Raw genomic sequence first — 72,089 nt, forward strand, 5'->3', positions numbered from 1 at the left:
AGAAGATTGCACCAATGTATGCTTGATTGGTTACACCCAAGACCAACTAGGGAAGGAGGTGTGCTTACCTACCAGAGGTTCCCACTTAGGTCCATGATTTCCCCCTCTTGCAGGTTTTTTTTTTTTTTTTCCCCTAGCAGCTTCCTCTGATGGCCTTCTTGGACCCTGCTTCCCTATTCTAACTAGCTAACAGAATGATAAGAGATCCTTGCACATTTAGTGCCTTCTATTGCTTTAAGAATCTGCCTGCCACTGCAGATCTCTGGATCAGCAAGATCCCCTGGAGAAAGAAATGACAACCCACTCCAGTATTCTTGTTTGAGAAATCCCATGGACAGAGGAGCCTGGCAGGCTACAGTCCATGGAGTTGCAAAAGAGTCAGACACAGCTTAGTGACTAAACCACTGTTCTGCTCCCAACCTAACTTCCTGTCAGCTACATACCTTCAACTCCTCCTGCTCCTTTTTGCTCCTGAGTCTTTACTCCTGCTGTTTCCTTTGTGAACACCTATCGGTATCACCTGCCACTTCTTTGACTCATATTATCTTTCAAGTCTCAGCTTAGACTTTGCCTCATCTAGGAAGCCTTCCTTGATTCTATTGACTGGGTTCAGGCAATCCTTCTATGAGCAGACACCTACATTAGTACCTACTATGGTCTGCTGAGATTGCACGTTTTTAAACCTCCTTCATTGGGCTGTAATACCTTAAGACAGGTACTTGTTTATTCCCAACTGGAAAGCAGTGCTTAGCATAGTGTCTGACACAAGGTTGATATTCCCCTTGTTTATACTATGCACACTGTATCCAAAATATCTATCGATTGAATAATAATGATATCAATATGAATTCAGTGAGTAAATGAAGCCTTATTTTAGGTTTCCCAAATGCATTCTACTAATATGAAGGCAGTTGAGAATTGTTGCATATCTTCTTGTAATCTTTTGTCCCAGAGGCATTTTAATGGAAATTTGAGTCATTCTTTTCAAATTCACTTCCATTTACTCTATAAAAATGACTTCAGCACCTGTCTCATTCTTTCTTTCCATACCATTTTTAGAGGCTTTAACATTTCTGCTAATAACTTGGTTCCCGCTCGGCCTTAACCATACCAGCTGCCCATATCAGAAACAACAAACTGTTATGCAAAAACTATTAACATATTTGAGAACTGATTCTGACCTTTCCCTTGGAAACGCCACTTCCATTTCGTCCATTCTCTCACCATCAGAGCCAGACTGTCAAATGCTTTCTGGCTCCTTGAAGTTTTCCGGGTTGGGGGATCCAGGTTGCCTGTCGAATCATGTTGCCTCTCTGGGGTAGACCTTGCAGTCAGCCATTCCAAAGATACGTTTGCTATCAAACCCAGATCCCCCATTCTTCTTATATTGTATCATTGACTGGTTATGAATGACTTCCAAGGGGGTTTTCTCTCCTCATATCCTTAGATTGCTACAAGTTGCTGCAGAAAATAATGAAAATATGCTGGTTAGGTCAGTGAAAGTTCTGTGTAATCTCATCAGCTAGACCTTAACAGAAGCAAGCACAAGAAAAAAAGAATCTATTTATTTCATCTTGTTGTTTCAGTTCAGTTCAGTTGAGCCACTCAGTCATGTCTGATTCTTTGCGACCCTATGAATCGCAGCACGCCAGGCCTCCCTGTCCATCACCAACTCCCGGAGCTTGCTCAAACTCATGCCCATCGAGTCAGTTACACCCTATCAAACCCATTACAGCAGCTCCAAACCGTCTCCCCTCTTTAAGTCCCCAGCAGAAGACTTTCCTTGTTTTGTTAGAGAACTTTGTCCACAAAGCCATTGGAATCATTGGGCCATATTTCTGCATATCATCCTTCCTGTTCTAAAATCCTACCATTGGAAGAAACAAAGCCATTGAGAAGAGAGGTTCCAGGGAAGAAATGGAAGCTGAAGCTAACAGAGAGTAAGAGGACTCCTTTTCTGAAAATAAGAGAAAAGGACAGAGGTAAAGAGGGAAAACATGACAAAATATGGAGAGAATTTGACATAGAAAAAAAGTTGAGTTTAGACAGTAGACCTTCAATTGTCCTCACTTCCTGCAAGGAGATTTGATAGACAGATTCTTGGAGTGGTCACTGGAAGACTTGCTACTTCATTTCATTTCGCCTCAATATCTCCCTCATCCAAAAGAAAGAGCTGAATTACCTGGCCTCTCTGAAGTCCTCTAGCACTAATGTCCTAGGATTCCTGAGCATCTTAGGATGCTCAGACTTTCTGAGCATCAAAAAGTTCCTCTATAGTGATGTCAGTTTTGTTTGTTTTCCCAACAAAAGCTGTTGGGAATATATAAGGAGTTTTTGTGGTTACACAATGACAGAGATGCCTCCTTGGCAGTTAATGACAGGGAAGTGACAGAAGGATCTACTTTCACAAGAAAGCATTGTCTCCTCCCCTCAGAAATGCTGATAGAACCTCTTCACACCAAGATGGGGACCATTCATTCCACCTTTTGAGATCTCTTTGCAATGACTCTTTGGGACCAGCAGAGTTTGCAGTAGATGCTCAATAAAGGCTTCTGAAAAAAATTCTGTGTCCTGGCTAAGTTATACATAATGTGAATTTTTATAACTCTGATGATTTCCCATTGACATACATTTTCATTTCAGAGACGCTTTATCTTTGCTTCTGATTGACTTTTAATTGGCAGTGAGTCCTAATGTGGAGAAAGCTTAGTTATTAAAATGGAACCCTGCAGGGAATCCATTTGTAAAGTGATAAATCCTTTTATAGTGTGAATAATCACCCATTAATTGATCTGGTTTGTAAATTTGAATTTTCAGATGCTATGTTTTTTTCCCCCCTTAAATGTGGGTACAATGATGGTGTCCTCATTATAATCTTAGAGTTCAAGAAGGGTCTAACATGTATGACAGCTTTTCTATTTTACAATTGAATCCTTTTTTGTGACTTCCAGGCTTTCTCTTCAATTAATTCCTTTTATAGGACATCTTGAACAATTCTGTTTAAGTAATGATTTGTTGCTTGTGAAACTATTGGTCTGTTCATTTTTTAAAAAATACAACAGGGAAACTATTTGTCTCCAGGGATCTTTAGGCAACTTGCAGATTTAAAAATGCTATTCATTCCTAAAGGGTTTCCTTTAATATAGAAAGGCTCTTTTCCACCTTTTACCATTTATGAAATTGAGTCACAGAAAGGCCAGCAGAACATGACTACACAAGTGTCTGTGGCTGAGATGACGAGAGAATTCAGATAACCTCACCTCTCATTAAAAGAGCATGTCGCGATTACAGAATATTTTCTGAGTTCTGTAGAACTGTATTGAGAATGGCTTCCTGGAACTGAACAGGATACTGTTCTGAAAAATGGCCACTTTAGTGAGTCACCTCAGAGTCCAGTCCAGGTGTCTGTCTGTACGGCTGATTCTAACAAATGCCATCCCAACACTGTTTTCTAGAAATGAACTCCGTTATATTAGGTTTTCCATCGGTAAACCCAAGCTTGATAATATTCCATCCTGCTGCTTTGGGTATTATAACAGTTCATGCAGAAAGTACTGGATTAGCCTCATCAGAGATGATGATGGGGGATATAAATGTGCACAGAATATTATTACCAATAATTATATAGGGAATATTTAGGCCAATGTTCAATCCAAGATGCTCACAGTCTAGGTTATAACAAAATGAATCTCAAATGGTCTGAAGATACCTGTTTCTGAAGTAATAGTACCATAGGGGTCTTGGGTAACATTAATTAATATTTAGCATAACTCCAGGAGGGTTTTTTTTTTTAAGGTTGCTATGGTACACTTCTTACACCACTCCCCCATTTCCATTTCAGCTTTTTTCTTGTCCCTTTCAGATTGAGACGGGCATCATCCTCTATAATATATTTTCCTTCTATTATTCTGTCCTTGGACTTATTAATCCATCATTTTATTTGGCCCTGCTTTTCAAATGTTAGATATGAGCTGTGATATTTGTCTTGGCTAGCAAAATAAACGGGATGTGAAGATTCACTCAGAATGCATCTTTCTTATGTTCTTTTATGTCTCCAAGAGAAACCTTGGAGACGTGCCTCCTTCTGACTTCATTCCCCTCTGACTAACCCCCTCCTGACAGATAACATATCATGATCCTGAAAACTGGTTAATTATGTCCCCATCCAGATGGGAGGGGCAAGCAAGGAGGGAGCACAGAGGTTTATCATAAAAACATAAGTAAGTGACGCTGCATCAGCACCGAAGCCTCTCCAGCCAAAGAGAGTGGATTACATGCTAGAAAGAGACAATAACATTAAAAGCAGTATTTCTGTCATGAGGCCTTCTCAGAGCTGTGAAACTAACCTGCTAGTTTTTTTTTGTCCTACAGCCCATAAAAGAGCTCACAGCCAGAAAATACAAATCCCATAGGCTGCTATTATGCTGATGACAGTGAAGAAAGGGGGAAAATTGTTTCATTGCTGAATTGCAGATATAATTATGATATTTTATATATTTTGCAGCCTGTACCAAAGAGTTGTATTAATATCTGCTATGCCCTATGGTGGGAGAGAAGTTAGCACCTGAATGCCGAGCACTCAGCCTCTGATTTTTGCTAAGACTGAATCCCCCTGGCTATTTACCAATATGAATTTTGTGGTCAAAGGAAAATTCAGAAGCAGGTGATAATGGCTGCATCTCTTGCAGGACCAGCTGATTCATACAAACCACGTGGACCAGCACGGGGAGTGAAGCTAACTGCACTTGGACAATGTGTCTTTCACTGCCAAGATCTAACTGCTTACTTCAGCCAACGAGGGATACAATGGGGCGTTGAGAAAAATTGAAATACGTGGCCAGGGGTCACACGAGGTGTGTTTGTGAGTCAATCTGTGGGGCTTGCAAATCAATGCAATTATGACATAGGGGCTAAAACTCCTGTTAGAGAGGTTGCCTAACAGTCCAGTGTGGTGTTGTGTTGGAAAAAAAGATGTAAAAAGGAAAGCAAACACAAAACCTATCTATCATTACTTTCAAAGGTAGCTCAGACCACACAGCTGGGGTTGGTGATCCGGTCCTAGCTTATATTAAGAATTAAGTATTCCTGGTGAACAGCGAGCCAATAAATAAACAAACAACATTTTGGGAGATGCAGAATAGACAGGGAAATAAAATGTATAGTAATGAAATATTCATAACCTTGCGTTTTATGGACCTCAAACACTAGTTCCATGATTTACACTATTTCTGTATGCAGTAGTATGGGATCTGCCAAACAATAATAAAGATGGCATTAGAATGCTACTGCCTCAGTGTCATGGAGAAGGGAGGATTAATCAGTATTGTACGAGAGCTGTAAACTCGAGTAAATAGAAGCACACACAGGTAGTTGCTTCCCTGCACACTTTATGCTTGGCCCATGGAAATGAAGGAGATGAGAAATACAGTCATTATGAAAATGATGAGTGTCAGCACCCAGCTTCATGGAAATACCCGTATTACTTTCTGAACCTGTGGCTGCTCCAGGGTGCCAGTACAGGCCAGCTGCTTCTGAGCAAACGTCATGGTTATGATTGCACATTAAAAGTCACCTTTCCGAAAGATCATGGCCCGCCTGACTCCTAAACTCAGAACGCCGTGTTCTGAACTCGGTCATCTCCTTTGGGAGGAGACAGGAGGGTCTGTCTGGCTTCTGCCCTTTGCCTACTGTCCTCCAGCCCTGGGCAGGAGCGACATGGAACTGCAGATTCAAACCTGGAGGGGAACAGATAAACAGACAGACCATCTTGCTTCAAAGACTATTTTGAACACTCCTGCTACATACCTGTCTCTGCCTCTGAGAGCTGACCTCAACCCTCCGGTATTTATCTTGTCCCAGATTTCACAGGCACAATTGTGCAGGCCACATGGTCAGAGCTTCTGCTCCTGAGTCCTCCTCAGAGGAACCGCTTGGCTCCCATTTTTCCTAAGGGATTAAATAACACACTCACTGGATGCTGAGCATGCCCTTTGCTGAGATGAAGTTATAGAAACAAAACATGGCAGTGCTCCCTGAAAACCTGAGGGTTATCTTGGCATTTTTCTCATGTCTTTCAGACTTTAAAGAACCCTGTCAGTCACTGGGACCCTGTTCTCTAGCCTCCTCCTTTTTGAAATGAAAAAAATTAATTAGCCATCAACATCACCGACTCAGTGGACATGGAGGAAACTCCAGGAGATACTGAAGGACAGGGAAGCCTGGAAGGCTGCAGTCCATGGGGTTGCAAAGAGTCAGACACAACTTGGTGACTGAAAACAACATGCTTCTAAAACATGAGCCTGATACTCAGAATATATTCACTAAACTTCCTATGGCACAAACTCTTAACAATTTTCATTAAAATTTTAACATCTATCTTTTGATATTTACCCTACTATGGTAAGTCGCCATTTTTTCCCATTCTCCTTAAAGAGACAACACCAGAAGTCAACTTTCTTTTGGTTATATATTGAGATTTCAGTAAAAATAACCTAGCATGCCTGGTATTTCTTGCTAGACTTACGGGATATACTTACTGTTTTGGGCCCAAATGCACACTTACAACAGTTTTTGAGTGAAGAAATGATCTATAACAGAGAGAGGTGGAAGCTATACTCATATTGGCGACAAATATGCATGATTAACAAATTAACTATGAACCTTGGGGATGAAATTATCCTTTGCTCAATATTCCATTTTCACTGCTCAGAACTGGGAGGATGTGTGCTGTGTGCGCAGTTGCTCAATCATGTTTGACTCATTGTGACCCCATGGACTGTAGCCCACCAGGCTCCTCTGTCCACAGAATTTTCCAGGCAAGAATACTGGAGTGGGTTGTCATTTCCTCCTCCAGGGATCTCCCCGACTCAGGGATCAAACCTTTGTCTCCTGCCTCTCCTGCATTGCAGGCAATTCATTACTGCTGAGCCATCCTCAGAAGGGGGAGGATAGTAATGAGCAAAGGGTAACAAGAGTTGGTTCTTAGGACATGCTGAAGAAATAAATCAATGAATTTCATAGTCCTGGTGAATTTTTCTTGCTTCTACATGTGATGAAGTTGGCTGTCATGTTGTTACAGAGAAATTAATTCAAAATAGGAAATATTGCTGTTAAGAGAGACTTAGCTGAATAATGAACTTAATTTACATGCAATGTTTTATTGGATCTCCTGGGAGATCTTCCAGGGCATCCCTCTTTCATCATCCTTGTGTCCCCCTCTTCTAAGAGCTAGAAGATTCTTTCATTTGGAATCTTTAAGTATAGTCTCCTCTGTCATCTATTGAGGAACACAAGTGGAACTGAGGAAGCTGTTGCTCAGTTCCAAAGGTAAGTTTTAGAATTTATCATTTATGTTTCACACACACATGTCTCACATAAAAGAATGGACAAAGTAATACAAAAGAATAACAAGGTAATAAACTAAAGTTTTGTGATGCTGTTTCCTGATTTGGAGCCTTTAAAAGAAGAAAAGTTGAGGATATTTTGGGTTAGATGATTCTAAAGTCTTTTGTAGATACTGACAATGCTCAAAGATTAAAAATGATGGAGGGCAAATACATCATTGAAAGTAATGATAGAATCCATCGCCTACATTGGGAACAAACAAGATGAGTTATATCTCATTACTTACATTGTTGACTCCTGAGTGTTGTCTGAAACATGGACTCTTCCTTTTGGGCTGTAGAATAGGTTCTGAACCCATCAAGATGGACAAATGCTTCCAGCCACACACTACTGCTAGCCTGTTCATTCAGGCCTTGAAAATCACTGCACCTATTCCCTAAAACAGTCCTCAAAAGGGGTGTCCTTTTTTCTGAAAAGCTAATGACAGCATCTTCCCAAATGAAGTTTTAAAACAATAAATTGCAAATTCTACCTTTCCCTTTTCTTTTCCCCTCCTGCTGGCATCCTTGTAAATGTCTCACTCTACAACATTTTGGTCTAAGTTGGATAAAACTACTTTCCCAGGGTTCTCTATTTGCTAATAGAAAAAGAGCTGAATTGTTGCCACTGAACTTGCTGTGAAGTGCTTTGACTTCAGGTGAGCTCACAATCAGCTTAGCACGGCGGTGCTGTGATTTGGGTCATAATTAAAAGATTTTACCACAGAAAGGACTGTGCTGTTTGTACATTCCTTTCATGTCCTTGAGGAAGAATGACATCAATCATTTATTTGCCTTTTATATGATTTTTAAAAAGGCAGTATAGTGAAATAAGAAAAAAAAGCCAGAAAAGACAGACCTAGCTTCAAATTCTGGCTCTGATAATTAGGAACTCTGTGACTTTGGGCAGATGACTTAACATTATTGAGCCTTAGTTTCTTCAAGGGTGCAATCGGGCCAGGCAGGGTTCTTGTGGATTAAATTAAGTGATATATGGGGGGCTTCTTACATTTTGTAGTCATTTACTTAATGTTGTATATTGTTATTGTACACTTGATTCCTTCCTGTTATCTTTATATTTCCTTCACTATTACATACCTCTATGAAATGGTACAGACTCTAAACTACTTGATAAGAAGTTATGAGGATTAATGCTTCTGCCCAGGTGGCTGAGATGGTAAAGGCTCTGTCTGCAATGCAGGAGCCCTGGATTTGATCCTGGGGTCAGGAAGAGCCCCTGCTAAAGGGCATGGCAACCCACTCCAGTATTCTTGCCTGGAGAATTCTATGGAGAGAGGAACCTGGTGGGCTACAGACCATGGGGTCACAAAGAGTAGGACATGACTGAGCAATTAACACTTTCCACTACTTTCACTTAAACTATGAGGATTAATGAGATTGGTGAGCTCATTTACTTGTCAGTCATGGAAATTTAAAGATGCTTGCTCCTTGGAAGAAAAGCTATGACAAACCTTGACAGCGTGTTAAAAAACAGAGATATCACTTTGCTGAAAAAGGTCCATATAGTCAAAGCTATGGCTTTTCCAGTAGTCATGTACAGATGTGAGAGTTGGATTGTAAAGAAGGTTGAGCACCAAAAAATTGATGCTTTCACAATGTGATGCTGGAGAAGACTCTCGAGAGTCCCTTAGACTCCCTTAGATCTCCGCAAGGAGATCAAACCAGTCAATCTTAAAGGATACCAACCCTGAATATCCATTGGAAGGACTGATACTGAAGCTCCAATACTTTGGTCACCGATGCAAAGAGCCAACTCATTGGAAAAGACCTTGATGCTGGGAAAGATTGAGGACAGGAAGAAAAGGGGGAAACAGGATGAGATGGTTGGATGGCATCACTGACTCAATGGACATGAGTTTGAGCAAACTCGGGAAGATAGTAAAGGACAGGGAAGCCTGGTGTGCTGTAGTCCATGGGGTCACAAAGAGTTGGACACAAGTGAGTGACTGAACAAAACAACAACATGGAATGGTGAAAAGATTCCTCATCCATGAAGCATTTTCCATTTGTCCTCAAAAACTTCTATCTATGACTAATTTCAACACTTTGCTCCTATCCCTCTTTGAGCCATAATTTAAGTAAATACTGTGGTAGAGTCTGGGGATTGGATGACTCTCTCCAACAGACCTGAAGCTCCTTGAGGGAGGCTCAGCTTTGGGTTTTGTCACATAGATAATACTACTACCATACTTGAAATATTTATTAACTTGGATAGGAAATGCTTTCATGGACTTGGAAGAAGAAAGAAAGTTCATCCTAATTCACCCTTCAATTCTGCTTAGCAGTGGTACATTGTTCAGTGGTACATGGTTCAATCCAAAGATATATCTTCATTGTGCACCTTTAAGAAAGAGAAAATGGTCCCTATCATTCTGTTCACATCAGGAGGCACCTTGAGGAAATTCCCTGAGATTCTCTAATTACCCACTTCCCTAAGGATATGGGAGGGATGTGTTTTCTAATTCTTTCCTCTCCACCTGAAATACTAGCTTCTTCAAAACCAGGAAGAAAAAAAAAAAAGAGGCAGCTAGGCGTTCTATGTCTAATCACAGGTTTTATAAGATTTATACATGGCCTTTGAAGGGATGGGTAAAGAAACACAATTGCCATCACAAGCTATGGTGAAAACATGATCCAAGCAGATTGTGTTCTTTTGAACACCCTTATGAAGAGACTGCAGAGATGGGATGTTGTAGCCATGCTCCTTCGGTAGAGGAAGAGAATGATCTCAGTTTTCAATTTTGGTGAAACTTTGAAATCAGGCTCTTACCAGGGAGGTTCCCCAATCTGCCACCTTTGAGGTTCAACCATGAAAAAGGTCAAGGACCTTTAGTTCCTCTTCAAGGGCTGTAGTTAATACTCTGGGCCATGTTCTTTGAGCTGTTTTGCAGATACTGAAACCCACACCAAGTGGAAGAAGCTAACTATATGCTGCCCACAAGCATGTGGACCCCAGACTGCTCAGAACAAGAAGGTTGATGATGCTGACTCCCAGTTACCTCATTACCAACCAATCAGAAGAACGTCCATGGGTTGATCACATACCCCACAACCCCCTCCCTTATGCCATTTTAAAAAACCTTTCAGCTACCTGGATTCCTTGTTTCCTGTCTGCAATAAACACTGCACTTTCCTTCACCACAACCCAAATGTCAGTAGATTGGCTTTACTGTGCTCGGGTTTGGTTCAGTCACGGTGTGACTAAGGCAGTGGTGAAGGATGCCTGCATCTGTCATTGTATACGTCATCAGTGATGGGCATCCCTAAGAAACTTCCAAGCCAGGGGGCTGTCATGATCACATAATGAAGCACTCATTTCTTATTCTATTCATGTTTCATTTAAACACTCAGGGTGAAAAATAACTAAATAAATAAAAGGGAATTCCCTGGAGGTCTAGTGGTTAGGATTCTGCACTTTCAGTGGTTAGAACCTACCGGGGGGCTGGGTTTGATCTCTGGTCAGGGAACTAAGATCCCAAGTGCTGTGTAGTGTGGCCAAAAAAAAAAAAAACCTCAGGGAGGAACCATCATAGCTAAGAATTGTAACTAACACAGATAAGGTGGGTTTGTCCTCAAATTCTCCTTGTGGCACAAATAAGTACTCTGTTGACTTGAGCCTACTGCTTGAATCTCTGATTCATCTCATTTTCATCAGGATTGTTGGGAGATTTGAATGAGATCGTATACACTAGCACTTTGTGAAAAGAAAAGGAATAGGGAAATGTGTGTGTGTGTGTGTGTGTCTGTGTGTCTGTGTGTCTGTGTGTCTGTATGTCTGTGTGTATATGTGTGTGCACGTGTACCCAGTAGTATCCATCTCTTTGAGACCCTACAAACTGTAGTTCACCAGGGTCCTCTGTCCATGGGGTTTCACAGGCAAGGATACTGGAGAGGGTTGCCATTTCCTACTCCAGGGGATCTTCCTGACCCAGGAATGAACCTGCATCTTACCAGCAGCACCACCTTCAGTTGAGAACAGTTGCTCAGTCATGTCTGACTCTTTGTGACCCCACAGACTGCAGCACACCAGGCTTCCCCATCCATCACCAACTCCCAGAGCTTACTCAAACTCATCCATTGAGTCGGTGATGCCATCCAACCATCTCATCTTCTATCATCTCCTTCTCCTCCCCCCATTTATCTTTCCCAGCATCAGGGTCTTTTCAAATGAGTCAGTTCTTCCCATCAGGTGGCCAAAGTATGGGAGTTTCAGCTTCAGCATTAGTCCTTCCAATGAATATTTAGGATTGATTTCCTTTAGGATGGACTGTTTGGATCTCCTTGCAGTCCAAGGGACTCTCAAGAGTCTTCTCCAACACCACAGTTCAAAAGAATCAGTTCTTCAGTGCTCAACTTTCTTTATAGTCCAATTCTCACATCCATACATGACTACCGGAAAAGCCATAGCTTTGACTAGACAGACCTTTGTGGGCAAAGTAATATCTCTGCTTTTTAATATGCTGTCTAGGTTGGTCATAACTTTTCTTCCAAGGAGCAAGCATCTTTTAATTTCATGGCTGCAGTCACCATCTGCAGTGATTTGGGAGCCCAAAAAAATAGTCTCCCACTGTTTCCCTATCTATTTGCCATGAAGTGACGGGACCAGATGCCATGATCTTAGTTTTCAGAATGTTGAGTTTTAAGCCAACTTTTTCACTCTTCTCTTTCACTTTCATCAGGAGGTTCTTTAGTTCTTCTTTGTTTTCTGCCATAATTATGGTGTCATCTGCATGTGAAGTTGCTCAGTCATGTCCAACTCTTTGCGACCCCACGGACTGTAGCCCACCAGGTTCCACCATCCATGGGATTTTCTAGGCAAGAACAATGGAGTGGTTTGCCATTTCCTTCTCCAGGGGATCTTCCCGACCCAGGAATCAAACCCAGGTCTCCCGCATTGCGGGCAGACGCTTTACTGTCTGAGCCACCAGGGAATCCATCATCTGCCTATCTGAGGTTATTGATATTTCTCCCGGCAATCTTGATTCCAGCTTGTGCTTCATCCACTCCAGCATTTCTCATAACGTACTCTGCATATAAGTTAAATAAGCAGGGTGACAGTATACAGCCTTGACATACTCCTTTCCTGATTTGGAACCAGGCTATTGTTCTATGTCCAGTACTAACTGTTGCTTCTTGACCTGCATACAGATTTCTCAGGAGGCAGGTCAGGTTGTCTGCTTGAAGAATTTTCATCTCTTGAAGAATTTTCCACAGTTTGTTGCGATTCACACAGTCAAAGGCTTTGGCATAGTCAGTAATGCAGAAGTAGATGCTTTTCTGGAACTCTCTTGCTTTTTTGATGATCCAATGGATGTTGGCAATTTGATCTCTGGTTCCTCTGCCTGGGAAGCCCCAATTAATTGCCAAGTCCACATGAATGAAATTGAGCACCTGGGGCTCTCTTACCAGCCCAACAAGAGGGCTGCACCCCTCAGGACTAGTGGGGCCCACGCTTCATACTCTCCAGCAAGAATCAAGACAAAGCCAGAACAGGGTAAAGGCTGAAGGACTGTAACACTGAATGGTCTTGCCTGCTGGGGATGTGGGATTTTCTCTAACCTCCATCTCTTCTTCATCCTTTAGAGATGACACCTACTGTGTAGGTGCTATTCTTAGTCCTGGAGCTGATCTACATGCCAGGTAGTGTTGGGACCATGGATAGGAGTATTATCTTAGAGTCAGACATGTCGTTTTGGCTTCTAGGTTATTTGGTGAACATCCTTAATTTAGCTCATGTAAGTCCCACCTTGCTCCTCTATAAAATGCAGAAAATAGTAATACCTGTCTCATCAGATTGTTGTCCAGATTAAACGTGGTCACAGAGCACAGTGCCTGGTTCACAGTGAACACCCGGTAAATTTGTCATTGTATTTACAAATTAAAACCACTGAAATGTGAGTTTCTCTTTAATGATGTAACTCCAGTCCTCAACTCCTAAAAGGCACACTGGGCTTGTAAGCTACATAAACACAATGTATACAGCTCCAAAAACTCCCATTTTTTTCTTATATATCATCCTGCCTCTCCCAATATGTCATAGACCTGAGCACTAAAGCACAGCGCTGGGGTAAAAATGAGGAATCTGAGGAATTGAAAGTGAGCAGAGATGATATTTCTAGATTGTCTGTCAAGTTTTGCAAACTGTGTAAAAGTAAACAAGCAGTACTAGACCTGAAGGTGATTGTAAATTTAAAATTCTTCCTTTTTAATAATCTAAGCTGTTATTAGCAGCGGATAAGAAAACACCACTTAAAAAAAACCGTGTAAGATTATTTTTTACTCTGATGCATTTTTAACCGCTAATGCAATGTACATAGTATAAATAAGTAATGTAATCAAGTTTATCTTTGGAAGAAAAAGTTAATAATCTTACTGGAGAGTTGGAAATAAATGGTGCTGCTATTGCATTTATTTCAAATTACACAAATCACACCAGCTCAGACTGAAACTGTGTGTCAACAGAATATTTTGAATTCCTTTGTGACCCTTCGTACCTTCCCAGTTGTCCTGGACCCGCAGAAGCAACTAGGAAGAGAAGAAGCTGCATGGGCAGGTTCAAGAGCAAGTAGGAACTCCCACATCTGCTTCGGGCCTTCCAAAGGCAACAGCATCCACGGACTTGCAGTGGGGGAGGCGGCTGGGGACCCCAGGTGGTTGGCCTCAGTATCCAGGGTCCAGAACAGATTATACCACTCAGGTCAGTGGTGGACAAATGGTTGACAAACCACACAATTGGATGATAAGAGGAAACTCACTGGGTTTATGAGTCTACAAAAAAAGTGAGTGAGTTATGTCTAAGAGGGGAGAGAGGAAACAGTCAGAAATCAAGCAGAGGGCAGACAGGGAGACATAACAGGCAAGAATACAGAGGAGGACCTTCCCTGGTGGCAGACTGGATGAGAATCCGCCTGCCAATGCAGGGGACACAGGTTCGATCCCTGGTCCAGGAAGATTCCACTTGCCACGGGCAAGTAAATCCATGCACCACCACTACTGAGTCCGTGCTCTAGGGCCTGGGAGCCACAGCTAATGAGCTCCTGTGCTGTGGCTGCTGAAGTCCATGCTCTGCAACAAGAGAAGCCCTCACAATGAGAAGCCCCACTCTCGGGGACTAGAGAAAAGCCTGTGTGCAGCAGCAAAGACCCAGCACAGCCAAAACTAAATAAATAAATATTTTTTAAAAAAAGAAGAAAAGAGAGGAAATGGAGGCAACATGGGCCCTTGTGGTCCTCTCCTGGGTCCTGCCACTGGGAGAGCTTCCAGAGGTCATGATCTGATGACACATCCACAGTCTTTATTCCCTAAATGAGTTTTTCCCCTTAAATCTCAGATTCTATGCCTCCTTTTCCACACTGGGAATCTAGGCTTGCTAAACCAGAGGAACCTAGAGAGGTCCGTTAACTCTGAGCTTTATATGCCTGATCAACATTACTCATTCTGGACGTGGGCTCAGCTCTTCCTACAAGCTCTGAATCCCTTCTCCTCCTGTCTTCTCTATCACCCACTGTCCCTCCTTCTAACATTTTCAATCTCTATCAGCACTTTCTTCCCAGTCTTTAAAAACATGCAAGTCTCTCCAACAAAACAAAATCCAAAACATGCTCCTTAGGACTTCCCTGGTGATCCAGTGGCTAAGACTCCGCACTCCCAATGCAGGGGGCTCAGGTTTGATCCCTTGTCAGGGAACTAGATCCCACATGCAGAAACTAAGAGTTTGCATGCTGCAACTACACATTCCATGTGCTGCAACTAAGACCCGGTGCAGACAAAAAAAGAGACACACTTGATCAAGTATACGCTACACACTCCCACATGGTTGCACCCTTTCTTTGGGAAGTTTTCTGAGACACATTCTCTGTCTCCCTCCCTTTCTCTCCCAGAGTTCCCCCAGCACCCTGTTCATCCTTCTATCGTAGTATTCTCACAAGGTATCATCACAGACTGTCTTCTCTCCTCTCCCCCACGAGTGGTCCATATGTTAACTCAAGAACAGAGCTGTAACTTTCATCTCTGTATTCTTGTGCGTGTCCTTGGGTTTAAGACTTAGATGATACTCAGTGTACTAAAAGTTTTGTTGCATGCTTGTTGTATTAGTCAGGATCCTTCAGAGAATGTGATTATGAAGACCGAGGAGTTTCGAGATCTATATAGTAAGCAAGCTGGAGACTCAGAAGCGTTAACAGGATAGTTCCAGTCCAAGTCAAGGGGCTTGAAAACCAGGAGAGCAGTGGTATAAGTTCCGGCTGGAGTTTGAAACCAAAGGCAGGAGAGGCCCAGTGTCCTAGCTTAAAGACAGTTAAGCAGAGAGAATTCTCTTACTCAAACTTTTTGTTCTATTCAGGCCTTCTAAGGATTGGATGAGGCCTCCCCACATTGGGGAGGGCAATCTGCTTTACTCAGTCTACTGATTCAAATACTGAATCAGCAGAACCTAGCTCACAGACACACCCAGAATAGCTTAACCAGGGGGTACAGCCAAGGTGATATCACATGTGTCACCATATTTTTCAGCTCCCAATGCAGGGTCTATTAGTATATTCTTTGGAAAAACATTAACATCACAGGTTTTAGAGGTTCCTCCTTTCTCCATTTTCCTCCAAAGCTTCTTATCCACACTGTATGCTCTAAGACCTGATGATGGCTCTCTTCTGTTCTGTGTTTCATGAGAAAGCAGAGTTCCATATAAAGTTGTAAGGTCCTTGAGGGGAAGCAATTACTATGTGACATACATTTATGACACTCTTCATAGCGCTTGATTTGGAACTGGAACAGAGGAGGTGATCCAAAACTATTTATTCAACTATATAAAGCTGAAATGTAACATAGAGGATGAATGAGACAGTATGCATTTTTTATATCATATCTGGACTGCTGGTTATCAATCCAAAATTCATTCTCTTTCTTTAGTGAGAAACAGAAATTCCACAGTTTGGGGGTGTGGCAACATGTTCTAGTCTTATCTCAGGAACTGTAAAGGGTTCAGTAAAAGGGATGTGGAAGTTATCCACATTGCTTGCAATTCTAGTGAAGAACTCTGGTTGCTCCTGGAAGCAGAACGATAGAAGAAAGCTATATTTGGGTATTAAATCAGGTAGAGTAGAAGAAACATTGGAGGAGCTTGGAGAAGGGAAAGATCTCTCTACACGCCGTGGTGCTCATGTTTTCCTTGCTTTCTCTGAAGCTACAGATGGTCCTGTGATTACATTCTGGCCATTGAGATGTAAGCGGCCCATTGTATGGAATTTCCAGGGATGCCTCTTAAAGGGAGGGAGTCAGATGGGTGCCCTCTGGATTTTCCATTCTGTTTTCCTCCTTTGATTTCCAGGATCCCAGATAAGATGCCGGGCACACCAGCAGTCAGCTTGAGGATGGAAACTATGTGCTAAGAATGATAAAGCAGAGAGGGAAGAAGTCTTGAGTCCTGGCGTCTTTGTAGTGCTTGTCCTACCAGACTGCTCAGTTCTGGCTGCCTTTTACATGAAAGAATAGGACTTTGTGGTTTCTGACCTCTTTTATTTTGGTTTTCTATTTTATGCAGTCTAACATAATCCTAACTGAAAGAGATACAAATTAGCACAAAAGAATGGAAGTGCTGTCTGAAATAAATTCTTTCAGTTAAAAAAAGGCATTTTTACTAATATGCAAGGCATAAGTGAACTATAACCATCAAATATATTTGGCATTACTAATATGAAATATTATTCTGTTTATTCTTTTCTCCCCCATCACAATGAATCCCTTAGTGATGTGGGCTTTAGCCTGTCATCCATGCAAGGACGATTTTCTTGTAAATTAGAGCAAAAGGAAAAAAGCCTTGTAAATCATCTCTCTCACTTAACTTGCCCATTGTCCTCTCTCTGCAGGAAACCCACAGGTTGCAGAAGAAAATGGCTGGTAGAAATGCCGCAGGAAGAATAACTTGGTTTTGAAATGAGGTGAAAAGAAGGGAAATTAATGTAACAGCGGTCCTTGGTTGTTTTTTTCCTTTTTGGTCCTACTTTACAAAGTGAAAATTGGGAAAATTGATGAGAGGAGTCTCTGTTATAGATAAGAGCAAGACAAGGACATAGCTTTCTGAGGATGACATTAAAAAAGGTGAAAAGAAAAGGGGACGTGAATGATTAAAAAAAAAAATAAACTCATCCCTCCTCTATCTCCCCCAAAAGAACACATCAGGTCAGCTTAAGGGGTCATCTTCTGGTCCTACAGTGTGGCACTTCTAGAGAAAAGCCCAACTCTGAAGGTCTCTGATAATATTTAAAAGTTGTTTGCAATATAGGTATTAAAGTAATGTGTTTCTCAAATTCTGCAATTTTCTCTCAAGAAGGGCCAGGATTAACTAACCAAACTGAATTTTTGGTGATGAGACAAATTCTAAAGCAAAATCCAGTAGGATTTAGAAGGCAAAGAATCCAATGTTATAATAAAACAAAATAGCTCAGATGGAAGGTGGAGCTTATTGTGAGCAACCGGGATGGAGCTTCCTGCCTTCAAGAAACAGTGGCGACATAATCTGGAGGACACACTCTCAGGATTCCTCACTCATATGGCTGGCTAATCAGTGCTGGCCATTGTCTGCAGGCTCCACTGGACTCGGAGCTGGAGCCTTGGTTCTCTCCACAGGAGTCTCTCCACAGCCTGCTTGGGCTTCTTCAGAACCGGGGGGCTGGGTTCCAAGAGAAGAGGGCAGAGGCGCATGGTAATTTGGTGCTCTGACCTCAGAAGTCACGGAGCTCCACTTCATGATTTAAGCCAATCACAAAAAGGTTCACCCAGACTCAAGGGGAGGGGTAAGGGACCCCATCACTCCATTGGAGGAATGTCTAGTTACACTGTAAAAGGAGCATGCGGATGGGAGTTGTTGTTTTCACCCCCTTGGGAAAATATAGACTGCCACAGTAGGAAATGTGAGTTCACAGTGGGAAAGGGGGGGACTGTTTTAATCGTCCAATCATCCTGAGAGCAATCTACCAAGTATTATCTCTTCTAATACCTGGGGAGGCCCCAGGAAGTGAAATTCCACCCTTCAGCCCATTAGCATTATGACCTGACCAGAAATGACTGGGTTCATAAAACTTTATGATATCAAGAGTCAAGTACTGATTTCCAGGCACCACCACTTTCAATAAACACCCCACAGTCACTTCACTTTTACTCAGATGAGGAGGCTTTGGGAAAATTGCTTTTTCTGGTACCCTGTTTACTGAGAGGAAGAGCAACGCCAAACTCAGGTTGCATGGCAGCAGGGTTCCACGTCAACGCCTTCCTTGTCATGGCTTCCCTCAGGTCTGGGGAGACAGACAGTGCATGCCCAGAGCTGACCTTTGGACAGATGCCACCTCTCCTACTGTCTGGGAGATGTGTGTTATTACTGGGGTAAATAACCATAATCTGAGTTTTCCCAGCCTATGGGTACCAATGAGGTCACATGAATAGCAATAAATCAGATTTGGTTAATACCCTCATTTGGTGTCAAATGTCAGCGAATATGCTGAAGGCATGTGGGGGTTAACTCATCTGTGTCCACCAGTCAGTTCCCTTGTCATCTTCTGCCCCAGGCCTGCTGGCTGACGTCTCCTGTCTGTGAAACCACTCAAAAGCAGGCATCTCCCTACTGCTACTGGTGCCAGTGAGGGTCTTGGCATCCACAGTCAGGCCAAGGCGGAACTGGGGACTCAGCAGTCCTCATGGAGCAAGGATGTGCTGCGGGCAGAGATGGCAGAGACGCAGTGAGGGCTTCCTGCCCACCTTCCCAACCCCAGCTCCAGGCCTCGCTTTTTTGGGGGATGCGGAGGGGGTCGCACAGCATGTCAGATATTAGTTCCAGGTTTCCACCAGGTTTTGACCCTGTGCCTCCTACACTGGAAGATGGAATCTTAACCACTAGACTGCTAGGAAAGTCCCTTTCACCTTATAATCTGTTTACCTGAGTAGCATCCTTGAGCCCTATGTCTCACAGAGCCCCCTATGACAACAGTCTCTTCAATCTCTGCAAACAACTTCTCTCCTCACAGGGCTCAGATGAAAATCCAAGGTAACCAACTTCTTAAAAATAGATGCCAGTTGGCTGCCTGCCTCACCAAGTCAGTGGACATTTCCAGACATGCCTGATTCCCAGCCAAGAAGACAAATTCCGCCCAGACGCGAAGCCCTGCTATAAGACTAACGTGCACAGTGCACCGCAGGGCTTCCTCCTGATTCAACCCTGCGAGGTGGGCAGGACAGACCTTAGGATGATTTCCGTTTTTCATAGGAAGAAATTAATTCTTCAAGGAGATAAATAAGGAGCCTGAAATGAAATAATACTTAAGATTCGGATGGAGTCTAGGAACGGGGGTCTTGGAACAGCAGATCTGAACTCTCCTTGGAGTCCCTTCCTGGTGACAGGTCACAAAACTTGGCCTGGATGCTCGAGGCAGTTAGATGCATTTTCCTCTCTGTGCTCACAGCACTGGGTCTGTTGTCGCGTTTCTCTCATTTTATGGCACTGCTTTAAATGTCATTCTTCCCCAATGAACGCCTGTCTGCCAGCAGAGTGCCTGGCATGGACTTCTCCATGCACTTGATAAACATACATTGGTGGAATGAATATGGATTGCTTAGTGTTTCTGAAGCAGAGGCAGCCCCCTCCAGGGAGGGTTTGGAAGTGTAGGGCATTTTTAGTTGTCACAACACAGGGGAGCAATGCTCCGAGTCTTGGGTGACCAGGGCCAAGGATATGGCCCATCTTGCCATCTGTCAAACAGTCCTACATAGGCAGTGCTTTTCCCTGCAAGCCATTAGCTCCTCATTTGAAAATAAAGACAAGGAAGTTCAAATGCAGGGACGTCCTGAGGCTTCCGGTAGCTTCAGGCTTTGCCGAGGAGTACCTTGTGACCTTCTGTTCAAGCTTTGGGGTTGAACAGGGGCTGTGCTATACACCCATCTCCCCTTATGATTTACCGAGGTAACACATGTGAAGGGCCTAATAGAGGGTTTGGTCTGTGGCAGGCAGACAAGTGATTTGAGCTCCTTTCCAGCGTCTTTGGGTAATGAGGGTACCTCCTTGTAAGTACTTCAGTGTACCAGTCTGGCCGATGGTTTGACTCACAGAAGGATTTTGCAGACAGGCCTTGTGTCCCAGAATCTGGTCTCATGACATACAGAAAACATGATAGGGAGCACATCGCTGAATTATAATGGAGAGTCACTGAATTAAATATGTGACGCTTCAAAGGATCAGCGCCTGGCACTTAGTGGTGTCTTGAGAAATGGTTGACTTGACGAGCAGACAGCAGAGGTCCAAGAAACCAGTGGTCAGGCTTAGATACTAAGGCAGCATTGATCAAATCGTATTCTCTCTTCTTAGCAAAATCAAGGGAGATTTCCTCTGTAAGTTTCTCCTCATCTTCTATTTCCTGCAAATTGAAAAGATTTCCTACAGAGGCCACACTTCCTGACTTCACTTTCCATTTCCACCACTGCAGGTAAGGGATGCTAGGTGCAAAAACACACATGATTCACCTGCCTCACCAAGTCCCTTTGAATTCTTCCAATTCCCACTGGTGAGTATATTTACTTTCCACCTGCTTCTTATTAGAAAAAATATGTCACAGCAACATTACAAAAGGTGGATAAAAATAGAAAAACCATAATCCTATCCTATCACAACTCATAAAAATTGCCTTCTGATGCCTTTCTGTAAGAATGTTTTTATAAAGTTGCTATTCTATTGCACATACTATTTTGATTTCTACTATATTCAATTTGTGTTATATATTTTCCATGTGTATGTGTAAGCTGCATAATTACAATGTTTAATGACAGCAAAATTTTCCATAGCTTTAACATGCCATCTCAGCCTATTGGATACTGAGGTTGTTCTCACTAGGCAGTGCTGCACTAAGTATTAATACTTAAAGTTTTCCAGTATTACTAAACTATTCCATAGAATAAATTCCTGGTATTTTAGATAGAATCAAAACAGTGTAAACATTATAACTTGTTCTGTTTTTCCTTATTACATCCCAAAAAGATTGTACCAATTTACTATGCCTTCAGAAGTATATAAGAATCTAATTCCATTGCAGTCTTGGGTTGTATCATTTTAGAAAACTTTCGTAGGTGTAAAATGATACTACCACAACTTGATTCGCTTTATTTACTCTCAAGTATGACTAATTTTCCAAACATTTCACTTTCTCTTTATATGTCCTCTTTTGTGAATATTGATATGATCAACCTTCCCCTAAACACAGTTTCAAGTAAAACAGAATAAAAAGAATACTGGTTTAGTTGTGGGACCGCTAACTCCATGTTTTTTTGCCTGACACTTCTCATTTTTCTCTGAAGGGCGTTGGCCAATCTCTGATTCTTTTCAGCTCCAAATTTAATCAACTCTAAGCACTCAAAATAAAACACATCAAACTCAACTCTATGCAACATCAGAAAGTACTGTATCTGTAATTAGCAATAGGTAATTACCTGGAGGGCTACCCTCGTGGCTCTGACAGTAAAGAATCTGCCTGCCATTGCAGGAGACCTGGGTTCGATCCCTGGATCAGGACAACCTCCTGGAGAAGGAAATAGCAACCCACTCCAGTATTCTTGCCTAGAGAATCCCATGGACAGAGAAGAACTGGCAGTCTACACAGTTTGTGGGGCCTCAAAGAGTTGGACATGATTAAGCACTCATGCAAATACCTGGAGTTTGACACTAGGTGTCTGGAATTCATAAAAGATTCCAGAGAATCTCCTGATTTCTGAGCAGCAGGTGAAGGTAAATAGGGAATTCTTCATTTATTTATTTTCTCATTTATTCAACAGGTGTTTAGAGAGGACATAGAATGCACTAGGCTCCATAATAGATGCTTGATGTATAAAGATGAAGAGGACACAGTCCCAGAGGAGCTATGATCAAGCAGAGAAAGGAATTCCAACAGCAGATGTGGTAAGAACTGCAGAGGGCAGCGTGGGGACTGTCCATTTAGGACGCCTTCACAGAAGGGGGCGTTTGAGCCTGGATTTGAAAGGTGAACGGGATCTTCTGGTAGAGTCTTTAGGGTTTTCTATATAGAGGATCATGTCATCTGCAAACAGCGAGAGTTTCACTTCTTCTTTTCCTATCTGGATTCCTTTTATTTCTTTTTCTGCTCTGATTGCTGTGGCCAAAACTTCCAAAACTATGTTGAATAGTAGTGGTGAGAGTGAGCACCCTTGTCTTGTTCCTGATTTTAGGGGAAATGCTTTTAATTTTTCACCATTGAGGATGTTTGCTGTGGGTTTGTCATATATAGCTTTCATTATGTTGAGGTATGTTCCTTCTATTCCTGCCTTCTGGAGAGTTTTTATCATAAATGGATGTTGAATTCTGTCAAAGGCTTTTTCTGCATCTATTGGGATAATCATATGGTTTTTATCTTTCGTTAATGTGGTGTATTACATTGATTGATTTGCAGATATTAAAGAATACTTGCATTCCTGGGATAAAGCCCACTTGGTCCATACATCAGTATGATCTTTTTAATATGTTGTTGGATTCTGTTTGCTAGAATTTTGTTAAGGATTTTTGCGTCTATGTTCATCAGTGATATTAGCCTGTAGTTTTCTTTTTTTGTGGCATCTTTGTCTGGATCTTACCAAAAGAGGATGGAGAAACTGGGGTGGAGAGGAAACTATAGGCATAGAGAGGTAGGATGTAAAAGGTTTGGAGTTTGACAGTGACAACTTAATACTACTGAAAAGTTAAGCTTCTGGAATATGTGGTGTGTTGGGCAGAAAGAGCTGGGCAGATAAATTGGGGTCGGATTTTATGCCAAGCCAAGGAGTCTGGTTTTTATCTTCTGGGAAGCTTGCATACGGAAGGGAGGCAGGGGAGGTTTATAAGCAAGGGAGTAACATGAGCAGAACTGTTCTCTTTAATTTTTAAGATCACTTCTAAGAAATACCCAAGTTCTGTTAATGTTTACTCATCTCAAAGCTAGGGTTAATTGTATGAACTTGAGGAGTCTATATTCTGAGGTCTTCACCATTTTGCAGTTAACACACCATTGAACACTCTCCTATTTGTGTTAGACAATGGGAAACACGAGACAAACTTCTTTTTAGACAGTATGTTAGTTGTATAATTATGGACTATGCACAAAGTTTTCCTTCAAACTCCACATATCTTTTCAGGTGGAGGACCTCTCCATTTAAAGCAATGGGGTTCAACTCTGAATTTGAAAAAAAAAGCATAATAAATAGTGTCCCAACTTAGATAATAAATGACATGGCTTGTTATCTAACCTGGGGAATCACAGGTCTGTGGCAGAGGGGAAGAAAGCTGGATGGTTCTCACAGCTTTGGGGCAGATGCAGAGTGGATTACTTCTGCTCATATTTCATGAGTCAAAGCCAGCCACATGCTTGCTGAGTCCTGAGTTCAATAAGCTTCCTCCTGAGGAAGGCACTGAAAAATCACAGGGACAGCAACCTAAATATAGACAATGTCCTTATGCCACTTATACACCAGTATCGAGTTCTAGATACAGATCTCAGTTATTAAGAAAGGTCTTAATTGGTTTTTGAGCAATGAAATCAGGGTCAGTCATTTTCCACTGGCTCAGGTCTACACTGCCTCAACTTGCCAGCCCTGCTCTGTACTTTAGAGCGCTGATCCTTGTAAAATGCATCCTTTGGGCTTCTTGATTTTATTTAGGCTTGTTCAGTAGAAGGGCCTGGCTGGACACCTGGCTGGAGGATATGAGGAGGGGAGAAGTAAGGGTGTTTCTCCCTTCTCTTTCTCTGCTCTGGTAGCATCTTTGGCCACTGCCGTGCCCCCTCTGGAGCTCCAGCGGTCACCAGGCCAGCCTTCCTGTGGGCCCCAGGTGCCCGAGAGCAGCCACCACTGTGGCTTCCTGTCTTTGTCTACCTAGCTGCAGGATGAGAGTGCCTTCTTACAGTTTCCAATTTCCAGTTGCCTGTTCGCTCATTTGGCTTTTTAAAGAGACATATTTTTCTTTAGTCTTCTGTCATATTAAATCCCCTTTACTGAATGAACCCGGGAGTTCTACTTGCCCGATTGGACTCTATGTATGTAATATGGGCTCCCATTGGTTCTGCAAACTAGTTATGCTTTTCAAACTTGTCTAATAGGTATAAACTTGATGTTTACTTTGAAAAAGTGGAAGTGTTAGTTGCTCAGTCATGTCCAACTCTTTGTGACCCCATGGACTGTAGCCTGCCAGGCTCCTCTGTCGATGGAATTCTCCTTGCAAGAAATAGTAGAGTGGGTTGCCATTTCCTTCTCCAAGGGATCTTCCCCACCCAGGGATCAAACCTGGATCTTCCACACTGCAGGCAGACACTTTACCATCTGAGCCACCAGGGAAGACCTGTTTACTTTAAAAGTAAATGTACCAGGATTGGCTGTGGATGTGGTTAATCCACAGGAGATTAATATGATTAATCTCCTTTAAACCTCATATCCCAAGATTAGAGCCCTCGTTTTTGTTGTTGTAGTTCTAGGCTCAACGTCTATAACAACATAAGTATAAGGTACACATGAACATCTTAATATTTAAAAAATAAATATTTAAAAATATGTGTAGGTTATAACCCTCTTTAAAACATAGTAGGGTAGAACAAGAGCAGGGAATTCATCTGAGAGCAAATAAGCAAGTGAATGGCCCAGGTTCCATCCCTCAAAAAAAAAACAAGACAGGGATTCCCTGGTGGTCCAGTGGCTAAGACTTCATTCCAATGCAGGGGGCCTGGGTTTGATCCCTGGTCAGGGAACTAGGTCCACCATACCGCAAATAAAGATCCCATGTGCCACAACTAAGACGTGGCACAGCCAAATAAATAAATAAATATTTTTAAAAACCCAATTAGATAGGACTTTTCATGTCAATATATGGCAAAAACTATCACAATATTGTACAGTAATTATCCTCCAATTAAGATAAATTAAAAGAAAAAAAGAAAACCTGCTAAATGCAAAAATAAAAAAGCCCAATAAGATAAATCCTGTGTGTGTGTGTGTGTGTGTGTGTGCTATTAAGCTATGTATCCGCTTGTAGATATTGTCACTTAATTTACTATGCAGGTATACACATATATACACATGACATTTATGAATTCATCTACATACATATATGTAGATGATTAAACTATTTTTAAAGGACTATGGTCATTAGTAGTCTTTAAAGAGTTTAACTGTAAAGAGTACAGGATGGTTCATTTAAAAACTCCTATGTTTTGTATCGAATTTCTATTGATTGTTTTGATACAACAACGGAAGCAAATTTTAAATCTGGAATGGAGTAGATAGAGACACTGAAGGAAAACGACTTGATGGCATCCAGACAGAAGGATTTTTTGCCAGTAAGCAGTGAGTGAATGGGCAAGTGACAGCCTTGGAGATGGTGGAGTCACATGACACTTTCCCTGAATTAACTCAGGGATTTGGCTTCAAGGTCTCTGGGAAAAGGAGCGGGAAGGATTGGTTTCTAGGGAACGGTTTGCTCCTTCTGCCTCCGTCTGCTACTGGTCGAAGATACCAGCAGGCACGGCTGCTGCTGGGGAGGCAGTGGTGGTTTGTGGGTGACAGTCCGAGGGGACCCCTGCGGGGCTCCTCTCTGGGGACTGTCAGCATTGGGCAGGCCAGTAATGCACGCAGGAGAGGGGCAGTCAGTAGGGCCTTCTGAGCCAAAATGATGGCAGGTCCCCTCTGAGGTGACATCTGCGAAGGAGGGATCTAGTGACATTGGGTCCCTGAGGTACCTTCCTGTGGGCTTCGGAGTCAGACTGGTCTGAATTCAAATCCCAGATCAGCCACTCATCAGCTGAGTGAGCTTGAGCACATTATGCAATTTCTGGAACCAGCATCTCTGCCTTCATAAAAGTAGACAGCCATATGTATAGTAAATGTCTGGTTCGTAAGAAGCACTCACTGTTGCATTCTTTTTATTACTGATAACAATAACTGTAATTCATATTGTCATATTTGTAAAATGCTTGCAATCACCTGGTAATATAATTATATGCCCCTGCTTTTTTCCTGCAAGGTTACAGGAAGTCTTTTAATCCCACTTTCTCACAATACCCACTAAGAAATGGAAGTCCAAAGAAAGCAAATAACTTGCCCTGATTTACTCCTTACTTGCTTAACTAGTGAGAAGTAGACACAGAAAGATAGCCCATTCCATGGCCTTTTCTTCTAAACCAAGAAGATCAACAGATGCTCCAACTGGGTGGACACACTCTCCCTTCCTTTACAGTAACTTTCCCAACCTTGGTCACAAAATTGATGGGGAAGTCATTACATCAGCCTCAAATCTTTTTCCTTTCCCTCGTTAGAGTCTAGCTCCCTGCCTCTTTTCATCTCTTGTTTTCATACGAGTGTTTATTCTTTTTCTCATCCTGAATCTTACTCTCCATTCGCCCTTCATTAAATTCTCTGATGTGCTGTGCCTACTAGTTTATTTTTTAAATCATTCAACAAACACGTATTAAGCGTATCTGGACATAACTGCTTAAGAAGACACCAAAGGCTTGTGAAGGAAATGAATTTGCAAACAGAAATTGCAGTACCTGTGCCCGAGAGGGGAACAGAAGACCACGGGGACGCCCCTTAAGAACTTTCCACCAGCAGGGGGCGGTATAGCAAGGTGGTTGATGGCTTGGGCTCTGGAGTCAGATGCACTGGATTTGAACCTGAGCTCTTGCTCCATCAGTGCCCTTGGGGCAACTGTACAGACTCAGAGGAGGAAGTGTACTTTTCTCCTTTGTGAGGTAGGAATAAGCATAGTACCTGCCTCAGATGGAGTGCTGTTGTTCAGTTGCTAAGTCATGTCCAACACTTGCCACACCATGGACTGTAGTCCCCCAGGCTCCTCTGTCCATGGGATTTTCCAGGCAAGAATACTGGAGTGGGTTGCCATTTCCTTCTCCAGATGGAGTGTGGGGAGTAACAAAAACTTAAGAATTAAATATTTTAAAATGTCTACAAGTTGTCTTCTCCTTTTAAATATAGAGCTGATCAGAATAAGGACAGGGAATCCATCTGAGAACACATACTAAGCATTCAATCCAAGCAACTTCTTATTTCCTTAAGAGGGAGAGTAAACAGAGATTTGAACTGTCATTGAACAGCCAGGGTTTAGGTTATTTATGAGAAGGGATCAGGGTCTCTCCTCTTTCTGCAGCCAAAGCAAAAATTTCGTAGTTCTGCTCCAAACCCAAATGAGTACCGTGATCAAGAGAGGCTGAAGAACTGACCCTGGGGGTGGCTGCTGATCGACTCTATATGGAGGGTGGCCTGCCAGAGCTGATGGGCGAAGCTTGTGCAAATCCTGCATCTTACAACCTGTGTGGTCCAGCTGTGAGCTGAACAAAGAGCGGCATGTGTGATGTGAGAGCTCTGAATAGAGCCCGAGACTGCATGTTTCTCTGTGCGGGAAAATGGTTTACTTGGTGAATACTCGATTTCTTTCTAGCATCCTTTCCTACTAAGGAGCACAGGGCTGAAATCATGAGGATATTTCCCTGCCTTGCTGGCTCTGTTTCCTGGGCAAGAGGAGCTTATCATTTTCTATTCAGCTCCTAGCTAATAGAGAAGTTCCCCAGGCAAGAGCAAAAACACAGGGACAAAAAAACAAACAAACAAAAAAAAACCCATGACAGACAGAGAAAAACATGACTGTCCTCAGCCCTACTCCAGTGTTTGAAAAAACCAACTTTCTGTAAAAGGGACATTAGATCAATCCTTCCACAGGCTGGCACACTTTTGGGTTTCAGCTAAGGGGACTCTGTCAACTGTTAATCTATATGTATCCTATGGTCATGTGTGTGTGTGTGTGTGTGTGTGTGTGTGTGTGTGTGTGTTGGTGGGGGTGGGGGATGGGTTTGAAGGCAACTGCTGTAGCTCAAACAGGGTGGGAACTCATTTTCGTTTGGAATCGAATGCATTCAGAGCTGGATAAAATGAAAAACTTTATTCAGCATTTTTCTGAAAGAAGCCACACAAGGTCTCCTGGCTCAGCATCTAGGGCCACAAATGCCACTGAAGTCACACAGACTGTGTGCATGCACACACAACATGCAATTTTTAACATCCCCCCCATGACCAGAATGGATTTGTTCCATTCAGTGGGAAGCCACAACATTTATTACATCTCTTTCCCAAATAAACCTCAAAGCCAGCATTTCATCTTTCCTCATGTAATCATCATAAGGTAGAAAATGAAATTTTCCAAACCTAAAAGCATGTTGCTAAGAGCTCCAGGGCATTGCATGTCACTTCTTACTTTGATGTGTTCATGGAGGGGGGTGGGGGATGACAAAAAAATGAGAAAGGAAAGAAAGATGCCCTGCATCTTCCCAAGATTTTCAGAAAGCTTCTTCTTCTTCTTCTTCTTTTTTTTTGTTTAACTCTTTATGTAGTGACAAGATGGAGCTGATTAAAAGAAGACAAGCAAAGTCTCAGTGCCAGACCACTTCAGAGATGAAGCATTCCAGAAAGGCATGTAAGAACTCCTGTCAGAAACAGGGAGGATTTCACAGCCCCTCTTGCATATTAATGAACTACAAGGAACCTCAGTGTAGTGGTGCAGATGCAACATTTCAGGAGCCGTGCCAGGATTCCGCGATAAATACCAGCTCCAGGGGAAATACATTTCATGATAGAATTAGGGGATCAGCCATCTGAGACGTCCACAGAAACCACCCCCCGCCCCATCTTTCAAAACTCAAGGGGGTTTCGGGGGGAGCTGGTGGTGTGGTGGATGTGGGGTGGATGGGGCTATTTATTGGAGTCCAGTTCCTGTACATTTGCTCCATCTTCAACTCTTCTGATGCTGCCATATGTCCTCAAGCAACAAATCCACCAGCCTAAAGGTCAAGTTCAGGTGAACTGATTAATTTTGCTGCCTGTTTTTCTGGTGTGTGTTTTAACTGCTGAAACCTTGAATCCTTTTGCTTTAGAAGCAAAACCTCTCTTTTCATAAAGCTCATCCCCCTGTCACTGCCTATTGGGGGTTTTTCTTTCCCAACTTCTTACAACCTGTGGTTTGCAGGCAGAAGACATGCTCCCAGCAATTCTCTCGCCCCTCCACAAGCCTTCCTCCAGAATTTGCTGGATTCTCACCCCCTTGCTCACTCGTTCCCCTTTGCCCCGTATGCAGAGTACAACCGTCACTGTCGTCTGTGCTCACCATCTGTTCCTAAAATTCCTCTGATACAGAAATCACATGACGGTTTGAGGTGCAGCCATTTCAATATTGCAAAGTTTTCGCTTGGCAGGGTTTGGAAGTGATGGCTGCGGTGTGGTTCCGCCTTATGAAGCTGACCAGCTAACGTGGTGTGATAGCCAGCTAGCTCTCTAGGACCTTCAAAAGCTGCTGCCGACTCTCTCAGATGTTTTTGTGAGGCCGAAAATAGAGAATAAAGCCGCAGCCTTCATTTTCAGCTGAGACCCAGGCTCGACTGCAGCCAGGAAAAGGGGAAAAAAAATGGATGGAGCCACGCTCTATGCTGTCACGTAAGGAAAGAACATCGCCAGATTGGACTCAGTAACCAGATTGGTCACTCCTTGTCACCGTGATGCTGCATACAAAAATACTCTGAGAATCAGCAGCTTGACATAATTGCTCTTTTTTGCTCATAGGCCTAGATCAGCTAGGTATCAGCTGACTTAGGCTGGGCCTCCTCTTTGGGCTGGCTTTCAAGCTATGGGTTATGCCCAGGTCTGGTCCATATGTCTGTTTTCTTCTTGTACCAGGGGACTACCTCTACCAGGTTTATGTTCATATGGTGATGGTGGCGTGTAAGAGGATAGATCCAACTGTGCTCAGGTCATATCTGCTAACATTCCATTGGCCAAAGCAAGTCACATGACAAAACTTAAAGTCAAGGGCAAGGAAGGTTAAGTCACATCCTTAAGCCCAGGTTCAGTGAAGACCAGAAGGTAAACTTCTCCCATGGAGAGACAGAAGGGGTGAAAATAATTAAGTGATAATGTAAGATCTACTACACTTACTATGGTGGACACATGATGCCCTTCCAAGCATCCATTCCTTCTTACACATGGGTGCCAGTCCAAGTACCCATTCCTCCTTTTGGTAATGACTCTGATTTTCATACTGGTGTATAATTTCTTAGAAGTTATACCTTTTGGTGAAACTGATGCTCCATCAGGTTCTATGTGTTAGGTATATACATCAGGCTTATATTACCATCATAATCCTATCCCTATCCATGATCATAGGTTTAACAATAAAATGTGATCTAATATGAACCAGTTAGAAAGGAGGTGGATACATTTGCTAGAAGCTCCTGGAAAACAGGTTTTCTTCTCACACAGTGGGAACTACTAGGAGACGTGCTCTCGGCTGTGTGGTTACAGCTGGGCCTTTTGCAACTGCTAATGTGTGATGGTGAACCCGGCAGACAGAGGAAGATGTATGCAAGATAACTGTAGGAAAATCAGTCCATTCCCTCATCAATCCTAACCCGAAGCTCACACAATTTCAGGGTTTTTAAGTCAGCTCATAGATTACCTGATTATTTATTGAGTTTCCAAATTACTTGCAATTACATCATTTTAGTGAATTCACTTTCTGAGTGACTTTGGGATATTTGGGGTTGTATGTGTGTGTGCATGTGTATGTGTTTGGTCTGTATGGTATAATATTTATTCCTCTGGGCCTCAGGTTCCTGACCCACAATATGGGAATAATTGTAGTATATAATAATGTGATAATGCATGTCAAGGCCCTAGCACACAACAGGTGGAGCCAGCCTGCACATTTCTGTAGGCTGTTCCCCACATGAGAGAATGAGGGGGCCCTGAAGACAGAACCAACTCGGCAAGCCGGTGCTCATGCAGCTACCTCCAGCAAGAGAAGATGTCTTTTTCTAACTTTCCCCAAATCCATGGATTAGCCGAAGCCCTGACAGAAGACATTTAACAAACATCACGTCCTTCTTTTCCCACCTGTAGTCATTACTTCTCTTGATAGGTAGAAAATAACAACTGAATTTTCTGCTGTTCAGTAATAAGAACACTGTTTTTTATTGTTTCTGTCTTGAAACACAGTCGATTTCACTCCTGTTCTGTAGTCACTTCTCCCTACTCCTTTCCTGAAGTTCGCTTCTTTCCCCCTCTATTTTTTACTTCCGGTCTTCTGCTTTTCCTCCTTCTGGCCTCTTCCCGTCTGTCTTCTTCCCAGCCTCTACCTGTTTTTTGCCTTCCTCTCTTACTCCAAAAAATGACTTCTGAGGGTCAACCTCAGGGTCTCTTTATGCTGGAGCTGATAGGCGTTCTCCAAAAGCAGAGCCTGGAGGAGACATACCTGTACTCTAGCCCTGGTTCTATGACCTTGGACATACTAAGCTCTCTGGGCCTTGCATTTTTCCTCTGCAGAAATGATCTAATTCAGGGCCGGTGTGGAGGACTCAATGAAATAATGTGTGTCAAGCATCTGAGCCCACAGAATCAATCAATAACTGCAGCTTCTCCTCCTTCGAGCTTTGCCAGTTAAGGTCATAGCTGCACAAGCTAAGCCTGGAGTAGGCAGCAAACATTCGGCGTGCAGCATTCGCCTCCGACTCAAATAGAACAGCCGCTGACACTATCATTTTCTTGTCTTAGCCGTCTTCCCTATAAACAAGTCTTCACCTAATTGTTTGAAGAGTTGAAACATCTCTTGTCTAAACAAGGACAGAGAACACAGGGGTGAACACTCCAGTTCAGAGCTACTGAGAGAATTCTGGGAATGCTTCCCACATGCCCTTCGGCAGATGGTCGGCTCACATATATTTCAACAACACAAATTAATGTAAAACATATTCATGTATGTATTAATTAATGCTAATGTATTCACAAGAGATTTAGATAATGGGCAGTCCATTCTGACACTTCCCTCCTAATCCATTCACCCTAAAAAGACTAAATCTTGCTCAGTTTTAGGTTCAAACAAGTAGATCTCCTCTGATTTGGGGCTCTCCTTTTTTTTTCGCACTCCCTATGGCGACTTGCTGGCTATCTAAGAATTCCTCTAACTAGGAAAAATAAAAAAAGCCTTCCATACTGTAATTAGAGAAGGGGAGATACAGGATCTGTGCAAATACTAGAGTAAATTAATACTTGAGTATGGATGAGTATCTGTCTTAGAGAAATACAATAAAAAACAGGTCTAAGAGTAAGTAGCAGTATTTGAAGAAGAGGCTGAAAATGAAGGAGTAGTCACCTGGGGTGGGAGGAATACCCAGAAAGAGACGGGGGATCCAAAGGTGAAAAATGCAAACATGAAGATGTTAGAAAATTGTCCAGCCTTTGAATCCTGAAACAAAGGCTCTGTTCTGAGGAATTGTTTTCATGGAATAGCACGACACAATTTAGGCAAGGATGAATTTTAAGGTTGACTTCGTAACTTCTGTTTTTAAAGCTGAGTTACCTTCAGTAGAGGAGGATTTTCTTCAGAAAATTATTTAACGGTGAATCTTGAATATAAGGATTTCTAGGTGGCACAGTGGTAAAGCATCTGCCTGCCAGTTTGGAGACACAGGAGACTAGAGTTCAATCCCTGAGGTGGGAAGACCCACTGGAGTAGGAAATGGCTACCCACTTCAGTATTCTTGCCTGGACAATCCCAACAACAGAGGAGCCTGGCAGGCTACAGTCCATAAGGGCTGCAAAGAGTCAGACATGACCGAGCACTCACACACACATAGGTTGGATATAGGGGGCTTCCCAGTTGGCTCAGTGGTAAAGAATCCATCTGCCAATCAGGAGATACAGGTTTGATCCCTGGGACAGGAAGATCCTCTGGAGAAGGACATGGCAACCCACTCCAGTACTCTTGCCTGGGAAATCCCATGAGCAGAGAAACCTGGTGGGCTACTGTCCAAGGAGTCACAAAAGAGTCGAACTTGACTTAGCAACTAAACAACAACAACAACTTGAATACAGAGTTTAGAGACTAATAAAGTCTCTGCCTTCAAAAAGTTTACAATCAAACTTGGATAAATATGAAATAAGACACATATCAAAGGCAAATGTATCTCACATCCTGTTTTTCTTTGACCCTCCCCTTCTGCTGGTCCCATCTGTAGGGAATACCCAGGTCTTTGATATTGGGCGGTCAGAGTTTCTGTTACTGGGAGGTATAAAGTTAAATAGAAAGCCTGTCCTGAACTTGGATGAGTTAACACTCAGTGTTCTTCCTCCGTATTGTCACTTCTCCGTTCAAACTGGAAGATTTTCACTCTAGGAAAAAAAAAAGTACATAACCCACAATGAAAGACAAATCATTAATACAGCAGATGAAGAATACAGGACAAATCTGGAGTGGCTACCCATGAGAAAAGCAAAATAAGCCCTTCCATTTTCCTGTGCTGGACAGTTTTCAAAGCCCTTTCAGAAGCATCACCACAACCACCCTGCAGAGGCCTCAAGGTGAGTGGTAGGGTCTAGACCGACATCCAGATGGGTTTATGTTTCTTTAAAGTAAGGAGCCTGGAGATAGTGGCTACTGTAACAGCACCTCCATGATGGTCTCCTTATCTCCTGCTTCCCAGTATTCATGTCCTTGGGTAACTCCTCCCCATGTGGGCTGGACTGAGTGACTCTTAAAGACTAGACCATGGCAGAAGTGATGGGATCTGGGATAAGAAAGTGACTCTTTTGGTGAAGAACTGATGTCTCTGGTAAAGAGCCAGGAAGGATGTGAGACAGCTCGGAGGCAGATCTCCGCCAGGTGAGCCTGACGTGACTGCGCCTGCTGTCCACTGACTGGTACCCCGCCATGTGGGTACCCTGAGCCAGAGGCACCAGCCAGAGGCATTCATCTGGGCTGCTCTGGAATTCCTGACCCACAGAAACTGAGATAATAAACATCTATGGTTTTCGGTTACTGAGTCTTGTGGTAATACGTTACACAACTATATATATAACTAATATAATTGCCTTTTGTCTTAATCAACTGTGCTTTATCTTATTGCTTGTAAAACTAAGATTTGCTTATTATTAAAGTAGAGAAACAAAGAAAACCAAAAGTACTCTCCAGAGTAGCCGGAATGAACCATTTGAAAAATGTGAATATCAGACAATCCCCTGTCCAAAACCACCCAATGGCATCCCATTGCAGTGGAATACAATCTAAGGTTCCTACAGTGGCTTCCAACACCAAAAATATGACCCCCTGCTGTTCCTCTGATCACTTTGTGTTACTCTTTCCCTCATTCACTGAGCTCGAGCAAGCCTGCCCTCTTGATACTTAGCAAGTCTGCCCTGCATACTCTTGCTTTGCTTTTTTTTTTACAATTACAAATTGTAATATATTTAAGGTATACGATGTGACTTTTTTGATATACATATACACTGTAAAATGCTTACCCGATCAAACTAATTAACATATATATATATATATATATATATATATATATATATATCACCTCCTTTAGTTACTCTGTGTGTGTGGTGAGAACACTTGAGATCTATTCTCTTAGCAAATTTCAAGTATACAATACATTGTTATTAATTACAGTCACCATACTCTATGTCGGTGGTGGTGGTTTAGCTGCCAAGGCGTGTTCAACCCTTGTGACCCTCTGGACTACAACTGCCGGGCTTCTCTGTCCATGGGGTTTCCCAGGCAAGCATCCTGGAGTGGGTTGCCATTTCTTTCTCCAGGGGATCTTCCCCACCCAAGGATTGAACCTGCATCTCCTGCATTTCAGGGGGATTCTTTACTGCTGAGACACCAGGGATTCCCTATATTCTATATTGTGTGTGCTAGTCGCTCAGTCATGTCTGACTCTTTGCGACCCCATGGACTGTGGCCTATAGCCCGTCCATGGAATCTGCCAGGCAAGAATACTGGAGTGGGTTGCCATTTCCTCCTCTGGGGATCTTCTTGACTCAGGGATTGAACCTGGGTCTTTTGAATTGCAGGCAGATTCTTTACCATCTGAGCCATCAGGGAAGCCATACTCTATATTAGGTATATACAATTTATTCATTTTGTAACTAAAAGTTTATGCCCTCTGGTCAATCTCTCTCCTTTAACCCCATTCCCCCAGCCTCTGACAGCTACCATTCTCCTCTCTGCTCCTATGAGTTTGTTTTAGATTTCACATATAAGTAAGATCATGTGATATTTGTCTTTCTGTGGCTTATTTCACTTGGCATCCATGGTGTTGTGAATATCTTATAAGGGGTTAATACCCCAAATATACAAGGAAGTAATAGAAATCAATAGCAAAAAAAACCAACCAAATAACCAGATTAAAAAATGGGCAAAGGACTTGTGTAGACATTTTTTCAAAGAGGACATACAAATGGCTAACAGAATTTGTTAGATGAAAAGATGCTCAACATCACTAATTATCAGGGAAATGCAAATCAAGACCATAATGAGACATCACCTCACACCTGTCAGGATGAATATTATAAAAAAGTCAAAGGATAATAATTGTTGCGGAGGATGTAGAGAGAAGGGAACCCTTGTGCACTGTTGGTGGAAATGTAAATTGGCGCTGCCTCTATGAGAAACAGTATGGAGGTTCCTCAAAAAATTAAAAATAGAACTAACATATGATACAGTTATCCCACTTCTAGGTACATATCCAAGGGAAATAAAATCATTATTTCAAAGAGATATCTACACTGTCTTGTTTATTGCAGTATTATTCACAGTAACCAAGATATGGAAGCAACATAAGTGCCTATTAATAGATAAATGAACAAAATGCAATATATACTGGGTATGTTTATTTTATTATCAACTGTGCTTTTTAGAAAAGTGAACAATCAATAAGTGGCTGACATTTCACAATAATAGCATTGATACTCTTAATATTACACACACACACACATACACACACACATACAAAAATCAAGCCTTAAAAAAGAAGAAAATCCTTCCATTCGCCACGTCTCAAGTGCTCTTGCTCCAGAGTCATGGGCTTGCTGTTTTCTTTGCTGAAATGTTCTTCCCCCAGATAGTAGCATGGCCTAAACTTCATCACCTTCCTCTCTCACATGTGGCCTCCTTAGATCTCTGTTTATTTTTTCAGTGGGTTTTGTCATACATTGATATGAATCAGCCATAGATAGATGTCTGTTTAAATCCTACTTCGCAGAGACACTTTCCCTAGATCTAAAACAGCCCCCTTCACTTACTCTCTCCAAGCTTTACTCCTCACAGTATTCTGTCCTGCTACTTCCTGTCACTTTTCATGTAACTTTTTGTGTTACTGTCACTCTCCCATTAGAGTGTTGGTTCTCCAGATGCAGGGATTTTGTTTTGTTCACTGGTGTTTCCTCAGTCCAATAAATATTTGCTGAATGAAATCTGTGAATGCTCTGATTATTGATTATACTCCCTTTCAGTCTTTATTCTCTCTCTCTCTCTTCCTCCCACCACAAAGGCCTTCAGATTTTTAGATGGGTTAGTTTTACAAGCACAGAATGGAACAATGTTAAAAGGTAAAACTACAGGTTTCAGATATTTAGAATTTTTAAAACACAATTTCTATGTAATATTTCATCAGAGGGACAAAAGTTCCTGAACACATAGGGATGGCATAAAAAACTCAGCTAAGCTTTCTGTGCTTCAGTTTCCTCATCTTGAATATGGACATGCTTCAAACACATGAAATAAGGCAACTCACTTTGCACAGGAGCACGTAGAGAGCAATCAATAAGTTGGAAAGAAAGTGGGATCTCAGGAGTTTCAGAGAGTATTATAAATGACAAAGATATTTACTGCAGGTTTCTTTTGGAAGAGTGTTTACAAAAAGAAACACATATGGCAAAGTTCTTCTTTGTCCATTCATCTCCTCACATCTTCTGTCCCCCCTTTTTGGTCCCATATTCCCCTCACTGGTATAATATTTTTTCTCCTTCCTTTCTTTCAATGCAAATCAAGCTATTTCTTCCACAATGTAGATGTGGGGCCCCCATCCTCAATTCAGTAATTCATCCTGGTGAAAAATATTTGAGGACGAGGGAGGGAGAACAGCAAGAAAAGACGTGAGCAGTACTTTCCTGGGATTTAGGCAGGGTTCTTGAAGTTGAAGACAGAAAAATACACCAAAAACTCACATGTTAGTATATTTTTTCTACCATACATTTATTGCAATGTATTCAACTCTTCCTAATTATTAGACAGTCAATTTGAGAGCTTTGACTTTTCTAAATATGGCTGTGCTGAACATCTTTGTATGTTCCTTATTTGCAAGGATTATTTTTCTAGGATGGTGTATTAGTTGGGGCTTGGAAAGGAAAAAGAAGGCAAACTTAAATGGGGTAACTAAGGACTGTTTAGACAAGTGTGACCAGCATTAAAGGGGGTGTCTATTAAGAACTGGTGAATAGCTGGGAGCTGTCTCTGCATCAGGACAAAGGAGGAAAGAGAGGGAGCAGCAACTGGAACTCAGAGACTGAAGTAGAGCTGAAGCTGTGGAGGTGTCTGGAGCCGTGGGAGATGGCCTCCCAACATGAGCTGTGGCCTGCACTAGAGAAATTCAGCCACTCCTAACATGTGGCCTTGCCAGGGAACTATATGCTCCCACTTTTCTCTCCTCCAGTTCTCTGACCACATGCTGAAGCTTTCCAGTGGCCAAATCCAAATAGAAGTCAGAATACTAGGGAGTCTATGATGAAGAAAAGAAGGGCAGATAATAGATCCAGAGAATCTAATGGAGAATATCCATGAGAGAAGGACCTGTAGAAGTGCAATTTCTATGTCAAAGGGTTCAGTTCGGTTCACTTGCTCAGTCGTGTCTGACTCTTTGTGACCCCGTGGACTGCAGCATGCCTGGCCTCCCTGTCCATCACCAGCTCCCAGAGCTTGTTCAAACTCATGTCCATTGAGATGGTGATGCCATCCAACCATCTCATCCTGTGAGGTCCTCTTCTCCTCCCACCTTCAATCTTTCTCAGCATCAGTGTCTTTTCCAATGTGTCGGTTCTTCTCATCAGGTGGCCAAAGTATTGGAGTTTCAACTTCAGCATCAGTCCTTCCAATGAATATTCAGGACTGATTTCCTTTAGGATGGGCTGGTTTGATCTCCATGCTGTCCAAGGGACTCTCGGGAGTCTTCTTCAACACCACAGTTCAAAAGCATCAGTTCTTCAGCACTCAACTTTCTTTATAGTCCAACTCTCACATCCATACATGACCACTGGAAAAGTTATAGCTTTGACTAGATGGACCTTTGTTGGAAAAGTAATGTCTCTGCTTTTCAATATGCTGTATAGGTTGGTCATTAACTTTTCTTCCAAGGAGCAAGTGCCTTTAATTTCATGGCTGCAGTCACCATCCTCAGTGATTTTGGAGCCCAGAAAAATAAAGTCTGACACTGTTTCCATTGTTCCCCATCTATTGGCCCTAAGTGATGGGGCCAGATGCCATGATCTCAGTTTTCTGAATGTTGAGTTTTAAGCCAACTTTTTTACTCCCCTCTTTCACCTTCATCAAGAGGCTCTTTAGTTCTTCTTCACATTCTGCCATAAGGGTGGTGTCATCTGCATATCTGAGGTTATTGATATTTCTCCTGGCAATCTTGATTCCAGCTTGTGCTTCATCCAGTCCAGTATTTCTTATGATGTACTCTGCATATAAGTTAAATAAGCAGCATGACAATATACAGACTCAATGTACTCCTTTTCCTATTTGGAAACAGTCTGTTGTTCCATGTCCAGTTCTAACTGTTGCTTCCTGACCTGCATACGGATTTCTCAAAAGGCAGGTCAGATACTCTGGTACTCCTATCTCTTGAAGAATTTTCCACAGTTTGTTGTGATCCACACAGTCAAATACTTTGGCATAGACAATGAAGCAGAGGTTTTCCTGGAACTCTCTTGCTTTTCTGATGATCCAATGGCTGTTGGCAATTTGATCTCTGGTTCCTCTGCCTTTTCTAAAAGCAGCTTGAACATCTGGAAGTTCACAGTTCAGGTACTGTTGAAGCCTGGCTTGAAGAATTTGAACATTACTTTGCTAGCATGTGAGATAAGTGCAATTATGTGGTAGTTTGAGCATTCATTGGCATTGACTTTCTTTGGGATTGGAGTGAAAACTGACCTTTTCCAGTCCTGAGGCCACTGGTGAGTTTTCCAAATTTGCTGGGATATTGAGTGCAGCACTTTCATATCATCGTCTTTCAGGATTTGAAATAGTTCAACTGGAATTCCATCACCTCCACTAGCTTTTTTTGTAGTGATGCTTCCTAAGGACCACTTGACTTTGCATTCCAGGATGTCTGGCTCCAGGTGAGTGTGAGGGATCACACCATCGTGATTATCTGGGTTGTGAAGATCTTTTTTGTATAGTTTTTTTGTGTATTCTTGCCACCTCTTCTTAATATCTTCTGCTTTGGTTAGGTCCACATCATTTCTGTCCTTTATTGTGCCCATCTTAGCATGAAATGTTCCCTTGGTATCTCTAATTTTCTTGAAGACATTTCCAGTCTTCCCCATTCTATTATTTTTCTCTATTTCTTTGCATTGATCACTGAGGAAGGCTTTCTTATCTCTCCTTGCTATTCTTTGGAACTCTGCATTCATGAGTATATCTTTCCTTTTCTCCTTTGCCTTTCTCTTTTCTTTTCTCAGCTATTTGTAAGGCTTCCTCAGATAACCATTTTGCCTTTTTGCATTTCTTTTTCTTGGGGATGGTCTTGATCACTGCCTCCTGTACAATGTCATGGACCTCTGTCTGTAGTTCTTCAGGCACTCTGTCTATCAGATCTAATCCCTTGAATCTATTTGTCACTTCCACTGTATAGTCACAGAGATTTGATGTAGGTCATACCTGAATGGTCTAGCGGTTCTCCCTACTTTTTTCCATTTACGTCTGAATTTGGCAATAAGGAGTTCATAATCTGAGACACAGTCAGTTCCTGGTCTTGTTTTTGCTGACTGTATAGAGCTTCTCCATCTTTGGCTGTCAAGAATATAATCAATTTGATTTTGGCATTGGCCATCTGGTGATGTCCATGTGTAGAGTCTTCTCTTGTGTTGTTGGAGGAGGGTGTTTGCTATGACCAGTGCATTCTCTTGGCAAAACTCTGTTAGCCTTTGCCCTGCTTCACTAGTAAATTAGGTAAATTAGTCTTAACTAATTGGTAAATTAGGCTTAACAAGTTTAATATATATTGCCTTAGATGAAAAATAAATACAGTCTTACTTTCTATGATAGAGGCTTCTATGGGTTTATTAAAACCATTTTCTAGTCCCTCTGAAACTGAAAACAGACTGTGTTTCCCAGCCTCCTTTGTAGGGAGATGTAGTCAGGTGACTTACTTCTGTTCAATGGGTTATATAGATGGGCGTGTTAGATGTCTCTTCCAGGTCTACCATAAAAACTTTCCATGGGCAAACTTCCAGGCTGCTTTCCTTCTTGTCCATGTTAAATAAAAAAACATCCATGGTGACCTTGGCGATCATGTGTTGGAAGATGGCAGAGCTACAGTATGGCAGATGCCTGGGTCATGCTGTTTGGAGGAGGGCTAACGGGGACACATGAATTTGGCTGAGATGTTTGTGAGCCTAAACTCATATATTTCTGCTGCCATGTATCACATTCTTGTATCTCCTAGGCCCACCTGTGATCTCTGCTGCCCCTGAGGTGAAGAGTTCTATAAACACGTGGACAGACTTGTGTTGACTATATTCCACTTCAAATATATACTGAGCATCTTTCTACATTTTGTCCAGGGGATTTCTCCACCCCTGCAGGAATCTACTTGGCCTGCATGCAAGCAAATGCATCATGGAAAAGCAGGAGTATTAATATCCCAGTGGCAACCCTCAGCCAATGGGGACAGGAGAAGGTCAGTAAATGCTCTGGTCTCCACCCTTCAGGAAGACAGTTATAGGAGGCATTCTGTATACAATTCTTGTAGAACTGAGTCCACAGCAGTGACTTGATAACACATTTCATATTGTATTTTCATTCTTGCTGGTCTCTCTCTATCTCTTAATTCTTTCATTTTTGCTTCCTGGGATCATTTTCCAAATAAACTGCCTGCACTCAGGTCCTTGATGGCTTCTGCTTTTGGAAGAACCCAAATTAAGACAGATACCAATAGTTGAGGGTTTATCTATTAGAATTATTGTAAGAAATGATGTAAGCAGTATCATTAAGTGGGATGCTATCATAATGGCATTTAAAACATGGACACTGATGTGGCGGTCATGGAGGAGCAGTGAGGTAACTGATACTGAAGTCTGAAAAAGAACAGATAATATGCAGCAATAAAACACTTGGGCAAACTGTTGTCTGTGATGACTTGCAGGAACAAACTATGAGCTACTAAAACGTCAGCTTGAAGGGAAGAGGTTGGCAGCAATCAGTGTAATGGGGTATGTTGGATTTTATTTTCTACTTTTAGCAAATGATTGCAAAAAGAGATAACCATGGGTCAAAGGACAAAAAGTGGTATATATACACAGTGGGATATTATACAGCCTTAAAAGAAGGAAATTCTAAGACATGTTACAACATGGATGGACCTTGAAGACATTATGCTAAGTGAAAGAAGGTAGCTACAGAAAGACCGCATGTGTAAAAAAGAATTCCACACAGCCTAAAGTTGCCAAGTTCATAGAGACAGAATGTGAATGGTGGTTGTCAGGGACTGGCTCAGCTGGCAAAGAACTGCCTGCCAGTGTAAGAGACGTAAGAGACACAGGTTTGATCCTGGGTTGGGAGGATCACTTGGAGGAGAGCATGTCAACCCACTCCAGTATCCTTGCCTGCAGTATCCCCACGGACAGAGGAGGCTCTGGAGCAACCTCATGTGCATGCACGGGGCAAGGAGGAATGGGGGGTTAGTTTTCAATAGGTACAGGGTTTCAGCTGGGAAAGATTAAAAGAGTTCTGTGGATAGATGATGATGATGTTCATACAACAATAAATGAAGTTAATGCCACTGAATGATACATTTATAAATGGACAAGATCATAAATTTTGTTATGAATATCTTACTACAATTTAAAAAAATGCGATAACTTCAGAATGAAATTGAGCACTTTTCACACAGGATAAAACAGATTAGAGAGTCCAGAAACTAATGATACTAAAGGTTGGAAAAGCTGCTGCTTCTAGATCCCAAGCAGTAAGAGATAAGCATGGAAAAGGATTTATGTAACAAAGGCCCAATAAAACTCAGCCCTGTGGCAAAGGTCAGCTTGAGGGTGTGGACTTCCCACCCGTACCATAATTCTAGACAGCTTCAAGAAAGTCATCACTAAAATCAGAGAGGAAGAGGGGGTGGTGGTGATAAAATAAATAAATAAACCAGGTCTGAAAATCATGATTAGGAGACAATTTTGGGTGTGGTTACAAATACATTAAATTGAATGGAAGAAATAGATCAGAAGCTGACCGTGTCTTCTAGGGCATGGCGACTGCCAACAAAACCACAAACCTGGACTGAAAAAAATCCCTCCATCTGAGGAGTTAAAAAGCCTTCAGGCATTGACATTTATACCAGTTTGAAGTGTGCAGTGAAAACTGTATAGCCCTGAAGGAGCATTTTTTTTTTCATCAGTAGCATCTTTAAAAACGAATAATAAGGAATTTTCAGAAGGCAGAACGAGAAGTCAGCAGCAAGGGGTAAGACAGTTGCTCCCAGAAAGCAAAATCAGTGGCATTGCCCCCATCCCTTCATTGTGTCCATGGGAGAGCTGGCTGTTTTAATCCTCTCCCTGTCCCACCACTGAGTGGGTGTGTTGGGATGAGAGATAGGAGAAGATGACTTGTCTTTTTAATTCAGACTGCTGGACCACAGGAGTCACATCTAGCCAGATGGCACGGACTGTGCCTATGTCAGAGATGCAGAGCTGTGAGACGGCTACAGTGGCTGATTGGGACTTTGAGTTGACTCTCAAAGTTGCTGCTATAGGAACAAGTGTGTTCTATGTGTGAGAAGGAGAATCAAATGGAAGAGCTGATTGTGGCTAAGACTTTGATGTGTTCACTAGCACATCTTTTCCTTCACACTGGGTACACAGCTAGATTATACTTCCCAGCTTCCTTTGCAACTAGGTATGGCTAAGTGACTGAGATCTGCCCAATGGGGATGTAGGAAAAAGTGAAATATGTGACTTCAAGGCAGGACCCATACAATCCTCCCAGGGAGTCAACTTTTCCCTTTCTGGAATGTGAGAATGGGCACATCTCCCAGGATAAACCTCACAGTGAAGATGCCAGAGACACAAAATGGAGAGGATCTGGGCCTCTGAATCACACTTGAAAAAAAAAAAAACGTACCTCTTCAGGAGCAACCTTACCAGACCATGATAAGAACAAAAAACAACTTTTCTTGTGACAGCCACCGATATTACTTTTTCCTGTACCAGGGACTAGATTTACCTTTACTGACATACTATAAAGGTAATATATGCTTGAATATAGATGATTTAGTGAATTCAGAAAGTAAAAGAAAGAATAAAAACCCTGTTTTTTCCCACTCCCAGAGCTAACCACTTTCAATATTTTAATGTGTTTTCTTACTGTTATTTTTATATGCATTTATTTTTGCATAAAAATATTCATAGGTCTTAGGTAAAAATATTAAAAAGAGAGCTTTGGTGATAGAAAATATTTCCCAATCCAAATCTCTAATTGCTCAGGTTATTTAATATATATTTTTAGAATGTAAGCTCTAATATGTTTGTGTGCTCAGCCGCTCAGCTGCGTCCACCTCTTTGTGATCCCATGGACTGTAACCTGCCAGGCTCTTCTGTCCATGGAATTCTCTAGGTAAGAATATTGGAGTGGGTTGCCCTTTACTGCTCTAAGTATGTGTAATATGTATATCTATGGCTGACTCATGTTGATGCATAGCAGAAACCAACACAATATTATAAAGTGATTATCCTTCAATTAAAAATAAATACATTAAAAAAGTAAACTCTATAGCTGATTAAATCATTAGTAATAAAAATGAACTTTAAGATTATTATCTTACTCATATTCATATATGCTATAAAGCAAAGAATTGTCTGTTATTTTCACCATTCAGTCTTGGCAAGTAACACAGTGACAGGTAAATAGAGGCACTAAATAACTATCTGTTGGGTAAACTGATACATGAATAAATGGATGAAAGACTGAATGAGCACAATTCTGCTTTAGTACAACAGGGCGAAAATTGTTCATTAATCATCTTGGCAGTGTCTAAACCATACAAGTGACTTAACCACTTTGGATGGGCTGTACCGGTTGTTTTATGTTAAGATATGCCCTCTGAAGGTTGGCAGGAAGAATACGGCTAGAGAAAACATTTCTTCTCCCTTAGAAAAGAGTGGAAGTAAAAACAAATAACAGCAAAATACAGGCCATATCCTTGCTCCAGGCTCTAGTATCCACCTAACAATATATCAATATCATTCAAATGGATCTTGAGTTTATAGGCTAAATAGAAAGGTATGACCTTCAAGTCTTTTGATAACTTGAATTCTCCATTCTAGATTTCCTACTCTGATTTCATTTCTCCATTAAGTAGCACACATAATAAAGTAATTTTTTAAAAGAAGGGCCCTTTTAAATCTGAGGATTTTTTAAAGACAGACAATTTGGGAAAAATTCTTAGATTGCAACTTTCCAAAACTATAGATGCTACTCCCATGAATTCTGTATATAATGCTTTAGAGAAATTTTAGGCCAATCTGGTATTTTTCTTCTTTGATGATTCTTTTTGTTAATTTTCCTCATACTTAGAGGGTTTTTCTGCTTTATTGTTAAAATTCAGAATTTTTGCCAGTATTTGTCTAAGTGTGAGCTTGCCAGTTTTCGTCAAATGTGACACAATGAGCACTCTCTGTTTGCTCATTTGTCTTTTTCAATTCAGGTAGGTTCCTTTAATTATCTTAATCACAGATTGCTTACATGTGGCTGCCTCACTCCAGGGGCATCCTAAAACCAGAGACTATGTCTTAGCCATATGTATATCTTCAGCTTTAGCACTTAGTATAGACAGTAATGGGTGATTGAAGTAGTGAAAATTAGAGTTGTCTGAAAAAAATCTCTAGTAAAGGAAGTAACCACGTATTGATAGAATGATGCTTGACTGCATTTGACTTCAACATGATTTTGTAGATCTACATGGACCACAATGATTGTATGAAGTGCAACTCTCACCAAGTTATGTGCTTTAGGTGATGGGACATTAGTAATTGTGATGCCAGCAGAAACCTGAAGAGCATTTGTACATTGATGCCTGTTCCCTCTCAATGCCAGGGAACCCCAAGACCCCAGGACTGCCCTGGGAAGACGGCAAGCTGGAAGCCCACTAGAAGGTGCAGTGCCACATGGGGCAATGATACGCTAATTCAGCTTGGGTGCTGGCCCTCCCCATCCAGGTCAACTAGTTTACCAGCAGCCAGACATCTGAGTGAGATCATTTCTGACCATCCAGGTTCAGACTCAACAGGCCAGAAGTGCTTCTCACTGACCCACAAAACTACAAGAGAAATCCAAATATTTGTTGTTTCAGGCCACTGAGTTCTGGAGTAATTTGTTATGCAGCAAAAACTAATTGACAGAGGAAACCATTGAACTATACTAATTAGAAGGATGACATTAACTGGTTTCTATTTTAAAAGGATAATTTTGGTTGTTCTGTGGGTAATATATTTTTGGGAAGTGGATTCAAGAGTGGAAACTGCAGTTAGGAGGCTATTGCAATAATCCAGTTGAGAGATTTAGTCCCAGGGTGATGGCAGATGTCTCTTGAGAATACACTTAAAACATAGTTTGAGGAAGAATTAGTTTTGAGAAACTTTTTATTCAGGGGAAAAAAAGTGGTAAAAAACCCTGCAATGAAGAATAACATACTTCTTAAGAGGAGTACATGATTCTAGAAGACAATGGAGTGATGTCTCCCAATTTTAAATGAAAACAATTTCAAACATAGAATTTTGTACTTAACCAGACTACCAATCAAATATGAAAACAGAAAACAAGCATTTTCCAACTCACAACACTCAGAATGTTTACTTTCTGAAGAATTTACTGAGAAATTAGAAGCTTTTACACCAAAACATGGAAGATGTAAGCCACAAACTAATCCAAAGTCTGTTCCAGATTTTGTTTGCTGGCTCTCAGCTACACTCTGACCTTCTGACTCTCCTCTGTGATCCTGGGCCTGAGCCTGAAAACTACCTTTCTGAGACTCCATTGTTAGCTGTGTTCTAATTTGTTTCATCCAGTGAGAGAATTGTGAATGCCCTTAGAAGATAGGAGAAAGACAGAAGGCCTTGTATTTTGGCAGTGACTTCAGTAGCTTTAACACGACTGTACCAGCCACGTTGGTAGAATTTTCAACAGCATCTGTAGAGTATATATTCCTAGAGCACCAAGGTATTGGAGGCTATGCGTTTCTCAGTGGCAGAGGATGTTCCTGCAACACTGGTGGTGGCTTAATTGCAGTTACTGTCTCTGGGTAATACCACCTTTTTCCTTTTACTCTTTCTCTCTTTCCAACACTTTAGTAATGAATTACCTCAAGAGGAAATTCATTTCTCTCTGATTTAATTATCTAGAGTGGTTTCTGCTTGCCTTTTTTTTTTGGCCTGGGAACTGAATGATAGAGTCCAATGAAATGATATCATAGTCTGAAAGACATTTCAATAGGCCTTGAAAGCAATTGATCTGTTCTATATAAGAAGTCAACAAGCTCTAAGAGAACCTTCAAGAAAAAGAATGGAGTCACTGGCAAGCATTAGAAAGAAAAGTCTAAGGAATATGGCAGAGAAAGTATGTATTTATTCAATGAAAAAGAAAATGTGATTATTAACTCCAGAAAAAACAGTCTAATAGGAAAGCCATGGTGAAAACACAAAGCAAGCTAAAATGATTTTGAAAAATAAATAAATAAATAAAATGATTTTGAGACTTTGATGAAGAAGAAGAGATTTTATTTGACCTAGATTCCAGGATCATCCTTCTTTGTGTGGTATACTGGGCATTTCCTTAGATTCACACAGAACGGAAATGTAATCCCAGAACATACTTGGCTCTACATGAGCAAATAATAAACATTGTTTGCATATTTCATCTCCAAAACTTCACTGAAAATATGAAAGACATCTATAATTATGGTTATAGAACAGAATAAGGATCTGAGGACAGCAATCAGGGTTTGGAAGGATAGAAATTTGGGCAGGGACATTCTCATTTTACATGTAAAGGGTCAAGAAAAGCTAGAATATTGATGAAATAAGACATGAGATGTTCCAATGTATCATTTAGTGCTATAAAATGCTACTAGAAAAATAGTAAAATACTATAAAAGTTTGAAGTATAAAAAGGGCAGCTGAAGTGAGCTAATTCCATAGCTTTCTTAATGAAAAGTCAATGAATAATTTCTAAAGTCGAGGAATCAAGGAATCCAGTTACTAGTATGTTATTTAGAGTTAAGTATTTAGGAAAATGATCTTCTATGTGGCAGAATTGGGCTTGGGCTGGGACAAAATAGGGGTTATATTGTTTTTTATTAGTAACTCTCCTATACTATTTTAAGGATCAGGTAGGTATCACTTTGATACAAGACATTATTTTAAAGAACACTGCATTGGAGGAAAAGGGTAGCCTCATGATATTCCTATTTATATGTATTTTAACTGGGCTTCATCTTCATCTGTAGAAAGAAGAAGTTGGATTAGGTGATTTACAGTGTTTCAAGCTATAAAATACTAGATATCTTTGAAGAATAGAATGCATCCCTCCCAGAAGGAAACTTCTGAAAGTGTCTTTACATTCATACATCTTTTTTCCTAGCTGAGGATCACACTTAGAGACAGCCATCCAAAATACAGAGTTTTCATTAAGGCAAAAAGAGTGTAGTCAATGCAGGAGATATTTTTGATAGACCTCTGACAGTACTAAGTTCCAGAGCTGTCATTTGTTAAGTTAGAAAAAAAATTAAATAAGGATCACAAGAGTTCATATCATGTAATTAGAGATAGGCAAAGTCCAAATATGTACTTTACAAACAGCAAGCCTATGCATTGACATGTCCATATTAAAATAGTTGTCATTGTTGTTCAGTAGCTCAGACATGTCTGATTCTCTTGTGACCCACCATGGGATATTCTGAACAAGATTACTGGAGTGGGTTGACACTTCCTCCTCCAGGGGATCTTAACCCACGTCTCTTGCATTGCAGGCAGATTCTTTACCACTGAGCTACCAGGAAAGCCCATATAGGGGGAGGAATAAATTAGAACAACTGAGATTAACAGACACACACTACTATTTTACTATACATAAAACAGATAACCAACAAGGCCCTCTTCCTGAAATGCAGGATACACAGAGCCATGGGTTTGATCCCTAGGTCGGGAAGATCCCTTGGAGGAGGAAATGGCAACCTACTCCAGTATTCTTGCCTGGGAAATCCCATGGACAGAGGAGCCTGGTGGGCTACAGTCCGTGGGGTCAAAAAAGTCAGACATGACTGAGAATGCACACTTGAGCTTGAATACATACATACATATTTTTTCATATTCATATTCCTGTGCAGTATGTCTGAATCACTGTGATATACACCTGAAACTAACATGATATTGTAAATCAACTATATGCCAATTAACAAAATAAAATAAAAAATAAACAAAACCCTCCAAAACTGAAGTTTCCAGAGTGGGACTTTCCTTCCTCAAGTTCAGGATGACAGAAGGAAACATTTTTTCCCTTAAAATGTCTGCATAGGAAGCACTGATAATGTTTCATTGTGTATTTTTTTAAAAGTAATGCATACAAAAGGACTAATATCCACAGCCTAATCATTTATTTTTTCAGACTCATTAGATATAAAATTTTCCCCCAAAATTAAAATCTGTACTATTTTTTTTTTTTTCACTCACTCTTAGTGATTATTCTGACAGAGGCCTGCCAAGTTATCTGGGGTCATTCAGTTTGTTGGCAAGGCAGCTCTGCCCATTCATCGGACCCCTGCAGGCAAGGAACCTATTCCCTTTTCTTCCATCTGCCACATCCAGTTTGAATCTGATGGGTAGTAACCACCCTTTCCAAAATGAAAGCCACCCCACTTCAATCTGTAAGGCTATCATTATATCCCATTCCATATTATTACTATGCTCTTGTCATCATGGGCCCTTATTCAATATAACATGAAACAGTAGAAAAATCTGTAAAAGGACTTGCCATCGGCTTAGGTGCAGTCAGCTTGGACCAGAAAGCAACCACTGACCAGATGGCCCACTGAATGTGTGTTTGCATCATCCCAGAAAACTCCAACCTCCAGTCATCTTCATCATTTTTTATTTAAAATATGGTAGGTAGTTGTACTTATTGTCTGATCCTTATAAGAATAAGAGTAGCAGCTTTGTATCTGCTAGGGACTCTCACCATCGTGGTGTTTGCTTTTCATGCTGAGAAATGATTTCTCTCCATGCAGGGGAATAGTTTTTTCTTTAAACACATGTCATCCTCTTCATATGCATGCACATATGTTTGTGTATCTATACATGTGATGTTCTTTTGCAAATTCAGGGCAGCATTTGTCTCAGTCAAGTCCAATTTACCTCAGGGTCATGGGTGTCTCATGCAAGGCCTCCTTTTCAATGCCTTCTTTTATTTTCTAAGTGCTGAGAAGGAAATGAATTCCTAATGTATAGCTTTGCTGAAAGACTGATTTCCAGACTTGGCTTAATTTGTCATTTGCTCAGGTAGAGCAGGAAAAGTTAGTAAATGGTAGGTATTTCTCTGCCCACAAAGCTTCTCAGATGTCAGATCTGCTGTTTGGTGCTGGTGTGTATCTTGCAACATGACTGCAACAGAAAATGTTGCTATTAACTTTGCTGGTGAACCCTGCAGGCATGACCTGGGGAGTAGGTACTTAACTCCATAGGTTCTGGCCTGAGGTATCTCTTCTCAAGATCCCTGTTGAAGCTTCCTGGTCCATCCTAACCTCCCAGGTTGACTGTCTGTCTCAGTTTGCTTTCCCTTTCACAGCACTTCTGCTGTTTCCTCAGGTCTGTACCCAGCTGCCATTGGCATCCATAGATCTGTGCTGTTTAGTGATCATGCAGTCGCTTGAAGTCTCTGCATCCTTAGTGAGTGACGGGTATAAATTGCAACACCCGAGAATGACCACACTGAAGACATCTTTAGCTAGAGGTGAGATTTTCTCAACTTAAGGCAAGCATCAGGCGACAGTATGTACAGTCTGCAAATGACAGAAATTAGCCAGTGCCTTCCTTCCCACAGATGTAAGTGGAAATTTTACTTTGGCATTAAGGAATGGCTGGGATACGAATTAGGGAGGTCTGGTCCAATCAGATGCTCGACCATCTCAGGACTCACTTGCAAACATCCTGGGGAATTTGAGGAGTTAGGTTGCAGAAGAGTCCAAAGTCAGATGCTCTCCCTAGGCAGTATTTTCCTCCCTTGCTAGCCCCAGAGGGGATTTTCAATCTCATATAGTTTTATGCTCTGCTACCATGTTGAGTTTGCCACGGTCTTCAGCCTCTGAGGTCTATAAACTGGGTTTTTGACAAAGGAGAGGAGTAACGTGGAGAGAGAGGATGGAAGTCATGCCTTAATGGAGTCATGCCCTACGCAAGATCAGGCACTCAAACTCCTACACGACAGTCCTATCTCCGTGCCACCTTGCCTCCTTCATGGCCTTTTCTCATCCCTCAGTGCACACGGCACTGAGGAACCCATTTTCAAATGCTGACTAGTCCCACCCTGCTTTTGATACATTAAAGATGGAGTAGTTGGCTTCAGCAGAAGACCCTCAAGTTGCTGTCTTTCGTACTTTCATAGAACTTTTCTGATATGGCCACTTGGAATTGAAATGAAAAAAAAAAAATGACATCTTTCTTTAAGGAATTCTTGATGACCTTTTTGGTGGGTATTGGGTGAAAACCTATTGATTGCTTAACTGAAATAAAAGGATGAAATAGATGTTCATCTCAAGCTCTAGGCTGATCCTAATGTCTGTAAATGTGTCATTCTGATATAGGAATGAGAGTCCTGCAAGACTTGAGCATGAGAAGACAGGAGCCCCAGGATTCACCTCCATGAACTTGGTTCACTCTCATCCAATTCTGTTGCAGACAGACCTAAATGACAACTAACAAGGGGTGGGCGTAGCCACCGGAAGACGCCTTCCACGATGACGTCACCATGTTGAGTTTGCCACCGTCTTCAGCCTCTCGGGTCCATAAACAGGGTTTCCTTCCACTGAAAATGGGTGTATTTTCAGGAGGAAGACTCGCCCTCACCCTGCTGGCAGATACTGATATACTAACCCAGAAAATTAGAATCCTTCCTTATTAACTTGTATTTGGAAATGTTCCTGTCTTGTGGACTATAGCATTTACATTGGCACATTTTCCTCATGTTTGAAGATCTCCACGGGCAGTCATATTATCACGATAAATTTGGGGCTGCCAAGGGGAAGGGAGGAGAGAGAGGGATGGAGAGGGAGTTTGGGATTAGCAGATGCAAACTAGTTTATATAGAATGGATAAACAACAAGGTGCAGCTGGATAGCACAGAGAACTATATTCAATATCTGGTGACAAACCATAATGGAAAAGGATATAAAACAGAATGCATATATTTATATAACTCAATCACTTCGCTATACGGTAGAAATTAACACAACATTGTAAGCCAACTATATTCCAATTGAAAGAAAAATAAATTGACTGCTGAGGATCAAATCAGAAAAAGAGAAGGTAGTGAACATAAATGGCACAGGGTAAATTATCTTGATGTCTTCACCTCTTTTCATGCATTTGCTATTGAAGGTGCATTGGATAAGACTCCTCCTCCTGGTCAAATCTGGTTAGACAATTCTATACTTGTCAGTGTTATTCTTTGGGTTTATGCTTCCATTTCAGTTCATCCCCTCTCTTGATAGATATAATTTCTAACGATTTGATACAATTTTTATCCCCCTAATAGTTTAGTCATACTGGCTTGGAACCATTCCCTTTTAAAGGTACATTTGGATATATTGACCCTAATTAATAGTGTAGACTTTTGAGGCATAACTTGTTGCCAATTCCTTTCCCAGTGCAGGCACCAACAAGTGTCCACATGTAGAAATTTGTTCTTTGTGATATACTGAATAGTTGCAGCTTAGTAAACCATTGTTTCATTAGAAAAAATATCCCAAAGCAGTAATCCAAATCTTAATGCCTGCATTATCAGAGCTATTAATGATTTCCATCACTTTTGCTGTGGCAATTAAGTAGCATAAAGTTTTCGCCGGCACTTTGGGGACCGAGTTAAGAGACAACAGAATGCAGCTTTGTTGAGGCTACTGAATGGGAACTTAATTAGAAAAAACATATATATGGTCTGTGTAGAAAGGGATGGTGCTTTTTCTCCCATTAACAAAGCTGAGCATTCCAGTTATATCCTTTTAGTGATTAGATTTTTTTTTTTTTTTTAACCACGTGCCTTTTCTTGGTCATCTTTCTCAGCAGATTATTTTCCATGAACACACTCTCCAGAATAGTGTAAGCTTGCTTGTGGGATGATGGCTGTTTGTAATATAAAAGGAAAAGAAAAGAACAGAACAGGGAGTCGGAGCACATACATAGTATCTAGCCATCATTAACAGTTAGAATTTTCTCCAAATACCTGAGAAGCACTTAATGGAAACAGCTGTTTCACAGGGTTCTCATCCAAGAATGTCAGTATTGCTTCATGACAGGAAAGAGAAATGAAAGTGATATATAACTTGTGGTTGTGGGAGATGCTCTTGGCTAAGTGGAAGGCAGATTGAGATAAAACTAAGTCTGGTGAATTGAAAGCTAAGGGGGGAATAACACCATCGAAGTTACAGAGCTGGGAATTGGGAGAAGTCTGTATTTACCGGTTTCGATCGGAAAAAAGAAAATATGTGTGCACATATTAGTTCTTTACCCAAGGCTGGTCTCTCTCAGACATAGAACCATGGACGTATCACTTCCCTTCACTGAACCTCAGTCTGTGCTAAGTCGCTTCAGTCGTGTCCACCTCTTTGCGACCCTATGGACTGTAGCCTGCCAGACTGCTCCGTCTGTGGGATTCTCCTGGCAAGAATACTGGAGTGGGTTGCCATTTCCTTCCCCAGAGCCTCAGTTTACCTATGTATAAGCAGTTGAGACACTGAACTCTGTATTTAATGATTTGAATATATAAATCTTTTCTCCTCTACAAGTGGAGCTCCAAAATGCAATCCTCAGATCCTTTTGCATGCACTTCACTGGAAAATCCAGCTCATCTCTCTATATATCGGTAATGATTTTGACCACAAGTACCAGAAACCATGAGAGTGACTTAAATATATAAATGCTTATTTTTCTTGCATAATGTGAATTGTGGGGGCAGGTAGCTTCTGTCTCTAGTTCAGTGGCTCAGTTATATATATGTGTCTATACACACAGAGTTCAGAAGATGTTAATTCCAAAGGGAAGGTAAGACGACAGAATAGAGAGCAGATCAGTAAATACAAGTGATTGACTGTATCAGCTTGCCACAGTTGCTTCATCAAGTACCACAAATGAGGTGGCTTAAGAAACAGAAATCTACTGTCTCACAGTTCTAGAGGCAGGAAATCCAAAATCAATATTAGGGCTTATGAGCACTGTTAGAAAAGAACTGTTCACTCTTCTTCCCTTCTCTGCTAGATGGTGTCTTCTCTCTATGTATACCTGACTCTGGGTTCAGATTTCCCCTTTGTAAATGAACCCTAGTCATTTTGGATTAGAGCCCACCCTAATGACCTCATCTTAACTAATTCTATCTGGAATGATCCTATTTACAAATAAGATCACATTCTGAGGAACTGAGGGTCGGGACTTCAACAGATGAGTTGTAGGAGGACACAATTCAATGTGCAACACTGACATTACGTTGTAATTCTCGCTTGGGGTGAAGAACTGTGAGTATTCATTATGCTATTAAAATAACTGAAAGACGATTATGCTTGAACTAACAGTTGTCATGAACCAACGACCATGATTAATCCAATTTTGTGGACCTGAGTTCACATAAAGAGAAAACAAGAAAGAAAACTAACTCAAACTGATTAGACACTCAGTCATCTCATTCATACTGATACATCCTGGTCTTCAGGCATGACTGGATCCAGGGCTTCAAACTCCGTTAGAGTCAGCCCCTGGCCATCTCTGATCTCTGTCCTCTGCCTCAACTCTCAGGTACCATGTGGCTAGCCTCTTATAGTGCTCCTCCACAGGAGACGGTCTCACTCCCCAGGGTTACATCACTGAAGGACCACTCAGCCTTCTCAGCACTGCTGGTTTACGTCCACTCTTTTTTTTTTTTTTTTTCTTTTTATTCATAGTTTGCCATTCTTTATGAAATAAAGAGGCATACATAGCCTATTCAGGATTTCTGACTAGCTATTTGTAAGTTGGTGAATTTATTTATTTTTTTAATTTATTTATTTTAGTTGGATGCTAATTACTTTACAATATTGTAGCGTTTTTTGCCAAACATTGATATGAATCAGCCATGGGTTTACATGTATTCCCCATCCTGAACCCGCCTCCCACTTCCCTTCCCATCCCATCCCTCTGGGTCATCCCAGTGCACCAGCCCTGAGCACCCTGTCTCATGCATCGTACTTCCATTCATTTTCCCAAAGTAGGAGCTTGTCCTCTTGATGGCAGAGAACAGGTAACATGCAGTACTGCCAGCTCATAGCCCTGTGCAGAGGTCCACGCGGCAAGCCATGGAGGCCTCAACAGCTGGCAAGAAAATGGGACACCTTGCCCACAGTCATATGAGTGAGCCTGCCTGGAACTGGGATTTCCCACCCCAGCAATCCTGTGTATGAAGCAGCCCTAACTGTAGAGACTCAGCCTGAATTGTCAGCTAAGTTTTTCCTACATACCTGACACTCAAGAAACTGTGAGATGTTAAATGTTTGATGCTTTAAGATGCTAAGTCTTAGGGTAATCTGTTATGCAGCAGTGGATGACTAATACAAATCCTAAAACTGAACAAGAGATCTGTACAGGAGAAAACACACAAATTAGAGTTACACTCTGGACTAGACAGTGGTAAAGTTAGCTTAACCTTTGCTCTGGTTCAGCTGGAGAATTGTCTAAATTCAGCAAAGGTGGTCTTCCAATTGTGATACTCTGTAGTAAAGCATTTGTGCCTCATTCATCTCTCTACTGCTCGCTCTATCACAGGACCTGACCTGACAGAGGGACTTGATGAACTCTGGTAGAATGATCAACTGAAGAAATAATGAAAGCTTCTGTTTCCTCACTTAGAAAAAGGTGAGGTCTCATTGCTGTTTCATACCCTTCTTCATGATTTGGTCAAAGAAAGTTAAAGGATATAAAACAAAGAGGGTTAAAGCATTTTGACCTAGAAGACAAGAATTCTCAGAGATGCCTTCATCTTCAGGAAGACATGGGATGGTGGATTATCAGCATCATTATGCTTCAATAATAGCACTTTATAAAAATGAAATCATGCAATATCATATCATACAATCATGTGAAATATTGCAGAACTATATTTTACTACTTGGAAAGATGCTTTTGATATTGTGATTGCAATGGAGCATGACACATTAAGTAAGGTATTGATATTTGTTGAAGAAATGGGTGAACAAAGGTTCAAAAGAGCATGTTCTGTTTTTAATATAGAATATTAATATATCTATATATGTAATGAGATGGTGAAAAACATATTTGGTATAATATTTCTGATTTGAATACTCCATTTCAGGAATCTATTGGAGTGTTGGGTAGTGTAAGGGTTGGAGGTGAGGTCCCTAATGGTATGCTGAGTGAAAATTTATGATCAGTAAGTTGTTCTCTAAAAAGACTGGTTAAATGGATTTTTTGTTTGTTTGTTTGCCTGAGCCATGAGATAACAGGCATAAGCAAACTTCAGAAAGAGCTAAATCGTTCCATGAAACTGAGTTGGCTTTGTATGTAAATAGTTAAAATATATTTAAGTTGTTTTGATGTTCCCCTCTGTGAGGGACTGTATATAACGAAAACCCCTGGAGCAGGAGTTGAACCCTTGCGCTACGGACCACCCATGGTCACTAATTAATGGAGGCACATTAGCTAAGATTTATCTTCTCGCTGGGCCCTCATTTCCTCCTTTGTAGAATAAGAGTACATAATTTTCAAGATTCTCAAATACACTGTTCAAAGTGCATATTGATATTGTGGAAAAGACCAACAGAATGACTGGTTAGCATAAAATATACTGGATATAATTTTTAAAGTTGTTATTATACTTCACTTCAAATTTTAGAACATTTTGGAGGTTTTTGGTGAATTATCTCTGTAAAAAATTTTTTTGGCAAAGATAATAAACTGTCATCTGGAGTCTCCAATTCAAGCTATTTTCCATTTTAGAAGGAGACTATAAAGTTGCTTGTATACTTCTTGAGAGAGAAGAAGTTTCTTTTATTTCTATCATAATTCTTAAGTGAGAAAAATGCCAGCATTTTTAGGGTTGTCATAGCTTCCTGATATGTCCTAGAATAAGAGGGAAGATAACAAAGAAACTTAGCACTCATCTCGCTCTCTCTCCAAAGTAGTGCTTCTCACACTAAGAAGAGGTGAGTCTTAGGAAATATAAGCAAATGCTACTTTCTGAAATGCACAAAAAAAGGGAGATTTCTCTGGTGGTTCGGTGGTTAAGAGTCTGCCTGCCAAGGCAGAGGACATGGGTTCAATCCCTGGTCTGGGATGGATCCCACATGCTGAGGAGCAATTAAGCCCACACACTGCAACTACTGAAGCCCTCGTGCATAGAGCCCAAACTCTGCAACGAGGGAAGTCACCACAGTGAGAAGCCCACACTGCATCCAAGGGTAGACTCTGGTCACAGTAGCTAAAGAAAATCCATGCAAAGCAATGAACACCCAGTACAGCCAAAAAATAAAACAAAATCGATAAAATGCACATACTCCATTTAATAATTTTTGCATTTTCTAGACATGTCTTATTTCCTAATCCTACAAGGAACCCATCATATATAATTTTTGCATTTTCTAGACATGTCTTATTTCCTAATCCTACAAGGAACCCATCATATATAATTTTTGCATTTTCTAGACATGTCTTATTTCCTAATCCTACAAGGAACCCATCATACCAAACCCATCATATTTGGTATTGACATCTCTGTTTTGACTAATACCTTTACAACTCCTGTTGACTTCCCACCATTTCTTGATCTGAATATTTTTGCTTCTGGCAATTCACAAGAAGTCAAATGGAATTACCAAAAGAAAGATTTTAAATGGTTAAAAATACTAAAAGAATTCAGCGCTGACCTTTAAGGTAATTTTGTAAGTTTCACAAATATTTTTTCTGATGGCATCATCCTTGAACAGGGACTTGACTTGTTTTGTTCACTACTTGAGTGGAAATCCAACAAATACAAATTAATGAATGATGAACCTAGAGATTATCATACTAAAATGAAGCCATTCAGATACAGAAAGACAAATATCATGCAATATCACTTATATGTGTAATCTAAAAAGATGTTACAAATGAACTTATTTACAAAATAGAAACAGACTAACAGACATAGAAAATAAATTTATGGTTACCAAAGGGGAAAGAGGGGGTATTAATTAGGGGTTTGGGATTAGCATATACAAACTACTAAACATAAAAAACAACAAAGTCCTACTGTATAGCACAAGGACCTATAGTCAATATCTTGTAATAATTTACCATGGAAAATAATTTGAAAAAGAAAATATATATGTTGCACACATACATATGTGACTGAATCACTTTTTTGTACACCTGAAGCTAACACATTGTATATCAACTATACCCCAATAAAAATTTTTTAAAAAACCTAAATGAATGAATAAATAAATGGCAACTTTGGTAAAGACAATGTCAGTTTAGATTTAGAAAGTAGTATATGGCTCCTCTGTCCATGGTATTTTCCAGGCAAGAATACTGGAGTGGGTTGCCATGTCCTTCTCCAGAGGATCTTCCCAACCCAAGAATTGAGCCTGCTTCTCCTGCTTTGCAGGTGGATTCTTTACTACTGAGCCAACTGGGAAGCCCATTTTATTATATTTTCGGGTTCATTCTAAATATGTCACTTTATATAGTCAGACATATTATTTATATATCATTTATGAATATAATATATTGTATGTATCTATAACATATAAAAATACATGTATATATGTTTATAAAGCTATCTTCATATGTTAAAACTCAGTTCCTTTTGGCATAGCCTCACACATCACTATATTGACATCTTCAGCAATCCCTCAGGTGGTCTTGGCCTCATCTGTTTCAGGTTCCAGATACCTCTGAGGGGACCAGCTCTGTGGCTTCCAGCTAACTCCACAGAGATGTCACCTGAGAGCCTTTGGGCTCCAGCACCAGGGCCTCTCCACTAAGGTCCAGATGTGGACCCTGCAGTCTCGCGCTTGGCACCAGGTATGCACAGCTGGAACTGTGGAGGACTTACACCCCATGCGGTAAGTTTTGGTCAATGCGAAGTGGTGAATGCTTTTCCCCTTCCCTCCCCTCCAAGATGGAAGATGCTGAGACGGAGTTTATCTAGCATCTTCAGGGATGACCTGGTGATAACGAGTCCACTCAGGTGGGCAGCTCAACAGTGGCTCCTACTGGCCCTCCCGCTGCCCTACACCCTTCTCCTTGCCCCTCACTCAAGCTTCCCTGAAGTGCCCTTCTTGGCGGTTGTCTGCACAAGCCTTTGCTTGGGCTCTGCTTTCTGGAAAACCCAGGCTAAGGCAATTTCTAACATTACATTTAGGAGGCAGGTTCTATATCCAGTTTTTCTTCTCCACTTCCATATGTCCACAGCTCAGCCACCCACTCTAGTTTTTCCTTTAAGGAATCAAATGTTCTAGATAAAATAAAACAATCAACCTGGGCAGGGTGATATTCTGAGATGCTGATTTCTATTCTCCTTCCCCTATTCTCAAGCCAACCTGCATATGGAATTTTCTGCCAAGAGGAGAAGGCTCTTGCAGGACTTTGTCCTTTTCTGTCATTTATTTATCTATTTAAGTAAAATACTTAAGTAAGATACTAAATGCTCTTAGAGCAGCTAGAGGAGACAGGCAGTCTTTGAGGATAATTGGAAGGGGAAAGGTCAAACTTCGCTGAGGTCAGAGGTCAGACTGAGTCAGAAGGAGCAGTAAGAGTTACAAGAGAGGAATCCAGGACTCATGTCCTCTTTGTGGCCAATCCCAGAGCAAGCTACAAGGCCTCTGAGGAGGCAGCCACGTGTACTGTGAAAGGCTAGAACCCAAGCACTGGAGTTCCAGCCCTTGGCAAAGACTCTAAGGCATCACATATGTGTGGCAGCTGAGATCAAGAGTTTCAGCAGGATGTAGGGGAAAGGAGGCATTCGGGTGGTACCCGGCATGGACCGATTCTGATATCTTGGCCTTGTGTGAGTCCTTAAGACCTCAGCCTAATCCTGAGGTAAATTCTAATGATGACTGGACTCAACTTCTTGCCATGGTATGTGGGTTTAAGAAAATGAAGAAGTGGATATTCATCATACGTCCTCTTTCTGCAAACTGGAAATCATAACTGCAAGAAGCTCTTTTTTCCCCCATAGTTGATTAATTTTTCCATAGACTAGATGTCCCAGATACATACAAAAGCCTTGGTCCAACTTTCTCTTCGAGCTTTACCTGAAAAGGTGGGGGTGTTTGGTGAAGTGTTACCCAGCCCATCACCACATCCTCAAAGAAAGCTACTTGAGCTGTTGAACTGTTTACATTCTGATTACAAGGATTAAAGGTCAGCCTCAGAAGGCAAAGGCACAAAAAGGATTGGCTAAGGTGAGTGAAAGCCAGAGAGGCAATAAGCACTGTTGGAGTTGATGTTGTATTACTGCCTCCCTGAATGCTGCAGGTGAGTCTTTGGGGGCTCACTTGCTGAAGGTCATTGCGAGCAGAAGTGGCATTTGGATGATTTTGTTTGTAATGAATTATTTCTCAGAGAATGGCTTTATGCCACTACTTTCTATTATTTTGATGAACAAAAGCCTAAGCTGAGGAAGGGCAGTGTGTACTGCAGAGTGTGTGCATGTGTGCACGTATTCTGGCTCGTCATAAACAAAAGCCAGTTATTTCTCAAGGGACACGGGGTATGCTAAGTGCACTGCTGAAATAGGCTTATATTGGTATTTCTAAAGATAGGGGATCCCATGAAGAAACAATGGAACTAGATTTGCTGGCGTTTGTGGCTCTAGTTATCGGGGAACCTAAGAAATTATATTGCTGTAGCTTGTGTTACAATTCTAAATGATGAAGGCAACTGACAAATCAACTTGGATACCCACCCCTTTCATTTGGCAGGGGTGACTTTTTTTTGACAAAAAACTTACTACTCTTAGAACTGATGCTAGCAAGGAAAAGTTGACCATCAGCTCTGGAGGGGGCAAAGGATAAGTTAATCAATATCCTTGGGGCCCTGTGTCAGGACTGTACATTATTTCACTTCAATTTCAGTACAACTCAGTAAGAGGGGACATATTCAATCCTTTATGGGCAAAGAAACTATAGTTGTATAGAAAACTATACAACTAACAGGTGAGGATTGTATCAGTCAGTTATTTCTGCATAACAAGCAAGTATAAAATCACAGTGGCTTACAACAATAAGCATATCTCTTACTTGCCTATGAGGAGGCTAGGGTGGCTTTGCCACATGCATCTCATTCTGACTCCCAGGCTTGATGTTCACGGTGCATGCATGCTAGGTTGCTTTAGTCATGTCAGACTGTGCAACCCTAGGCACTGTAACCCACCAGGCTCCTCTGTCCATGGGATTCTCCAGGCAAGATTACGGAGTGGGTTGCCATGCCCTTCTCCAGGAGGTTCATGGTACCCAAAGTATTTCTTCTCATGCCAATGGCAGAGCAATTCCAACCACACAAGCACATTTCAAACCTCTGCATATATCACAACCACTAAAACTCACTGGAAAAAGCAAGGCACAAGTCCAAGCCCAAGAGTAGAGGACATATATCTCACCATAGGACCGTGGTAAAGGGGTGGATATATAATATTAATACAGGCAAGTGAAGAATTAGAACCAAAAATTCAATTACCGTAGTGAATATCAAAGACTATATTCCAACATTGGTATATCCCATTCTCAAGCCCAAGTTCTTTTAGCCATGCTGGGTATGGTGGAAGATGCATTTCTATCCACATGCAGGTTCTCATGGTACACAGTGAGAATGAGGCAGGAGGCTATGCATCACAGTGCCATTTGTGTGACGCCCCAAGGCTCCGTCTTTAAAATCGTCCTCTCCTCTCCTCTCCTCTCTACACTCATTCTTTTGGTGATCGTGTCTAGTCCCATGGTTTTAGAGATCATTTGTGTGCTGATGGCTCTCATCATTCTTATTTCTAGTCTGGGACTTTTCCCCAGCATATCACATATATTCAACACCTCCATTTGGATGTCCAACAGGCATCTCTAAACTTAACATGGCCAACACTGAACTAACCATTTTCCCCCAAAGTTGTTGCCCTCACTGAGATTCTTTTGCTCATCTCAGTAAATGGAGACCCTATTCTTTTAGTTGTTAAGACTCAAATCCTTGACTCCTCTCATAACCTGTATCCCATCCAGCTCTCCCTTCAATATATTTCCAGAATCTAACCACTTCTCAACATCTCTATTGTTATTGCCTTGGCCCAAGTTCCCACTATTTGGCATTTGGAATATGTTAATAGCTTCTTTACTGGCTTCCTGCACCTTCCCTTTCCCCATATGTTAATATTTATTTCCAACAACAATCATAGTGATCCTTTAAAATGTAAGTTATATCTTCTTACCCTTATACCCAAAATTTCCATGGCCTCCCAACTCATGGGCAGTATAGGACGAAGTCATTACAATGACCTATGACCTGCCTGTCCTCCCATTTCTCTCTGACCTCATTTCCCACTGGGATCTAGCTCTCTACTCTTTCCCAGGAACATTAGCTTTCTGGTTACTCTCTCACATTCAGGCTTGCTCTCACTCCAGGGTCTTTGCACTTGTTAGTCTCTCTACCTGCATAGCTTTTCCTCCACTATCTAAATGGCTTTGCTCACATGTGACTTTCTTAGTGAGACCTTACGTGACTATTTACTATTAAGATACTCATCCTCTCCCAAATCTTGGCACTCCCTATTTTCCATCTCTGCTTTACTTTTTCCATAGTATTTATGACACTCAGCCCCACTTCTTACTTTTCTAATTGTCTCTCTCTAGAATGGAAGCTCAAAGAAAATAGGGTCTTTTTGTCTGTTTTATGTACTGATGAATGCTCTATACTTTGAATAATCCCTAGAATGTAGTAGATGCTCTACAAACACTCATTGAGTGGATAAATGAGTGTGATTGGTAATGGTATGGGTGCTCACTCCACCAGCAGTTGAGCAGCAGAGGTTGCAATTAGATGGGTTTCAGGGCAGAGGGACACTTTCAGAGTTTAGGGAGTTGAAGCATGTATGCCTTGTGCTGCAGGTGAAAGGGAAATGTAGCAGACACTGCAGGTCATGGTTTAAATTCCTGTCTAAGACCAGGGCTCTCATTGTTTCAGCTGCTTGGAGAGCTAGATGCTGAGGACTCACAGCTGAATCCTTTTATAGGAATTGCCCTTATCCAAAGGGGATAAATCACCCAAGGTGACACTTCCTCCTTGGAGGCAGCTGGCTTTTGATAATTAGGTACAAAGATCTGGTCCTTCTGCCTTTAGTAGGGAAAATGCTGAAGGATTATTTCAGTTTCAGAACTTCTTATGGGATCCATATTACGTTACATTTCGATGTCTCCCACTGGAAGGTCCTACTACAGCTACTCCCAATAAACCTCCTGCTTGAAAATCTTCACCTCAGAATATGTTTCCAAGGAACCCAACTCAAGACAAGTCATGATTCCCTTATGCTTTTAAGTTATGCACTCAAGCAATATTCATGAAATATTTACTACTTTCTGACACTGAGATAGGCTCTGAGGGATCAGTGATAACTCTGGCAGAACTAGTCCACTTTTGCATGGTCCTTATTGTCTGGGAGGCGGATAACTTGGGAAAAGGTGATTACAGTCCAAGGCAATAAAGACACGAATGGGATGAGCTCAGGATATAGAAGTTACCCATTTCTACAAATGATTAAGAAGGACTGAAGCAGAGAATATGCTGGAAATGATGAGTGACACAATATGTGGCTAGAGAGATAGGAGGTTCATTTTCCTACTAAAAAATGAACTTCTGAGTCATGTCAAGGCATTTGGACAAAACCAGAGGACAAGGGGAAATCTCAAAGGCAGTAAGACATTTTAAATGAGATATGATCATATTATTTTCTAGAAATTATCTTGGTACTAGTCATTATGGAGACAAGATCAGAGAGACAGACTGATAATATAAAATTCTTAAAGGTTCTTAGATATCTTCCCCAGGCTATCAGTCAGATGGTTCATTCTTTCACAAACATAGTTCTTAGTCTTTTAGGGCATTTTTTTCCTTCAGGTCTGGATTTAAGTCCATTTTGATCTAATTTCATTTTCCTTTAAGATGACATCACTGGAGAAATATGTTTAGAAAATATGGAAAGAAAAAGAACAAGAGGACTCCATGTATATCTTAAAAACAGAAGTAGGAGTAATCAGTAAGTATACTGTGTGATTAGTTTTAGTTAATCCTGCAGAAGATCCTGAATCTTAATCCACATTTTATGGACCAATCACTTAATACAATTTACTGTAGTGATTTGGGGTATGTTCTGTCATTCCTATTTATTATTTTTTTTATTTTTTTCATTTATTTTTATTAGTTCCAACTAATTAATTTACAGTATTGTAGTGGTTTTTGTCATACATTGACATGAATCAGCCATGGATTTACATGTATTCCCCATTCCGATCCCCCCTCCCACCTCCCTCTCTACCCGATCCCTCTGGGTCCTCCCAGTGCACCAGCCCCGAGCACTTGTCTCATGCATCCAACCTGGGCTGGTGATCTGTTTCACCCTAGATAATATACATGTTTCAATGCTGTTCTCTCTAAACATCCCACCGTCGTCTTCTCCCACAGAGTCCAAAAGTCTGTACTGTTCTGTGTCTCTTTTTCTGTTTTGCATATAGGGTGAAGTAAGCCAGAAAGAAAAAGACCATTACAGTATACTAACACATATATATGTCATTCCTACTTAATTCTAGGTTCTTTGAGAGCAGGACTTCTGTCATATATCTCTCACTTCACTGTGCACTGTGCAAAACCAAGACTTTACTAGATGTTCAGTTGATCAAATAAATGAGTATATTTATTTGGTGGAAATCGAGGGAGATACTTTGAAGGCAAAATGGAACAGAGTAAAGCCAGGTGATTAAATAATAGCTAGTGGTTCTCCTAGCACTGGTTGGCTTTCTGTTCACAATTCACCTGGAACTTCTGTGATGAGGACAAAATATTAAATGCTGCATATTGTTTACAGCTTTCTCCTTTCTGCCATCCACCATGAGTGGGGATTCCTTTGGGAGGAAGGGTTAGGGTTAGGATTAGGGTTAGAGAAAAAATATTTGGAAGGAGGTAAGCTGCAACAGTAACAAGTAGGAAAGGAGAAAGATAGGTGAAGATATTTAGGCTCTTTTCATGCCATAAAATTTCATATACTTCTTTGGTGCTTTTGATGGATTTCAGTAAATATTTAAATTACTCTTCAATGCTTATTTGAATGTCAGTTTTTGTAGAAACATGTTGAGATGGGCCTTAAGGAGGTTCAGTTCAAGTTATGTATTATGCCAAGAAACAAGTTTCTCTGAAGCTCTTAGGAAAGCACTCTTTAATGCAAAGAAGGAAATACATCTCTTATTTCTTGGGATTATTAAGGTACAACAGAGGGCATCAAAATTCATCTCTCAAATCCTTTGAAGACACACGAGGTCTGATCACCCAAACTTCCAGTGAACCAGAACTGTATTCTTTTGGAACGTTTCTCTATTCCTAGTAAGGAACCTTTCACCTCTCTATTTTTCTCATCCTTTGATAAATTCAGCTCCATGTGGGTTCTAGGAGATATTGCTGTCAGCGTAAGAGGAGATTCTGCTCAATACGTTTGAGCATTGACTCATTCAGGCCACTTATTTGCTTCAGATTCTTTTTTTTATCTTAACTCTCACAATAAGGTTCTTTCTTGTCCCTAGATTCTTTCGATGCCCTGTTGTGGAGGGGAGCTCTACCTTGCCTTTGTCAGGGGATGTGTGTCTGAGATTCTGCCTTAGTAATCTGTCCAGGGACACACTTGTTTTTTACCTGCTCCTCATCCAACTCTGAGTCTGGTCTTGACCCTAGATTAGCACCTTGATTGCACAGTACCAACTGACCAACATCCTGAATGCCAGTGTCTATTTCTAAAAGTCTGCCTGCTCCTGGACTACCCAACACTGAGGCAGAGCATACAAGGACTTTGGAGAAAAGGAGTTGAACGTTCAAATTCAGGACCTACTGTTCTGTTCACTAACTCTACGACCTTCAACAAGATACTTAAACTGTTACAGCAATAAGTCATTTATTAGAAAAAGTGGGACTATCAATACCACTTGGAAGAGTTGTGATGATAAAATGAATAACTAATAAAGTCCTCAAGGACTCAATAATGATTATGCTGCTGCTGGTCATACCCTCGTATCTGTCCCTTTGAACACCAGAGGACTTCAAATATTACTGATAACCACCTGGGCTACCTTTTCCAGGGCTTGACCCTTCCCAGGCCATCTGCATCACTGTAGCTCACCAGGTCCTGCCAAAAATATTTTTAAAATGACAGGTGGAGTTTGAGTTTATGGAAATCCTGAGTAAGTGTGCTTAGGCATATATATATATATCATGGCAGAAAGTGTAGACAACTTCATCACTACCTTATTGGCACATCTTAGTCCCTTTGGTCTGTATTTGCATTAGGTTCTTACCAGAGTGGTATCTCCAGGCTGCTTTCACAAACCGCAAAATGTTTACTGCACATCAACCAAACCAGGCACCAAGGGGATTACCAGGGTTAACAAGAAAAGAACTAACACTTACTCAGCCTCTGCTGTGCATGAGCCATCGTCTCATTTACACCCTTTATTTAATTTCATCCGTGGAAAACTAGCGCGACAAATATATCCCCATTTCATAGATGAGTAATCACAAGTTTCATCAGAATATGAGACTTCGGTACATATAAGTTAACTAATATATCTGACCAAAAATGTACAACAGTAACTAAGCTTATCTCTGTCAATTATTTGGATCAGTTCTTGTTTTGTCAACATATAGTTGCAGAAGAAAATATCCTAGTGGGATCTCAGAGCGCAAGCTTTCCAATTCCTTTAAGCTAAGGATCAGAAACCATGCTCACAGAGGGTACATGACCAGTTCATTGATATGGCAATAGAGCAGGAAAATTGAAACCCAGGTTTCCTGTTTTTAGATCAAGGATTTAAAGAAAAGAAGAGAAAAAAGCCTATAATATTAAGACACGAAATTAAAGTAAAATCCTTTCCTAGCAATACATATTCATACTTTCCCAATTCCGTTTCTGAAACTCCTTTGCTTATATTTCTGTTTCTGTTCATGGCAAAGTGCCCTCGTGTCTATTATGTTGTGGGAAGGGTCAGGGAGAGTGAAGCAGATTCATGCGACCTGTTAAGGGCGTAGGTTGATGCTCGTGGCCCTTTTGAAAACTGTTTTGGGAGATCTGGGGCTTTCCTCTATTGCTGCCTTGTTTTAAAGGCTTTGCTAGAAGTTCTCACTCTAGAGCTTCTGTTTTCAGATCTCACACTTAGCGTCATAGGTTACCCCTGAGGAGGCAGGGGCCCAGATGCAAATGCATAGAGTATGGGAGGAACATGAGATCCCTGGCCTCCTGGGGCCGCTGCTTTCCATCCTGTCTACCTAGCCGTGAGCTGGCTGGCACCAAAGACTGATGGGGCGGTGCAACCAACGGCAGAGTCAGCCATGTTCGCCCCTAGCTCTCTGCCCTCTCTTTACAAAAACAGGGAAGGACATTCTCATGCTGCCAGGGATTCCTGCTCACCCCGAGGGCTCACTTTCCCAAGTATTTATATCTGTTTTTAAACTGTGATTTTTAAAAAATATTTTAAAAATTGAAGTATTTTAAAAAGATTCACAATATTGTGTTAGTTATACACAATGATTCAGTTATACACACACACACACACACACACACACACACACTCGTGTTGGAGAAGGGAATGGCAACCCACTCCAGTATTCTTGCCTGGAGAATTCCATGGACAGAGGAGCCTGGTGGGCTGCAGTCCATGGGGTTGCAAAGACTCAGACATGATGGAGTGACTAACACACACACATACATACATGTGTACATTTTAAGATTACTTTCTATTACAGATTATAAGATATTGAATATATTCCCAGCGCTGTACAGTAAAGCCTTGCTACTTATCTTTTTTATGCATAGTAGTTTGTATCCATTAATCCTATACTCCTAATTTATCCCTCCCTCCTAACCTTTCCCCTTTGGTAACTATAAATTTGTTTTCTGTGTCTGAGAGTCTGTTTGTTTTCTATATAGACTCATTTGTATTATTTTAAGATCATTTAAGACTTTCATTCTTGCTTGTGGAAAGGGAGATTTTCTGAAAGGTGAATTAGGCTCTAGTCATCAACTGGGGGCATGGCCTTTGTGGTAGAGGAGTCTTACAAAAGAAGCTCTGGGAATTGCCAGACCTGAAGGAAAGACTGAATTCCTGGTTCTTGTTAGTTTTTTAACTCCTGTTATCTGGAAAGTTAGTTTTCCTTCACAGTTTCCCTTCAGTTATTGCTGAACTGTGTCCCCACCTCTAATTCCCAATTTGTATACTGATGTCCTAATCCCACGTACCTCAGAATGTACTAGTGTTTGGGGGAGGGAGGTATTTATCAATAAAACATTAAGTTAAAATGAGGTCTCTAGAATAGACCCTCAATCAATCTGACTGATGTCTTTATAAGAAAAGGAATTTCCACAAAGAGAGCAACACTAGAAATCCACACACACAGAGGAAAGATCACACGAGGACAGAGAGAAGGCAGAGCATCTGCAAGCTAAGAGGGGCTCAGAAGAAACCAAACCTGCTGATACCTTGACCTTTGACTTCCAGCCTCCAGAACTGTGAGAAAATACATTTCTGTTGTTTAAACCAGTTAGTCTGTGATATTTTGTTTTGGCAGCCCAAACAAACTCACACTTTCCCTGATACTCCCAGAATCTCAGAAGATCTGGGTTCATCATCACGTAGTGTCTTCCCTGCTGGTTTTTCTATCCTTTCCAAAAAATTCCAATGCTCTGAATTTTTGTGGTTTCTTCTGGTCCTTAGTCCTTCTACCACCCAACACAGCAGAGGAAGGAGCCAAGAGCAGCTGTTACATGAATAGCTCCTTGATGATGGAAAGGAAAGCAGTAATACAACAGTCTCAGGATGGACAAACTTATATGCAGAGTACATAGAGTACATCATGCAAAACGCTGGGCTGGACGAAGCACAAGCTGGAATCAAGATTGCAGGGGGAAATACCAACAATCTCAGATATGCAGACAATATCACCCTAACGGCAGAAAGAAAAGAGAAACTAAAGAGCTTCTTGATGAATGTGAAAGAGAGTGAAAAAACTGGCTTAAAACTCAACATTCAAGAAACTAAGATCATGGCATCCAGTCCCATCACTTCATGGCAAATAGATGGGGAAAAAAATGGAAACAGTGACAGACTTTATTTCTTGGACTCTAAAATCACTGTAGATGGTGGTTGCAGCCATGAAATTAAGACACTTGCTCCCTGGAAGAAAAGCTATGATGAACTTAGAGACCATATTAAAAAGCAGAGATATTACTTTGCTGACAAAGATCCATCTATCAAAGTTATGGCTTTTCCAGTAGTCATGTACAGATGTGAGAGTTGGACCCTAAAGAAGGTTGAATACTTTCAAACTGTTGTGCTGAAGAAGACTCTTGGAGAGTCCCTTGACCTGCAAGGAGATCAAACCTGTCAATCCTAAAGGAAATCAACCCTTAAAATTCACTGGAAGGACTGATGCTGAAGCTAAAGCTCCAACACTTTGGCCAACTGATGCAAAGAGCCAATTCATTGGAAAATATTCTGATGCTAGGAAAGGTTGAGGGCAGGAGGAGAAGAGGGCGGCAGAGAATGAGATGGTTGGATGGCATCACCAACTTAATGGACATGAGTTTGACCAAACTCTGGGAGATGGTGAAGGACAGGGAAGCCTGGTGTGCTGCAGTCCATGGGGTCGCAAAGAGTTGGACATGACTGAGTGACATAATAAACCGCCCTGATAGTTTAAACTGTCAATATCACTGTGTGGGTGTGTGAGAGAAAAGGACATGGGTTCTCATTGAATGACACATAGTATAGAAGAACAGAGGACCCTGATGCTAATTACAGAATAACAAAGCAAAAAGTGAGAAACACCAAAAGCTTGGGTTGGCTTATGTATAAGAAAATGCTAATTACAGCCATTTGTGTGAACTGCTTACCATTGATAGCTAATTATCATGCAACACAATAACAATTATGTATATCATTAAATATGTATCAGATTCGCCTTATTTGATTACAACAATAAACTCCAGAAACATAGACTGTCAGGCTGAGAAGCTTCTTTGGAGATCAACATCTAGATCTACCCCCTCATTTTACAGATGAGGATACTGAGTCTGGTCCATGGCAGCTGCTTATGGCAAGACGGGGACTGGAACATATGTCAGTGGCTTTCTAACTATGCTCCCCACAAGAAATCTGCCTGAGGGCAGAGTCAGCATCCACGAAGACCACGTCCTTCCTGACTGTTCTGTGTAAGAAGCACGTGGTCCAGGCACTGTCATGCCTACCTGTGTGTTTCCCTCACAACATCCATCAGTGGTTGAATGTATTGTGTTTACTTGTTTGCTTTATTTTTACCACTGCAGCCGTAGCACAGAGTAGGTGCTCAATAAATATTTGTCAAATGGAACTAACGAGTGAGTGATTCATCAGCAGACTCTGGCAGGGGGGTGACGTGGGATCCAGGGAAGAGGATGTGACCAGACCTGAAGGCTGGTACTGAGGCTTCCCAACACCAGGTTTTCTGTCTTTCAGCTTTCCAGGCTTGATCATACGTACTTGTGAACTAGACAGATTTCTAGGTTATTTTTCTGGAACTTCAGAATTCGTGGGTCTAGATATAGTTCTAGGAACTTATATATGTATTTTTAACAAGCATTCCAGGAATTTGCTACGCCTATTGTATTTAGAAACCACTGCCTAATAGATCTGTCTCATATTAAGAGCCTGACTATCAAATCACAACCCAAAGGGAATAGAGAAAACTTTAACTCTCTGTATTTCTATGGAGAAAATGTCATGTTTAGAGACTCTAGATTGTTTACAAAGAATCTATAGGTGGTGATATGACAGGTAGCATCTGAGAAGAAACAGCAGGATGCAATCTTTGAGCAAATTACACCACAGCAGATGCAATGCTAGATGCTGGGAGAAGGGAAACAGCATGAGACACAAAACCCTTGTGTGTAGAGAGCTCACTCTCTCAAGAATTGACAGGGGAAGAGGAGGAGATTTTTTTTCTAGCCTTTTATTAAGGTATAATTTACATAGAGTAAAATTTACCAGTAAGTGCACAGTTATGGGAGTTTTAAAAACTGCAGTTCCTCCTCCCAACACCCTCCGCGCCCCAACACCGCTCTGCAATTTCCCTTTTATCTCTTTGTCAAGATCCAGGGTGACCAACTGTTCTGATTTGCCTGGGACTGAGTGGTTACCAGGGATGAAGGCTTTCTGGGCTATGTAAGTAGGACAGTCCCAAGTAAACAGGGATGGTGAGTCAACCTGTTAGGTCAGCATCCCCCTCTATTCCTAGTTCTGGAAACTCGACCAGATTTTGGTCCCTAGAGTTTTCTGTTATGGGATCATACAGCACAGAGCTTTTGGTGTCTAAATTCCTTGGCTTAGAATAATGAATTAGAGTCTTTAATGTTACTGTGTCTGTCAGTAGTTTAGTCCTTTATATTGCTGAGTAGTATTCCACTGTATAGATACACCAAAGATGTGCACACATTCCCTAGGCAACTGTAATTTCTTGTGAAACTGGTGTTAGGAGCTGAGCAGCGCTACCCCACTGTAGGGATGCAATGACTCTGTTAGTCTCCTCTATCTTCTAAGACTTCACCCTCTGGTCCTTGTGCATATTTTTTTTTTTAACTGCCATCTCTCAGTATGCATCTCAGCATGCAAGTTCATCATAATGGAGGAAGAGGGTGGGTGAAGGAGACTGGAGATGACAGAAGTTGGCAGATCCCTGCTCAGAAGGATCCCAAAGTCCTGCGTGCATTAGTGCAAGGTTCCTTTCAGGCTGGAAGCACAGCCCTGAAACACTACAGCAGCATCAGAAAGAAGAAGTTGGTCGGCAGCTGGCAGGAGCTGAGCAAGTCAAAGAGAAGGAGAAGAAAATTTAGATCCAGAGCATCTGAGAAATGCCTTCTCTCATAAAAAAGTGCCTATCTTAAGAGGATCAGATCTGGGTTTTATAAAACATCCAGGGAAGGCACCACTTGCCATCGACCCTATAAAACTCATTTCATCTCCTTGAGAAGGTAAGAGCCAGAGTCACTTCCAGTTAATGAAAAACTTAAGGTGG

This window comes from Muntiacus reevesi, chromosome 17 (assembly GCF_963930625.1).
Source record: "Muntiacus reevesi chromosome 17, mMunRee1.1, whole genome shotgun sequence".
Lineage (NCBI taxonomy): Eukaryota > Metazoa > Chordata > Mammalia > Artiodactyla > Cervidae > Muntiacus > Muntiacus reevesi.